Source organism: Brachionichthys hirsutus, chromosome 8, assembly GCF_040956055.1.
Source record: "Brachionichthys hirsutus isolate HB-005 chromosome 8, CSIRO-AGI_Bhir_v1, whole genome shotgun sequence".
Taxonomy (NCBI): Eukaryota; Metazoa; Chordata; class Actinopteri; order Lophiiformes; family Brachionichthyidae; genus Brachionichthys; species Brachionichthys hirsutus.
The window spans coordinates 10,546,653-10,610,501 of NC_090904.1; the positions used below are offsets into that span (position 1 = coordinate 10,546,653).

General features: G+C 45.8%; 4 protein-coding genes across 5 annotated transcripts in view; 2 read left to right on the forward strand and 2 right to left on the reverse strand.

Annotated features, from left to right (window-relative positions):
- Positions 1-4,682, reverse strand: part of sox13 (SRY-box transcription factor 13) — a 12,590-nt gene extending 7,908 nt beyond the window's left edge. Inside the window, exons 1-7 of the mRNA XM_068742556.1 lie at positions 4,467-4,682; positions 4,275-4,377; positions 2,673-2,765; positions 2,193-2,365; positions 2,045-2,113; positions 1,814-1,925; positions 437-513 (exon numbers count right to left, since the gene is read on the reverse strand). Of these exons, the coding sequence (XP_068598657.1) occupies positions 437-513; positions 1,814-1,925; positions 2,045-2,113; positions 2,193-2,365; positions 2,673-2,765; positions 4,275-4,377; positions 4,467-4,682 (843 nt within the window). The remainder of the gene's footprint in view (positions 1-436; positions 514-1,813; positions 1,926-2,044; positions 2,114-2,192; positions 2,366-2,672; positions 2,766-4,274; positions 4,378-4,466) is intronic.
- Positions 4,683-31,054: 26,372 nt separating this feature from the next.
- On the forward strand, positions 31,055-32,665 carry snrpe (small nuclear ribonucleoprotein polypeptide E). The gene is made up of 5 exons (XM_068742639.1): positions 31,055-31,213; positions 31,648-31,674; positions 31,757-31,819; positions 32,114-32,192; positions 32,471-32,665. The coding sequence occupies exons 1-5, from the start codon at positions 31,160-31,162 to the stop codon at positions 32,524-32,526; spliced, it is 279 nt and encodes a 92-aa protein (XP_068598740.1). The 5' UTR covers positions 31,055-31,159; the 3' UTR covers positions 32,527-32,665.
- A 634-nt stretch (positions 32,666-33,299) lies between these two features.
- On the forward strand, positions 33,300-41,138 carry cdc42 (cell division cycle 42). 2 transcript variants are annotated; one of them, XM_068742669.1, is made up of 6 exons: positions 33,300-33,386; positions 36,020-36,160; positions 36,419-36,491; positions 36,716-36,825; positions 37,211-37,408; positions 39,383-41,138. In XM_068742669.1, exons 2-6 carry the CDS (start codon positions 36,056-36,058, stop codon positions 39,470-39,472), a joined length of 576 nt encoding a protein of 191 aa, XP_068598770.1. In that variant the 5' UTR covers positions 33,300-33,386; positions 36,020-36,055; the 3' UTR covers positions 39,473-41,138. The 2 variants fall into 2 exon arrangements, with proteins under 2 accessions (XP_068598770.1, XP_068598769.1); XM_068742668.1 differs by having other exon boundaries at positions 33,303-33,351.
- A 6,412-nt stretch (positions 41,139-47,550) lies between these two features.
- On the reverse strand, positions 47,551-59,396 carry wnt4 (wingless-type MMTV integration site family, member 4). Its single transcript, XM_068742352.1, has 6 exons — positions 59,203-59,396; positions 49,532-49,613; positions 49,239-49,392; positions 48,749-48,880; positions 48,104-48,246; positions 47,551-48,021 (listed from the first exon to the last, which is right to left on the reverse strand). Exons 1-6 carry the CDS (start codon positions 59,394-59,396, stop codon positions 47,551-47,553), a joined length of 1,176 nt encoding a protein of 391 aa, XP_068598453.1.
- Positions 59,397-63,849: the final 4,453 nt, after the last annotated feature.

The window sequence follows — 63,849 nt, forward strand, 5'->3', positions numbered from 1 at the left end:
CAGATGAGCTGGGGTGCGGCCACCTACACGCATTCAGGAGTGACTGAAAGGCAGGGGTGTGCATCCATTCCAGTAATGCAGAGCAGATTTTGCGTGTTCAAGCATATCTGTCACACCTTTGTAGTGTCTCTGGTCCTTTGTCTTCTTAGTCCCTACATTCTCTACGACAAACCTTTAAAGTGTGAGGTGTTCAAAAAGCTTGTTTCCACATTATCTGTTTAATCTGCAGGGAATCACTTTTTAAAAAAAATGTATCTGAAAGAACTTGTATGCACTAAAGTACACACACATAAACACACCACACAGTATATAATGATATTTGAATTATGATATAATATCTCTGATATACAGGCATTGCAATCGTTTGAATTTAAAGGACTTGGGGAAATGAATTTATTACACTGAGATCAATAATTAAAAGGCGGTGGCATCATACCTGTCGGAAGGAACCACCGCTTCTCTTGACGGGGGTGGGGTGAGCGTTCTGTAACAGCTGCATGGGATAGTCCACCGCTGTGGAAGGTGCATGATTCTATATTATGACTTTGTATTCGTACAGCATTTGTGAAGTAAAAACGTGTTGTGCTTCTACTGAAGCAGTGATGTGAAATAACAGAAGCTTCTAGCATGATCCAGGTCTCGACCGTCCGTCTGTCCGTCGGGTTCAGGAATGTTTCTTATTTTTTTATTTAGCTGTAATCTTTCGATAATGCCGAGCTTTTCTTTGGGGTTTTGTCCGTTCTTTCATTGTCTATTATCGATCATTGTCCACTTTTATAACAGCATTAGATGTTAGCCTCAATAGAATTCAGAGCATGACAAAGAATGAGATGCACTTGAAAATGCCCCAAAAAGTCTGAGCAAAGAAGAAAAAAAAGCGACATTACCAAAATGAAATTGAAACAGCGCATGATTGAAGAAGCGGTCGCTGCGTGTGTTCTGGTTATAGCTGATCCCTTCCAACCTCCTCTCATGTATCCTAAAGCACTCGCGCCGATTATCAAATAAAAACCCGAGTGAATGGATATCCTTAAAGTCTGCCTCACACCGGTTTAAAATCCCGCCTTGCGCCGTTTAGGACTGAAAAGAAAAGCAAGGTCGCTGTGAAAGCAAGCTTGAACAGAACATATTTGTGCTTTTCTACGCCGTGCCCTCTGGAGCTTGTTAACTGCACGAACACAAAATGCATGAAAGCCACTATCAACCACGTTCGGTTTGATTTGAAGTGCACAAGACGTTTTGTGAAACTCTGTCGATGCCCCCGAAGCCGTTGAACATCGAAGTTCACGCTATCGGCGTCAGATCATTTGAACGGTCTTTCTTCCTTTGGCATGCACAGACTATGAAAAAAATCAAATAATCCCGAATACAAGCCGTCATCGAAAGATTCAGAATATGAAGTGCTGCTGCTCCTTTGGGATGGACGGATGAGGAGTTTTAAAAATTGCGGTCACAAATGTATAGTCTCAACAATCGGACTTCCTGAATCGAATCCCACTGCAGCGCCACAGTGGGATTCTCAATCTTTTTTTTTTCTTACTGTTCCTTATAGCAAGATCAGGGAACAGCGTTGTCTTAGTTCATGTTTAAAGAGTGTGTTCATCTTATTTTGATAAGGATGTTTCATAGGCGCCCTAACAAGACGTTAATGAATGCTCCCTTCTTGTTTGTTTTGATTTGGTTTTCCATTGTTGGAGTTCCAACTTCAATTACACTTTTCATTTTGCCATTCCAACAGTGGATTTATGGCTTAAAGGCAGCCCCCTGCGCCCTCAGCTGACGCTCCCCAAGGCTTGAAGCGTTGATGACCGACCTGGCTTGCAGGGGATTGGCTGCAGCGGCAAAGCCATCTGGGGTTCGGCGGTCACCGGGATTGTCTGGGTGTTGGGGTGGAATGCCGGGATCATCACGTAGGGCATGTTCACCTGCTGGGACGGCACAGGACAATGCACCTTACAGAACATGTCTCGCCTCGTTTGCTGCAGGCGTTCAACGCCTCCGCTGCCGGGAAGCGAAGACGTGAACGGTCTTGAGAGGAGCTGACCTGGATCTGCTGCTGGAGCACGTTGATCCTGTGCTGCTGCTGTATCAGCTGCTGCTGCTGCTTGGCGATCTGAAACACGAGGCGTGACACCAGCTCAGAAATCCTAAAACGGCGAATCTCCCCGCAACGGTCGTCTCCGAGCGCTTACCTGTTCTTGCTGTTGTCGAGCCAGCTCCATCTGCTGCTGCTGTTTCTCCAGCAGCAGGGCGGCCATGTTTCTCTGCTCGGAGTGGGCTCCCAGCAGCTGATCCCTCAGACCGCTCAGCTGGTTGATCATCATCAGCAACTGGAGCTCCTTCTCCGCAAGGGACTCCGGGGTACCTGGAGCGCGTTGGGCAAACTTTGTCACCATCAGTATCGAATGGCGCAGGGATTGTATGTACAGTAATCCCTCGGGGTACGAGCGCGTGGACATGCGAGCGTTCCGAGATGAAGCATGAAATGATCCCTCAACGTGACCGTTCGCGTGAGGGATCTGGCACGCCAGTACGAGCGATATGTACAATCCTCAAACAGAAGGATGCTATCAAGAACACAAAGCCTTCCAAAGGCAGAACTATTAGGTGTATTCTTTACATTTTGAAAGTATAAAGTGTTCTCCAGGCGCCGCTTGTGTCTGAAAGCTGACCTTTGAGCTGCCCTGCTCCCACTGTGCTTTTATCCAGAAGCTTCTCCTTCCAGCATCCTTCGGCATTCAGCAGCTTCTCAATGGTGGGCATCACTGTTAACAGGACACAACAGGCATTCAGCAGAACGGCACTGGATGGCACGGAGAATATTTTCTCTCAGACAAAATCTATCTGACACCAAACTACTTTTCTCAGCCTCTGCTCTGCCTCCCTAATGGCATTGATTGAAGAAGACATTTGAGGTGCTGCTGAAGGGCAGAGGTGCTTCGTGTGTTTGGGAGAAGTTTTGAGTGGATCAATATTTGGACGGAGAACAATCCAAGGTCGGCTAGTTATGAGAAATTGTAAAAAAGAAAAAAAGGGGAAAAGTGCAGGCTGGTGAAAGACTTGAGGGCAAGGAGAGTCTCGGGAGTGGAGCCTTTTATGCTACATGTGAGGAATTGAATAAAATCAAACAAAAGGCGAACCCCGATGCCCCGAAACCCATTCAGGGACCACAACAGCGCCCTCGCTTCGCAAGACAAAACATACCATCTACACATTGATTTTCAGCAGACGGCCACTGTTTCATGGCAGAATGCGGTGCACTTAAACTCTGAAGAAGTCTGGTCAGTGAGAAAAGGCGTGTGGACGCGTGTTTACGTGTTCATAAGAACGACAGGCTCCCATAATAGGAAGCGAAAAGAGGTGCATAAAAGAGACAGACTCTGGAGGTGAGCTGACATTCAGAGTTGATTAGTTTACTGCCTGTCCTGTGTGACATAGGAAAAAGAAATAAACTGGATTAAAGCGTTAAAAAGTGCATCAACCCAGGATTTGTCCGCGCGGTGTTAAAGAAGCGCAGATCGAGATGAACCGCAACGTCACAGAGGATAATCGATTATTTTGGTTGGCATGTTTTTGCTGTTGTCTGCATAGCTCAAGACAGTATAGGCTAACTGACCAATCAAATGGAGTTCCTTAGCTCCACGCTGCTCAGGGTGGCTAAAACATCATAAAAGTCATAAATTAATAGGCTTTGTAAAAATGGCTTCTCGCTCTTGGGTCAATTCAACGGAGGAAAAAGATAGTAAAGTCTTTGTGTTGGGCTTATTTCTGCCAAACGGTGAACAGGTTATTGGTAGGTTAGGGCTGAATGAAACACAATTAAAGTCATTTCACACCTGGCCAAGCAAATGCCGCTTCGATTGGGGAGCTGAGAGTCGCAACATTGTTGCATTTATCACTTGTTTCGGGTCTGCTTTCACACTCTAATTTCTAAAGCAAATCAGACTTTCTAAGCAGCATCACGTGGTTGAAAGGGCCGCTCGTCTATTGGACAAAGTAGGAGGGAAAATCCCTCCCTCTCCCATGTTTGTTTTGGTCTGGAGTGCTCGCTGTACTTCCGCTACCCGAGATGCACTGCGTATAGCGTTGCAATGCACTGTGTGGTCCTGTGTTTGGTCCGGTGAGCTTACGCACCGCATACGAACCGAACCAGGGTTCACTCGCAAAAGTACAAGTCATGAAATGGTCACAGCGGAACAGTTCCTTTTGTCTGATTACTTTGTAGCTCAATGGACACAACATTTAAAGCAATTCGGAGCCATGTCAAGACACACCTTCCTTGAGGTTGGACGGTCCTTCTGGTCTCTCATGTGTCCTGGTTTCTTTCAGTCCAATAGGACTTTGTCTGTGAGACATCTCCTTTCCTGCATAGGCCTCCTATCGGGACACAGAAATAAAGCGTCAACTGAAAAAACCTGAGCAGAATACGACAACATTTGCCACTATGTTTTGGGTAATATCTTTACCGAAGGGGAGCAGGAGAGCGGTGGGGTCAACTGGCGGGCCTCCATTAGATTATTTCCTGACCAGTCACAAGGGGGTGAAGTCTTGAGGTGTTCAGCATTGGTAATGACCCCGAGTCCTCCTCCGGACTCTCCTTGTTCTACTTTGATGCCAACGCTCACCATGCTGGCATCCCCAGTGGAGAGGTGGTGCAGCGTTGGGGGACTGGGCTCAACCATTCTGTTGGAAGACAAACACAACCAATAAAATTTGGGCTGCGATGGCGGTTGTGGTATCATCAGCCGAAGTCACAGCCGGCGTTAATATCCAAGCGTGTGTTTGTGTGTGACGGTGAATAATAGAGGAAGACGAGGTGAGAAAGGAAGAGCGGACAGGTTGACCGAAGGGTTCTGGACTGCGGTGAACTAGGACATATCCCCTTGAGCTTGTGCCTGCATCTATTTGTGTGTTAGTTCCCAGCTCGGCAGACGGGGAAAAGAAAAACACAGCAGGCAGCAGAACAAAACAAACAGGACTCACAGGGGCAAAAAGTGCACATATATATTAAGAGGCAGAAAAAAGCCATTGTTGGAGCCGGGGAACAAAGGAAGCTGGGACAATGGAGGGGGGGCTGACAAAAGCCGCCGGCCGCAGGAAGCAGGCCGGATAACAATGCCAGCGGAATGTGCCGACCAACTCGGGAACACAGCTAACAAAAAGAGAAAATATTAGAGTGCCACCGTTCTGTGGAAAGCGCAGTGATGATTAGACCCCCACGACCTCCCCCACATCCCCCCCCCCACCCAATATGTTGTAAAGTGCATCTAAATGTAAGGAGTCTAATAAATGTCCACGTGTAATAAATGATCAGCCAGTAGAAAAAGCTCAGGAGCGGCTTTTACTGCCTGCTGCTCACCAATAAGGAAAACCATGCAGTTGTGTTTTGTGATGGGATTTTGCGTGTTTCCAACACAGTGATCATTTATAATCTGAGCTAACAGTTAGAATAATATATCAGTAACTTAAAACCCACAAAGATTCCTCTCGGCTCAAGCCTCTCATTGCTATTTTCAGGTGTGGTGTGCGGTTTGGCTGAGCATGAGAGTGGAATGAGAGTGGAGAGGTGGGAAATGTTTCGCCGACGTTACAGTATCTACAAGTGGCAATGCAAGGTTGGCCTGTGGGAGTGGGGGGCATGTGTGTCCGGGGGGGGGGGGTTGTGTCTCACGCTTTAGGTTATTCCTGGGTGCCCTCTCCTTGGGCCACCGAGGCTGGACTAAGAGCTGCCACAGGTGGCTTTCACACGCCTACAGTAGGCGTGTGAGACACACACACACACACACACACACACACACACAGAAGTATGTGCAGAATCTGTAGATGACAGCAACGAATGCATCAACGTATGTGTGTGGCTTTGTGTGTGTGTTTTACAAGAACATGAGGTATTCTTTTAATACAATGCCTTCAGCATCTTACTGAGAACAATGCAAGCCAGCCGAGGTTATTTCTTCCCTCCCTCGTACTTAAACACACTTCGCCTCTCTGCAGCTGACTGCACCCATGTGGAACCTGACCTTGGGTGCATGTATGTAGCGTGTGCTGCGTGATTTGCATAGCTTCGCCTTCCGACGAGGTTATCTGATTGAGTCTTGTTTTCCGACCTCCTGTTGCTAGGCTTTTATAGGCGCTCGCCACATGCCGTAAGACATCGCAGTAAAGCAGACCTCGGAGCAGCTGTTGAGGTAAACAGAGGAGAACAAAGTGACCAAAATCCACCATCGAGGGACTTCTGTGGCACTTTCCTTTTCATTCAAAGCATTTAAAACCGAGGAAAAGCTGACTGTAGTGGCCAAGTTCAGCCAAGTGAACTTGTTTTTTTGCTTTCGGTGCAAATCGATTATGTGATCAGCATCATTAAGCCGTGAGCGTAGCCGGATTTAAAACGCTTACAAGAACAATGGATTAAACGTATCACTCACAAAACTCAGTGCTGTAATGGAATGTAAACCATTCACACCCGATGACAGGACAAGTCAGGATGTCGCACAACACCCAATGAATTTCTGCAAACAATGGAAGCAATTATGACCTCATAGTCTGCAGCAGTTAAAGATGATGCTTGGAAATATGTCACAAAAGAGTGCAGACAAAAGCATGAACAATATGAACTCAAGAACAAAAGCTGCACCTGCCGACAAAAGAAATGCTGCAATTTGTAAAGAGGAAACTCGTCTGGTTACAGAGAGCATTTGCTCTAAACTTGAGCCTTAGCTGTAACTGCATTTCAAGAGATACCTCAATGTAATTGGTATCAAAATAGATTTGACATGCCTTTAAAGTGCTTCTTTTGGTTTACTCTTACTTTATGACAATTTAATCATGTGCCACAAGAGACTTTCCCTATTTATTTTATTTATTTGTGATTAAAAACCAGACTGACACTTATTAACAATGTTCAACAATTGACCAGTATATTGACTATACGTGTACCAGGTATAACTTGTAGTGATGGATTCATGAAGAACGATTACTCATCTCTCCAATTTCCAAAACACGCTGTAAATCTTTCAGCCTCGTTTAGCTTTATGTTTTTATGGTCTTGCCCAGAACAGATGGGAGAATAAATATCAATCAACAGGCCATCTGAAACAGAGGTCACTTAACAGCGCTGTAACAATGGCCTTTTCTCTGTCACGCCTTTTGTTTGTTCATCTTGAACAATGCAACAGCTGATCAACAGTCTGTCTGTGACGTCTTGCATGTGCGTCAAACTACGCTTTGAAAAGAGTGGATTAAAATGGCAAAAGTGATAATTTGGTTGGAGGGTAAGGAACTCAAAGGGAAGGTTTTTTACCCTTCTTTGAGTTAGCATCTAGCTGCTCTCGGGTCTTTATACAGAGTCCCCCGAATCTTTGTCGTTGACTCGTTGCCAGCTACATTGTCCAAGCTTGGGCATCCTATTGGCCACCTTTGTTTCTTACAATTATGGATGTAGTTTTCTTTTTAAAACCAAATCTTGTTTGTTTATTTATTTTTTACAAGAAGCAAGCTTGCATTTTATTATTTCCAAATATTCAGTTCATATCATATGTATTTTACGCATTTACATTCCCAGAGTTAATTGATAGAATAGCAATACCGCCACAAATGGTCGGGAACAGTGCAGCTACTGTGCAAGCAGGACGCGACAAACGCATACAGATGCAATGAAGATCTGCCTCCACGTCACGATGCACAGGAAGCCACTGAGCACAATGTTGTCTTCGCTTTTTATTTACTGCCTCATCACAAATTCCTACCGTAGAAACTTTGGACTCTTCAATGCCCTCTGGTGAATGTGTAGATTCCATTGTAAAAGATGCACAGAAGTACATGATAATTGACTGACGCGCCGACTGGGACAGACGTATCGGTTTTCGTATGTAAATGGTGTTTGAACGAGCCTTTAGATGGGTTTGTGTCGTTTAGGGTGAGCTGAGTGTTAAAAAGAAACCTATTGTGGTTCGCTGTCAGTCTGACCAGTAATGGCTGCGCTGTGACAGAGCTGCACTTGTCTTGTCCCCTGCCGTGAACTGGACGCTTCTGTTGCCACGGAGAGGAGGAAAGTGGACGGAGGGAAAATCTCTCTCCCCTCAGATAAAAATCAACCCGCTCTCCTTTGAACACTGAAACCGTACAATTCCCATGATACGGAATCACTTTGTACAAAAGCCTTCAGTTACCCAACAAGTTGTAGCACGTCAAACCTAACATCTACCCCCCTGGGGTATTGGCAATTCAAATCCCTTCTGTTGTTCTCCTTTGCTTTGCTTTTCTTCCTTTGTTTCCTTATTCCATCTCTCAGTGTTTTTATTTCTCTGCTGACAGAAGCAGCTTGTTGGGTTTAGTCCCCGTCACTTTCTGGCTGGTGCCTGAGGCAGAAAAGCAGAATGCACAATGGCAAAGAAGAAAGAGAACGAGAGAGCGAGCGAGAGAGAGAGAGAGAGAGAGAGAGAGAGAGGTAAGCCAGTCTCGGCAACAGAGGGCGGCTTTGGACGTCGACAAGGTTTATGTGATGACAAACAGCTAAAGACGTTATTGTCAGCCCTGAGACTGACATCTGTAATGAGGGAGGGGTTTTCGTGGGAACGTCTCAAAGATGGAAAATCACAACAGGCTCGCACCCAACAGTCCAAGTAGAAAAGCCCTCAACAGAAGCGCATACATCTGCCAAGGCCAAGCTATTCTACATCCAGCAGATCTGTAGATCTCCGCAAATGAAATCAGACTCACCTGGATCTATTCCTAAAACTTTAGGAGATGACTTGAAACACTTTTATATAATCTGGTTTTATGACTTTTTTTTATTTATTTATTTTGAGACAGATGCTTAAAAAACAAGTCGTCACCTTCTAAGAAATTATCTGAATGCTTTTACATTTGTGGATTCTCTCCAGAAAAATGTCTAAATGCTACAGAAATCTCTTGAATCTGGCGATTTAAACGGGCTTGTCCCGGTTTCCCAGGCCAATTGGTTTTATATATATATATTTAAATATATATATATAAAACAAACAAATAAACAAACTAATGGATACTGGGGAACGCATAGTCTTCTTGGCAGTAGACGAAACGAGTCATTGTTCGTTCACACGCCAGACCCCTCTACGAAGTTTAGCACAAATCCGGCGCAATAAGCCTTCTGTGCCCGTCAAGAGAAGGGTAAACCGAAGCATAAAGACGTGTTTAACGGTTAACAGTATTTATTTTGAGGCAATAAAACGAGCCAGCATTTTCTGCCAGCCGGTACCCGTCGGCCCTCAGGGCAGATTTAACTGCCGCGATATTGAAGAACCACCTTTTTGGATTTGCACACCAGCCCTTTCATCCCTCCGTTTACTCTACCCTGTGGTGCTACTGACCTGCTCGGGAGGAGTGGATTGAGTCGAACCAACAGCGCTCTCTGTATATCGTTGTTTTAGGAGAGATTTTGGTTTTGGTTTTATGTCCCTATGTGTGCCTTAAGCCGTGGGCCTTCACACGATTTCGTTATGTCAGCATAATGATCATAAAACGCTTGAATCTTGACTGGAACAGAGCTGCTACACAAGTCATACTGACTGCCTAGCCCTCCCTGCAATGTCTGTCTTTTCTGCTCTTCAGTTACCTCTGGCCCCCCCCAAACCAACATCCTGTCTCTCCACTCAAGTAGGGAAGTACAAAGAGCCTCTTCAAATCCCCCCATACAGGGGATGCATTTGCATAATCAACACGCTGCTGCAGGTAGCCGTCGCTGCAAACCTGACGCGCACACAAACCCGCCAACAGGTGTGACACTGTTTGCAACAAATCAGCTTCATTCTCACTAATGATTTCCTGGATATATGCCTGGGTAAAAGTGAGGTCTTCATAATGATAGAGTCTGTAGGGAATTTCCGTATTCGATGGGATTCCACAACGTGATTACACGCCGACATCACAACGTATTGTTATTACTGATTCACTTGAATGCCTCATTTGGTGACGACACATAATAAACATGGGCTTAGATTGGCTGGGGCAAATTCCGGCCTTCAGGGGACGACCTGACTTGGGGACGAAGCAGGAAGCATCTTCATTCCAACGAAGCGTGGGCACGAGAGCTATGTTGGAATCTCAGCGCTGATATCCGAACCAACTTGTACTGATCTGCATATTATATAAATATCTTAATCTTGACCCAAATCCTCCTTATTGACTACGCACCCACACGGGGGAAAACCCTAACAAGTCCATTGTTTTCATTCAACATGTTACCTGGCGAGAGTATTCCGGACAGTAGTACAGCCGTTGCTAACGCGACCGCTTGAAGGTGACGGTGTTGCACCATGGTGGTGAAACATAAGAGGAAAACAAATGAATGGCAACAAAAAAAAAGTTGTAATCTTGCTCTAAATTACAGCGAAACTCCACTTAGTCTTTACGTGTCATCAGCAGCCCACGACCGTGAAGAGATTCAAAGTGAATGCCTGCGTGCACCGATTTCACACGAGTGGACGCACCTGCCTGTGCAGACAGCCGTGACTGTTTAAACAGAACCGCCTCCGCATCCAGAGTTCGTTCCATTTGGTAATAAGTCGGCCCATGGTAAATTACCGTAAGAATACTACGCTGCCTCATGATACGGAGAATATCGGAGTAGAAAGAGACTATTTCCTGTTGGTAGTCGCAGTCACCCGGTCGCCTGCGACTACACTCTCCACCGAAGAACTCTTAACGCTGATTATGATGAATAAGCGTCAAAGAATTGTGTGTTTGTGGTCTTGTTCTCTATGTTGTTGTTGTTATTTCAGAGGTCGGAAACAGGTCCAAACACACTCACACACATGCGTGAGGTTCTTGAACAAATCTGCCTGCTGACTAGGCCTCATTAGAGAATGAGCTCTCAGGACTGGAGACACAAAAGCCTTGCCCTCTTCTCATTTCCTTCCCCTCTCTTCCTCTGTTCTCCGGGTCTTTTGATGTCAAGGGTACTGGACCATATACGCCACAATGCAGAGAATAGGCTCATCAAGAACACACAATAAGTTTCCACATTTGTTTTTTATCTTGCAGGGAGACGTGTGTGTGCTGGGAAGCGAACATCGGGCGCTACAAGCCCTGATAAGATGCTGTTGTTCTGCGTTCGCCGGTCAGTTCGTCATACAAAGAGCAGTGTTAGGCGCTCCAGTGCTAGACCGAGTTATAGAGACGTGACAAAGACTACATTTTACTCCCCCCCCCCCCCCCCCCCGCTCTTTGAGTTCATGGGCTGCCCCACTGAGGCCCACTCGCCCCACAATGACACCCACTCAGATCCAGTTTACCCCCATTCCAAACACACAGTGGAATTTATACGCAGAGATCCCAGTGAAAGGCATGGGAAAAGAGAAGCGTATTCATTGTAGTGTCAATGCAGCCTCATAGGCAAGCATGGGCAGCACGATTAGCAGCAGCTAGCGTAGCACTGCCGGTGTCTCCAGTGTAAAACGTTGCCAGACTTAAACGTCCGAACAACCTTTAATATGGAAGTCGTACCGGATCGGCCGAGGCCCGGGTCAACAACGACCGCCATCTGGTGTTGGGGAGGTTGGTTTGCTGCGACGACCCCAGAAAGTGCAATAGTAGATTCATCATAGTGTCAAGTTCATTAATGCACACAGAAGGATTTCTCCGATTTTTGATCATTTGTGCTTCCAATGAAAAGATCTACTGTGTTGGGAAAAATGAACAATGAAACACACAAACGGAGAAAGATGATTTTTGCGTGAAAGATTAACAAAGGAGAGCATTGTGGGTGAAATCTCGAGTCTCAATAAAATCAAACACCGGTCCGTGAAAATGTCATCTTTCTGCCTCAGATAAAAAAAAAAAGAAATTCTAACATGAAATGAAATGCTTTTATTAATCATCATCTGCTGACACACACAATGAAATCGAATTTTCACCCTAGAACAACGGGCCCCTTGAAACAACCACACACTAATATGTCTATCAAAGGGCCCTAGCACACGGAGAGGGAGTAGGGTGAAGGCGCCGCCGCCGTGGTCGGCGCACCTGGGGGACGGTGCCTTGCTCAAGGGCACCTCGGCAGTGCTCCGGAGGCAGACTGGCCCCTCTCCAGTCAAACACCACACCACACCACTCAAACCGGGGAAGCAGTGGACTTTTCCGCTTCCCAACCCACTGAGCCACTTCCGGCTCGACTACTTCACACTACTTCACACAGAAGTAGAGGAGCGAACATTAACATTACGTTGCCCTGCTGCCTGGCTACGTTCTATACATAGCAACACGCCATGATAATCAGCTAGCGCCTATGCTAATCACAATGAAATCAATCAACACCGACCAAAGACGGTCGGTATTGATCAATAAGGTGTCATAATAAACACGATGGCAACAGATGCTGCCAATTAGCCGTTAAGCTCACCCTGTCAGTAACCGCCTTCTAACTCTTAGCTCATCCTTCCTGCATTAAAGCGATCTACTAACAAAGGCCTGGTGGAGGACAGGTTTAACCCCGAAACACACAGCCGGCCTCCCGAAATAAATCCTCCTGAGAACCAGCCAGAGCTTCCTTTTACAGCTCTCTGACTTAGATGCTTTAATTATTATGAATTATCAATACCCCATATATGTAATTAAAAACAGCTCAATGCATTTGTAATGAATGATTATTATTATTATTAATTTGGCTTTTAATGAGCTGTCAACTTAATACTTTATGGCGCTTGAATGCAAGCCTCAAATTAAAACACAGCATCAAGCTGACTTTGTGTGACGTCACGTCTTTGGCGTGCCGACGGTGGCAGGAGTATCCGCCGTGCTCCAAACCTTTCATTACCTCCCTGCCTCTCCGCCTGTGGTCATCCGCTCTTCCTGAGGCTTTCTAAATAAGTCGTATAAATAGGCCGATGACACAACGGCGTCCTTCACAAAGACACCGAGTGGAGAACGGGCCGTTTTATTCTCCTGCGCAGGTTAAAAGGCAGGCATTTCTCTTCTCCATGCCTTCCTCCCTCTCATCCTTCTTTCCCTCTTCCGCTCTCCCCCTCTCTTGGAAAACAGGTCGTCTATTGTGGCGGCTAGCGAAAGGCTACTGTGGCATTTATCAGCGAGGAGGAGGAGGAGGAGAACGAGGAGGGAGAAGACAAAACACACTCCCAATAAAGAGATAGAACAAGAGAAAGGGAAGAAAGGATGAAGGCCACCCCCCCCCCCCCCTCTTCCTTCACAAAGCACCCCCCCCACCACCCACCCCTTGCTCCTTGAGGCTAGCTCAGACAAAGGAGGCCCGACTCTCACAATGCGCTCCCTCCTTTAAACCGGCACACTTTATATCCTCGCTCCATTCACCACAGCTTCTTGAGAGCACCCGTGTGTGTGTGTGTGTGTGTGTGCGTGTGCGTGTGCGTGTGCGCGCGCACTCGTGCATGGCTGCGTGTGTGTGTGGGTGCTTTATGAAGTTTGTAATGGTGGTAGTGGGGGTCTATGTTTGCTGAGGGTCTTGTAGACCAAGGGGCCAAGGCGCTGAGGCGTTACTATGGAAACGCCTTTGAGCAGTAAGGTGCACAACAGGTAATTATGCCGAGGTTCTGTCCGACTCGACACAGAGTCCGCAGGAGGTCTTCACTGTGTGTGTGTGTGTGCGTGTGTGCCATAGGTCTTAACCAGCTCCAATAAGCCGGCGATCATGTCTGAAGTTGCTGGTTGACTGGCGTGATGACGCGCCACCTGGCTTCACGCTCAGGCCCCGCCCACGGACAGGGCTACACGGCACATGTACGAATCGCTAATGTGTGTGAAAGTAGGAAAACACAAGAGGAACACCGAGGAAAATGTTTCTTAATCCGCTGCTTCTTTTGTTAACGGCAACAAAAGACTCCATGACGAGAGACAGTCTCGAATAGAAATGCAAATTGGAGAGGCCAGATGAAAGATAAAGGAGTAGCAGTAATGGGTAACAATGAACTATTGGGAAATTAGCACAAAGAAACACACATATTTAAGCAGTTATAATGGTTATTTTATAATACCGTACTGGATCAAATGACAAAGTGAGCAGGGTCCCTGCAGGTCAAAAGTCTTCAGAGCGTTGTGAAGACGTTCAGCTCCTTGTTTAGCCGTCCCACAGGAACTTATTGTTTCTGGCCATCGGCGACAGACATCCAGCTCAACAGACAAAAAAAAAAAAAGGTTCCTAAATTCAGAATTCACACTGGAAAACTCCCTCCATGGTGCAGACAACGCCGGCAAAGAGAAGAGGAGTCCATGTGTAAAACTGTCGTCCAAAAAACACTTTAAATGTCAACGACCTGCCATCATAAATACACAAGAGCACCAGAAGTGACTGAAACACACTTTCGCATGGTACAGCAGCAAAGGTGCAAAAGATAAAAAGATAATTTCGCTATCATCAATTGTCAAATGTGATTTGATTGTTAGTCCTCTTTATTTCAATGTGTTAAAGTACATCTGGAGGAAATACCTGTGTTTTATCACATCAGACGTAGAACAACTGGATGTATTTGGCTTATCGATGGCTTCCCCTGAACGTCTCCCATCAGCTCCGCTTCGATCATTCAATTGGTTTAAAGGTTTGATGCCGATCGTTCAAACTTTGGCGCCCAGATAAACAGGCATCAGGATTTTAAGTGGCTGCGTGTCTTCCAACAAGTTTCGCTCCGATGCAGAAAACAGAAACGGTTCTGTTACATCCTTCCATTTCTGTCAGAGGCATGTTGAAATTTATTGAAAAGAAAACTAAACATTTTAAAAGAGTGATAGGTGGGATCCTTGTGTCGCTTTTTAATCGACTTAAAGTTTTGTACAACAGAGCTTTGTTGTAATGTAAATCAACCAGGAATGCCGTATGATGTTATTTGCGCATGTATCAATAGAGCGTTTGTGAAAGTCTCGTGATGAGCACAGAAATAAACAAATGGACTGGAAAAAAGGGGATGGCATCGAGCTGATCGCACCTTTATCTTCGGTCACGGTGCACAAAACATTTGTTTGTGCGCTCGTCTCTGATGACGATGCAAATAGAATAAATGATGCGCAAAACACGAAACATAACCCGGTGTCAAACTACGAGCAATTTCCCTTTGAAAATAAACAAATAAACAAATATATAGAAAATGCATAGAAAATGATCATAACAGCAACAACAACAACAAATATGCTCTCCTTAGACGTTTCTTCTTCTCTCCAAAAGCCCTTAAAACTGAGAGGCATATTTGAAGGTCACATATATAAAGCATATATAGCTGCTGCTTCACGCTTTGGACTCTGAGCAATACAGGGCTGTTATGCGACAAGAATAATAGGAGCATGGAGACAAAAGAATCCTGCAGTTGTGGCTCTTTGACAAACATCAGAACTTTAAAAAAATACCTACTTCCCTCTCGGCTGTGTATTTAGCGGCGGTTGCATTATCCGTGTATTTAACACAGGTGAGCGTGCGCAGAGAAAGTTTCTTTCTGTATCACAAAGTGCTCTGATCTGAATGATGCTTCCCGCTCCATCTGTGAAATCCGATTTGCAGCTGTTAATAAAGAGCAAGGGTTTCACCCCTGCATTGTTAGCATGTCATTATGAGCTTATGACAGCATAAGGGATCAGGCAAAGCACAGCTGGGCAGAACGCACATTCGCTTGCAAAGAAACATTTATAGTTCCTGTTTTGTCATCAGGCTTTAAGGAACGGGAACCTTAACATCCTGGTTTGGCACACAAGACGAGAAAAGCCTACAACATATTTAGCATTGCAGAGACAGCCCTGGTATCGCATTGACCTTTGCTGTATGCACAGAAGAAGCCTTACCTGTCTAGATGCTTGCAGGGTTGCGTGCATGTGTGTGTCTGCTGTTGTCTGTGGGTTTGACATCATATGAGACTCCTGTTCACCGCCCAGTGTCAGCCCCCGTGTGTGTGTGTGTGTGTGTGTGTGTGTGTTTCCTATGAAATTACCATCTTTTTTTTTTCTTCCCCTCCTCGAAGGCAACAGGTGGAAAGAATCTTGAAAGAAGTCCAGTAAAGGAAGATGCGTGGCGGTCTGAAGCTGCGGCAGCAGGACTCAAAAGATCCTGTCCAGCTTTGCGTTTCCTTCACAGAGCGATTAAGTCCTAAAGCTTCGCCTGACACGCTTAACATCGCAGCCTATTACGGCTCCCGAAAGATTAAAGTAAACCAATGGGATGGGGGCATCTCGGCGTTCAAAGCATGGCTAAGATCTCTCGCATCGGGCGGCTCTCCAAAAGGGATCGTTAAGGCGCAGGCATTCAGGGGTCACCGTGGCATGAAATGCAAAAGACACCGTGGGCTGTGGAAACTGAGCGGCCTCCCCTTTCCACTTGGGTCATAGAATAGAACAGATCGATGAAGCATGACTCGAAACGTGACTTTATAGACTCTCAGCTGACACCACATTAAGTTATCTCAAACTGCTGACAACAATCATGAGGGCCATCACGGCTTTTTTTTTTTTTTAAAGCAGCTGCGCTTGCCGGGTCGAAGGATTCCTGAGCGGTTTCGCCTTTGAACATTTACCCTCCAGACGTGACATAGCCTTTCTGTTTGTTGTCGTGTATGATAAAGAAAAGGAGAACATGAACTCATTTGTGAAGCTGGCGCTGGGGAGCATCTGCCATTTCCACTTGACTGTCAGATTAATTGCAAATTCATTGTCTGCTGATTCATTCGTCAATAAATCCAAATGCCTTCCGAGCGGCGATGTTTTAATTCCACTGTCTAATTCCACAAAACCTGAAGGGTGTAAAGAGTTGGAGAAACATGCTGTGCTGCTGCATAACACTCAGATTGACAAATCATCAGACTGGAGGTCGTCTTTTAAAAACATTTTGATTTGCCGTAAAATCAATTTATACTTTTATTTTGGCTTTAAAGCGACACAAATCCCCTTTTTCAGTACTTTGTGAACACACAAAGTGTTATAAGCTACTTTAAAGTTTCAGCACATTCACCGTTTTTATAAACATACATCACCATGGCAATCACAATATTGCAAAAGTACACAAACTAGCAATTATATTTCATGATCGACCAATTTTTCTGTCACATATAGATAAAAACAGGGAACTCTGCTGCCTTCGGTTAGTTGTAGTTTGTCCAAGAACACAACCGGCACTGAATCCGATGAGATGTTTAGGACTTTCCTTTGCGATAAATTGATTGTAAGAATTGTTGATTATTATTATCCGTATTTCAGAAAAAAAGAAATAAAGTAATTAATTTGGACAGCAAATATCAATTTAAAAAGATCTTCCAAATCAAGACACAAGCTTTTGTCTTTTTTATAGATAAGCAGTAGATAGATTAAAATGCACGAGATAATTCCCAAGCTGACATTAAGCAGTCTGAAGTTTCCTCGTGCTGATAAAACCATCGACTGTCAGCCGGCCGAGTGTCTTCACGTTCACTTGTGACTCGTCCTTATGACTCTTCTGAAGGGAGACAATGCAGCCGGAGGGTTTTATTTAAAGAGATCATAAGGCTTCCCAGAACTCAGCATTGTTCTGCGTGATTGGCTTGGCCTCACATGGCGCTGAAGGAGAGGCTGCGGGGTAGACACGCCATTCCTCTCCATTGTGGCCTGTCTCTGTGGACGCCTGGATCAATAGGATTCAGAGAACAATGCCCAGAGGATATGGCAGGTCAGGAGGAGCGAAAGGGAGGGCAGGGGGGAAAAAACGAAAAGAAAAAAAAAAAACCTTTGTCTGCTCTGCTCTCCATTATGGAGACATCCGACGTAAGAGACGGAGCGTGCAAACATTCTCACTTCAAACAGGAACAAACTATTTCTAATGCAAAGCGACACATCTGAATGTCTAAATGCAAGAAGACGAAATGTATTAAAACGTGTGACTGAGTGTGCTGATGACAAGAAATCAGCACCGAACTGGTGCGGAGAGAATTCAAGCTCTTCTAACTTTGCTGCTTCTCAAAGAACTCATCCAATTTTGTTACTGCCTGTCTGGGTTTTTTTGTTTTATTACCACCCAATTTTATATGTCGTGTTTGGGCATTTTAGGCAGGTTTTTAACAAATATCAATATCGTTTGATATTGATACGAATCCCTTAAACCTTTTGGTGACAAGGAACTTGTGGAGCGAGTCGCCTTTTCCTCTGAAAGAACCTGTTCACCTGCAGGTAAGGGGTGAACTGCCAAACCACTCGAGCAGGTGACTGTTTCGCGTGATAGACGTTACACAGCGGCGATGACAGACGGACTCTTTTCACTGCATCTGCACCGCTCCGTCCTGTTCCCTGATGCAGAGATCAAACGGCACGGTGGAAGCATGTACACGCAAGTTGCGGGACGCGGCGTTGCTCCCCTTCTGTGAGAAAACAAGACGACAAGAAAGAAAGGAGTGGCGGCGGCGGCGGCATATGAAGAAAGGAGCAGACGCTGAATGAGTACAGAAAGGTCAGGGGACTCCCTGCTGACAGACGGCTTGGTCCGCGGCCAGCGATCCTTGTTAGGGGATTGCACCAACTCCCAGTCAGAGTGGACAACCTGAACCTCACTTCACACCTTGAGCAGGAACCCAGACATTCAGTTTTGCTTTGTGTGCTTTGGGCCTCACTTGAACTGCAGGTCCTGACAAGACTGGTTTGTCCAAAGAAGTGGTCTCCAATAGGTGTAAAACACACACACACACCTACACACACACACACACACACACACACACACACACACACACCCTGGTTTCGGTGCATGCCTACAAGCTTTCACCAACTTTATTCCCAGCTGCCCCTCCGCCTGCAACCAGAGCCCATGCTGAGGGTCAGAACAGTAATGGTGACCACACACCCTTATTCCACATCCCAGGGACAAACACTTGTGAAAGACCCTCACACCGGACCCCCCCCCCCCCCCCAGACAACGAACAAATATGAACGAAACACTGAATATTCTGAAGCGAAGAAGAAGAAACCGTGGACGGCTGTATCTGCTCTCTCTGAAACCTGTTGATATGGATCCCCCTCATTTGCATCTGCCAGCTGAACAGAGACCATCATCATCATCATCACCCTCATCATCCCCCCCCCCCCCCCCCCCACTATCTGGCACAGAGAAGAAAATAAAGATGTCACCGATAAGAGGGGACGGAGCTACTGCCGGGACGTTGATGCGTCTCTGACGCGCGTAACTTTCGTCCCAGAGATTTGGTTGCGGGACGCAGAGCGCCCCCCCCCCCCCCCCCCCCACCCCATCCCCGCTGCACAGATACCCCGAACATCTCAAGCATTAGTTCACCACAAAGTTTCGTTTTTCAATCCCGCGTATTTCGGTCTCACTCACCAGTCCCGGTACGCGCTGAGCGCTCCGCCAGAGGCACGCCACCCCCGCCCCCCCAAAAAAACTTCCGTCCTCCTCCGCTTCTCTTCCCCCAGCCCCAGAGCGGGCTGCTCCGGTCTTTCCGGGAGGAGACAGCCGGCTGGCGGTGATGGGTGCCGATGGCCGGTAACGTGACGCCTGCAGGGCGCGCAGGCGGAACACGGCGGCGGTGCGTAAAGGCGCAGCACAGCGCAGCTCTCACCCTGTCACCCAGCGGTGACTTTCTGCTCTGGTTTCCAGCACTCCCCGTCCGCGGCGCCCTGCCGCTCGCCTCCCACTTAAAGGGAGAGGGGCTTGGTATCCAGGTGGCGGCGATGAGAGAGCCAAACCGGAACGACCGTCTGTCACCGGCTCCTCGTCAAAGTGACACACACGCGTAACGATGGGCTCGCTCATTGGCAGCGAGCGCCCTCTGGTCCTGATTAGATCCACGTCCAGCGCGGATGGTCTCCAAGTTCCTGCGTGGCCAATAGGGAGCCACAGAATTATTGTTATTTACATTATCCAATCAAATTCGTTTTTTTTTATTTTTTATGAAATATCAGAAAGTATGGAGAAACTCTAGAAAGGAGCATTTCATTTCACCGTAAGGTTTTGGATTCAAACTCTCCTCAAAGTTGGAGGCGAGAAGAAATCATCCAAAGGGAGGCAACGCCTCCTCTTTCTCCTTTAGATGTGAAGAAGAGCGTCTCATGAAGCAGGTCGTCCACTCGTGCTGTCCTTCCTTTAGGCTCTAATGACCTTTGAACTTTGTCTTCTCCATATATTTAATATTTTAGATGATGGTCGAGTCCGTCAGGTGTTTTTGGGATCTCAAATTCAGAATGCATCGATCACTTCTGTGGATCATGCCTTTCATTTTTATCTGTTTTTCTTTAAACCAAGTATACTGGAATTTTGTTCTGCATCATAACGGAAAAATAAAACTGCCGTAGAAGATCAATCGAAAGACAAACAAACAAACAAAAACAGGAAATGCATCCTTGAGTTATGATTAAATATTTACAAGTGTAATGCGACCGTCCCAGCATGTCCACCGTTATAAGATGAGTTCATTCCTGAGGATTCCGGTTTCAGATCGTCGTCCACCTCGACGGCTCCGGCCGGGTTTATGCATTTTGTGTTGCATAAACACAAAGGTTGTCTGTTTCACCAGAGCATGATTACAGAGACCATTTAGGAATAAACAAGCATCGTTTCTAAGAGATCTAGTTGACTGCAAGTCCAATGCAGCAATCCTAGAAGATCAAACGCATGTTTGCAGAAATGTAGTTTTTTGCATAGATTCTTAACTTCACTTTATCCACCATTCTGGAAAGTTGTCAGACAAACATTAACGCTTCCAAAAAAACAAAACACAAAACCTTAGAAATGAAAACCGATGCTGCATTAAATGTTGACTTGGTGCCATGAGTGTTTTTTAAAAGAGCGTTTTTATCCGACTGAATGACATCGGCAGAAAAGAAGAACGGCAAGGTCACGAAATGTCATGAAAGATGTGCCTGAATAACGAAAGAAAGAAAGAAGGAAGGAAGGAAGGAAAGGAAGGAAGGAAGGAAGAAAGAAGGAAAGAAAGAAAGATGGAGAAGCAAGGTCATGGGAGTGCACACATTGAAGGGAAGATAAAAGGAGACGTGGGTCTGTGGGGACAGAGAGGTAGAGAAAGAAAGAGAGGGACAAAGAGCGGAGAGAAAGAAATAACCGGTGAGAATGAGGTAGAGAGAGCCTGTCTGTGCGCTGCGGTAGCTGATCTGCCATTTCTAATCCCTCCTGTTCGTGGCTTTGTGCCGTGGCCCAGCAGGAAGTGGGAGCTGGGCAGAAAACAATTAACAAAAGAGCTGTGAAGAATACAATTAGCCATCAATGGCCAACCACAGGCCTTTGTGCCTGTCGCCATGGAGACGGCACAACACCACGATACCGAGATGACAAAACCCTTTTCTACACTTCTCCTTCCGTCCCTTTTTTTGTGTGTGCTGTTTTCCCCCTTCAATTTTCCCCACCATTTTTTCCCCCTCTTTCACACAAATGTCAGTTTATTCTCTGCCGTTTATCATTTCACGCTTCACACATCAGACACACTTATGTGCGCTGGTTAGATTCCGACTTCCTACTCAGGACTGGACATCCCGGCCTTTCTTTCTTGGTGATTTTGTCCATGCAGCCCTTCACAGTGACGTCTCCTTTAAACTCCATGCGAAAGCCGTAATTCCATCTGACTGCCACCTCGACCTTTAAGCTGCCGTCAGGCCTCAGTAAAAGCCTCAGAGCCACAGAGGTCCATTAAAACAGCTGGATGTCATTTGGATTTCCCTGACTCTTGCAAGCCTGGTCTGTCACGCGGAGCCCCCCCCCCCCCCCCCCGTCCAGCTGGGTTTATTAGGAGCCGTGTCAGCCGACATGATGTCAGCTAGTGGACCGGGGCACAAATGAAACCGCGTCTTCTCACCTACGACGACCAGCGTCTCGCTTTAGGGTCAGCCTTAGTTCATGCAGATTAAAGGGTGGCTTCTACTGAGTGACTTTCTTGGGCGTCGACAGGATTACGCATAAAAAAATACTTGAGGGGCATTCTTGAAATTTGGTTGGAGGATGGGAGATGTGGCAGGGAGGTCCTCACTGAAGGTTAAAGTAAAAACAGCAGCTAGAAGAGCACCCAGAGAGCACAGACCTCCTCCAAGCAGCTCATTCCCTCACCTACGTATGATTTCTGAGACTCACAATTATTTTCTTAATTTCAATGTCGCTTTTATTTTTCACTGATTCGCCGCAGGAGTAAAATTAACTGCATGAGTTTTGAAATAGCAGCAGAATCTCGCTGACGAATCGGTTCTGATGCTGTTCTGTTCTTTAGTTGTGCTCCTTACGATCAGGTTCCATAACGAGCCGGTTGGAGGTTTCCTCCCGGCTGCGATCCATCCAGGTGCCGCCACAAACGCCCCGAAAAACAATTCTAATATGGCATTCAATTCTTTCTGCTTTATTTTATTTTTTGAAAGAGGTTTGTTTTTTCCTTTTCTTTAAGACTCTCAGCACACAATAGGCATTTTGCTGTTCAACAATTTGAAACGGAGCCGTGCGTTCGCCGACTCTGCAGTATTGTTTCCTGACAAAGCGTCAGGAAGCAGAGTCTGTGTTTGCTGAAGGTTTGATGACTGCCTTTAGTTTGCCAGTGGAAACACAACGTCTTGATTAGTCGCTCTCATTATGCCGGTGGCTCGATGAATCGCTGCAAGAAGGTCCTGGGTTCAAATCCACCTGAGGGACCTGGGGGTTTAATTATAGAGGCGTTGGGGTAAGAAATTTCAAAATAAAACTCTGTCCTCGATCTTTACTGCAGAAGTTCTGCTTTAAAGCAATGACCCTGAAGCTCTTTAGAAATTAGACTCAGAAGCAAAAATTATTTAGTGACTCCTGTCGGGAGATTGTAGCTCATTAGCATATTGACATGCTGCATATTAGCTTTAGCTAATATCATTCATTCATTCATCTTTCCAACCGCTGTATCGGTAACCAGGTTGCGGGATCTACTGGAGCCTATCCCGGCAGCCTGCAGGCAAGAGGCGGGGCACACCCTGGACAAGCCGCCAGTTCGTTGCAGGGCCACACATAGACAGACACACTCACACCTATATGGACAATGTAGCATAACCAACTCACCTATATGTTGCAGGTTTTTAGTGGTGGGAGGAACCCGGAGAACCCGGAGAGAACCCACACAGACATAGGGAGAACATGTAAAGTCCCAAGTTGGATTTGAACCCGCAACCTTCTTGCTGTAAGTATAAGGCAACAGCCTTATAAGGCAGCAACCATTAATTTACATGAGAATTGTGGATTTTATTCTCATCTTTTGGATCTTCTTCAAAAGAAAGGTAAGGATTTGTAAAAAAATATATTTTTTGTTATAGTGATGTGGAAGAATAAGTCTTATTTAGTAAATTGCATTAACTTTTATAAATATATATATATATATTATTTGCACACCAAAACAAGCTGCTGTGGCCACAGTGGCAGTTGCTGGAGGCTTGTTGTGGAGTCGCAGGCGATCATAATCTGCATCCATCGTGTCATAAGAACCCCGACCTCAACTGAAATCAATTGCCCACAGTGTCTTCCTGTGTCTTCCTGTGTCCCACTTTGCCTCGGCTTTTCTCGGGTCGCCAGATCCTGATGCCGGCGATTGGAATCAGGCCACTGATCTATACTGCTCTATCTCTGAGCTGCTGACTTCACAGCCTTCCTGCCCTTCACGTACGCACACAAACCCATGCTGGACAGATCAAAACAGAGATGTCCATCAGACCCTTGTTCATTTTAATGTGCTATAATATTTCAATAATACAGTCAAAGTGTTCACACAGAGTGGCGTCTTCTCTCCATCCAGACGCTGCTGGTTTTACTGATTAGGACGGATACCAGTGGCGTATTATGGAGTTTATGTCTATGGAGCTTGTTGTGTTTCAGGACACAGAAACAGAGAGGGTAAGGCCTCCAGCCTCTACTATGGGGAGGGTTGTGGGTCGGTGTCTCAGATGATGCACTGAACACGACTTACTTTATAATACAATTGTAATTATGTTGACTTTGTTCTGTTAGAATTAGGGTTCTACTATATTTAATTATTATCCTTTTATTGTTTTGTCTTTAGTGAGAACGCTAGTTGTTGTTTTTTTATATATATATATCTTTTGTAGTTTTATGAGTGAACTGTGTGAGTCAACTTTTTCTTTTTTTGCACAAATATAACCAGACTTTCTTTATCAATTTCTATTGAGATTAAGTTCTAAATTAACCTAAAAAGATCAAATTGATTAAAATTATTTATGCATATGAAACAAACAAAAAAGATTTATGTCTCATTTTAATATATCATATAATATAAACGTGTTTTAGGACTTCACAGGCTTGCTGTATTTCATATTTATCTGTTTATTTGTCATTTGTTTATTTTGTGGCTTTCAATGAAAATAAAATGAAGACAGAATGTAAATGATAGCGTCGATGATGAGATGTGGCGGTGCTTGGTCATCGGTGGCTTTGTAAAGGTTCAGCAAATAGGAAACATTAAAGTTGCACAAGTTTGTTGAGTGAAATTAATTTCTAATCAGGTTTTATTGCTGCCATCTTCACCTACAACAGTCGGACCCATGACATTCAGCCTGATATGGAATGTACCATCCACATCAGATGGGAGGAAGGGGGGGGGGGGCACTGAGAGGTGGCCGACCCTCTTAGATAAACACCAACGGTGGAAAAACCTCAAGCGATTATTGTGCTTAGCTCACACAATATTACCCCTCCAGCCCAGATCTGCCTGCGTGGGCATTTAGCTAGAATTAGCGATCTTCACCAACATGCAAAAAAGCCAACGTGACAAACAGGACACACGCAACATTTGGCGAACCACGCAGGCCGGGCTGAAAAAAAGGTTTTTGGAACAAACGTTTTTGTGAACGTGACAAAATGTTTGCAGATGCTCCCATCCGATAAGCGAAGGTCGCATCATTTCTAAGAAGCAAGCGCACCGCAACTCGCTCTTTTCCGACACGTCATCCGGCAAATGCAGCAAAACAAGATGGCGGAAGGATGTCGGGTGCCGAATGCAAAAGGTTCTGCTGTTCAGCAAATATGGCCCGATTGAGCCGATAGCGACGTGCGCAGCGTTCTGCAGAGAGCCTGCAAAACGGGACTCGGCCGTGAGTCTGACCATCAAGGTGTCGGCTCGGCGAGGTCGGATGCTCGTGCCAACCGACGCCCATCACTTTCCGTGTTTCCTGTGTCGCTCCATCTTGCTGCCGCTCCGGCCTTACTCTTTGCCCTCTTCTGATGAAAATCGAATAACAGGCCACATAAAAGGCCCCGCTCTGTCCTCGGCCTCACATACATGAAAAAATGGACACAGCTACACGCCAGATAGCAGGACCTCCGCGGGGGGCGAGGGTTCGGTTAGTGGAGGGTCGAGGACGGGTGGGGGAGTGTGGCACTGCCCCACACAAAGGCAGCCCTGAAATAGCCCCCTCGCACAATGAGACCTGCCACTCTGTCTATGAGATAATGTCTAATTGAAAACACTGCAGCCATTGTGCTCCTGTCACCGGCTCCATTGTCCAGATAGCCCCCCCCCCCTCCCTTTTTCCATTGATGCGGCGCGATTGTTCCTCGCCATTGTGGCAACCCAACTCTCTCCCTTTCTTTCTCCCTCTCTCTCTCTCTATCCCCCCTTCTCTCCGTATTGTTATAATTTCATTACTTATTTGTTTTTTTGTTCCACGTCTCCTTTCAGGCCTTTTGTTCACCACATTTAGCCACTTCATCGAGATCTGCTGTCAGTGTGTGTGTGTGTGTGTGTGTGTGTGTGTGAGAGAGAGAGCAGGTGTCAGTTTCATTAGGAGATAAAAACCAGAAGCCAGATAAAATAGTTTTTTGAGATGAAATAAAGCCCTTGCAGCCATCACAGATGGGGAGATTGGTTTTATCCATTTGCAGCACTTGATTCTCTAAACATGAAACGCGGCCCTCGTGTTTCGTTGTCCTCCGAGACAAGTGGCGGCGTGGAAGACAGACATTGTGCCGAGTGAATTACAGAGTGCACAAGCAGCCTTTTGTTGATGTCCCTGCAGCCTTGCCCATGTCCAGAAGCTATGGACAACCTGCCACCAAACGACGTTGATAAATGTGTTGCATGAATCACAGAACAGAGGGGGGGGGGGTTGTAATGCATGAAAGGCCTGCAGAACCTTTGCTCAACTACACAAATGCTATCTTCTTTCTTTTTATTTATTTATTTGTAAAAGGAACATGTACAATAACAAATATATATATAAATGGCTCCATTTGATGCATTGTAGAAAAAGAAGAAGATATTCATGATGACTTTTTACTATCATGTACGTCTCATGTTTAGAGTAAACTTTAGGTGCTGCTTATGATGACCTCCTTTAGGTTAGTTTATGATTTACATTCAAACGTAAGAACAGTGATTGCATTAATTCATGCTCCCCTGGGGAGCTCCTGTGGTAAATTTCCTCCCCGGAGTGCGCGGTGTGATGTTTCGAAAGACAGACGTATCTCTCGCAACAACTTATCTACTCGGGGTTGCGCACTGACAGACCGCAAATGTCAGAATGGCTGAAAGAACTGCTTGGAACTATGATAATTATCTGCTCTGTTCTCCAAGGGCACTTCAGATGAAGCCGATATGTTGACTCTGAAAGAAACTGGATTCCATCGGACCTGCAGCCGTAAAATAAAGATCCACCGTAGATGTGGCAGGACTTGACGTAAGGCCTGGAGCTCTCAACATGTTTTTGAATGACACAGTAAAGTAAAAAAAACACAACAATATTTATTATTTATATTGGCATGCTCACTTGTACCTTTAAAAAAAATCTGTTTATAATTTAATAATAGGCTAAAACATATTATTATTATTATTATTATTATTATTAGTAGTAGTAGTATATACATTAACCTATGCATTAACATTGTTTGAGTTAATGGGTAAATAAAGGGTTAAACTGACAATATGAGTTTAATGAAGATGTTTGTGGTTCGGGTTAACACAGTTAACAGGTCTGAGGGCTGTATTTACTGTTTTATTACTGATTAAAATTACCAGGACCAGAATTATTGTGCATCACACAGCCACACAAAGGCACGAGTGTTTTTTCAGAAAGGACCGTCTGCTGGTTTCATGTTGGTAATTATTCAGCGTGTTTGTGGAATTAGCTCTGATTTCATTCCAGGTTCCCTCTAAATGCAAACCCCACCTTTACTCGCAGGTAGCCTGTAAGTATTTCCTCGTTGCCTCTTATTCAGCATCACTCATTACTTCAGCAGAAGTTGTTCGCAACCCCCCCTGACGGTAGCGCTGCTCGTTGACCCCTGCCACCTCCGGAGCAGCTTTGGCTCACATGTTCATCCGATCCCTGCAGAGTTGCAGCCAAACACCTCACAATGAAAAATGCCTCCACATTTCCTTGGTTTCACAAACACTGTTTGAAACAAAAAGCCCTTATCAGACCTGCGTATTATTCATCGCGTTAATTGGAAAATAGCTGCATCTGGACAGTGCTGTTAAAACAAGATAAGGGCCGCACGAACAGGTCCGAGGCAGCGGCTATGGAATGATTTGTTTAATAGAGAAAGTGTGAACAAGTTGGAAGCTGTTTTTTTTTTCCTCTTTCTGCTGCGCTGAAGGCTTTGCATCGCTTGTGTGACCAATTTGGTAATCCCCTAGTAGATGTCATTTACGTGCATGAATGGTGAAACTATAAATGTGCACAATCACACCACCCAAAGAAAACAGGTTAGATAATCCAACCGCAAGACGCGAACGGAATGTTCGCATGAATGTGTCAACGCTACTTTGAACATTTCGCTCGACCACTGCCGATAGAGAATTTGATTTTGTTCCATTGTCTGCAGCCGTTGAGCTTCAGGCCCCCAAAGAAAACATCGACAACTCGTATAAAGCGATAGCTTTGCATTAATTAAAAAAATAAAAAGCATTTCTGCTCGTTGGCTGTGAATTTAAATGTCTTATATCCTCGAGGATTATTTTTCATTAATGGCACTAAAATAAACCAGGAAAATCCACAATATTTGGATTTGAAAAATTCATCGGATAATAATAAATGTGTTTGTTTTGAGTGCAAAAAGAAGAAATACAGTGTGAGTTGAGATGCAACAAACCATGTCCTGGTTTTTACGCTGTGCATTGATAAAACGTCCATAAAGAGAAGTACATTTAAAAAAAATTATTATGACTCGCTGCAATAAACTCATATTTCATGAAGTCAGGGCAAAGGTGATAAAAATGTGCTTCTACGTGCTTTTAGCCGACAATCCTGGTGATTGTCTGCTTTGGATAAAGGGAATAAACATGTCAGTAACCGCGCTTGTTTGGTAAAGGCGATGGCGTCCGCCGTCGCCTCCCTGAATGATATCATTGAATGGAGAGAGCTGCACAAACACTGACCCATGTGTCACGCTGAGCATGAATAGGTGCCTGAGTAGGTAGTAGGTTGGACCAACACAAAGACGCATTTTTTTTTTAAATACACAGTAATACTTTAACATACGAGTGTAATTTGTTCCTGGACCAAACTCGTAACTCGAATCTCTCGTATGTCAAATCAATTTTTCCCCTTAGAAAATAACTAAAAACACTCCAATCAACACTTAGAACAATGGAAAGAGCGGTTTGCAACGCTATATAGATACACGCGCACACACAGAGTGATAAAATAAATGATATGTTACTGTAATATAAAATCAAATGTGGCTTTATGATGAGTTTTACCTTCGAGACAGACGATAGCGCTAACGGTGGCGTGAAGTGCAGAGGAGGAGGGAGGGAGAGTTGAAAACGTAAACGTAGACGTAACAGTTCTGCCTTTGGAAGGCTTTGTGTTGTCGATAGCATCTATCACTAAAATCACTAACGCGGACACCACGGTCACGTTGAGCGATCATTTCATGCTTCATCTCCATCGTCATCGAGCGTCTTTTCTTCTCACTGCCATCCTTAGCGCTTGCTTTCTTTGGACGCATCACTTATTATAAAGAATATTCACAAATAGCGGGTTGAACAGAAGTTTTTGACGCACTGGTTGCATTGCATGGTGTTGGTTACCTGTGTGCTACGGGCATCAGCTGGCAGTGGCAGTCATAAAAAGATTCAAACACATTCGTGCCACCTTAAGGCAAAAAGGTAGTAACTCCTATTTGCAGTAAGTATAATTATTTTGTCAGTATATTTTATACATATGAAGAGCGTTTAATTTTAGTGTGCGTAATGCATTCGACTGTGACAGGTACCGTTTTAGAAAGAAACCCTCAAATTAGCAGTCGAACTCAAACTGTGTTTCCTCCAGGCCACGTATATCCTGTCAGTCAGCAAGGCAGGAAACCGACACGTCATCTGGCTGGCTGGACCAGGTCTGCAGGGGTCAGGCCTGTCAGGTGGGGGGGGGGGGGGGGGGGTAGGCAGGTAAAGCTGATTCTGGAACAAAGAGCCAACACCACCAGCCCCGTCTCCTGTTTCCCCCCCACACCATCAGCCTTCCCTTCCCCTCAGAACAATCGCCACCAACAGGAAGAGGAAGGTTGATCTAACCAGGGCAATTCCTTTGGTCGGGTCAGATGAGGAAAGAGAGGGTCGGAACGACGGGCATGGAAACGGGAAAAGATAGAAAACACGCACAACAAGTGGTGGCAGGGTATCCTGTTTGGGTGTGTATAACCTTCCTATATATAGAATAGTCCGGTTAGGTCTTACATTGTTGTCTGTGGCGTTCAGTAGTATCATATATTCGGGGAAAGAGTGTATTTTTAGTCAAGGAATATAACTCTTCTATACATATATACGCAAAAATCTTCATTCACATTTTGCCCAATTACTCGACTTTGCCGTGACGGACCATTTGATTTTCTTTGCCTTCGTGATCACAGCGATGCATGAAGTCACAGTCTGGGGCACCTCATTGCTAGCCCGAGTCTCCTTATTGCTAGTTTGACCCCAGGCTTCTTTAAGCATGCTTGTGGCATTGAGAGTCAGAACCCCTCTCTGCTATCGGAGCACAAAGACAAGCATGAGGCACTTGACACCGATGAGCGATGCATGCCACCACAAGCTGAAGCAGCCCTGCCTTTTAAGATGCAGCCGAGGGGTCCCTAGCCCTGAAAAGTGACACCTAGGCCTGTGCCAATAAGGATCCTTGCGTTTTTTATTCCTCCCACTTGAGGACTGTTGTCTGTCCTCAACTGCTAATATACGTCACGCTCTCGCTCCTGAACTGGGGGGGGGGGGGGGGGGGGCAGCTCGTGTTGTGTGTTATTAATACAATTGTTAAGTGCAACCTCAAGGCTGCCCTCTCGGACTCAACTCATCATGTTACAGGTATATTGTGCACAACAGGGAATTTCGTGCTTTATATAATGCTATCTATAAATATCAGAGGGAATACCTTATCCAGTTATGGTTAGATGCAGACTGCCATACGATGACAAGAGACTTAAAGGCTTTCTTCTTGGCCTAAAAGCAGGAGCTGTGTTTTCACAGCGGTGTTGATCTAAGTTTAAAGTAGAGATCCGTTTTCTAGAAGCTTCATTTAAAGATTTGCAGCCAAATTGTCAGAAACAAATGCCAGGGGGGGAATGCTGATTTCCATCTATCTTCCCATTGTCCAGGGAACCAGTTTACCAAAGAGTTCTTAAAATGTGTTTGTTGGCTGTTGCAGGATTTGATTAATTACAGCACACTCTAGAGGTCAATGTTTGTTTAATTTCCTTTTAATATCTACTGACAGTGACATTTAATGCTCCAGGAAAAAGCTAAAAATCATTTAACTATCTCTCATTTGCATTATTGGACAAATTACAACAGCTCTGTGTTTCAGCAGTGTTTCAACAGTGATGGAGAGGCTGGTTGAAACTTTAACATGAATATTTTAACTCGATCTGTGAAGAGTGTTCTGAAGGAGCATCCCTACAGAGTGAGGTTGACTTCAGTGATCAAATTAATTCTAGATATTTTTAATGAATTTTAAACATTAAGCCTAACCAGTTGACTTGATTCACAGAGATTTATAAGATTCTGTCATTTATATTTCACAAATTCTGCACCTTATGTCCTTGTTGAAATAAAGAGACAGTGCAGTAACGACCTCCTGCCTTCAGGGGGCGCTGTTCCGTATTCTGTCACATTATATGACGACTAGCATCACAGCCGGAAGGGAGCGCGCCATTGAAGCGAATTCACAACGTGAACGTTTCGTTGAACAGCGCTCTGAAAAAGGTGCGATTCTTTTCATCTTGTCCCTCCCGTTGGTATCATTTTGGATTATGGCGTACAGAGGACAAGGACAGAAGATCCAGAAGGTTATGGTGCAGCCTATTGTATCCTTTTTTATTATCGCGTGAGCTAAAACGCGCGTTATGTGCGCGCTGCGACTTAGCTGCTGCTAGGCCACCCATTTTTCGTTAGCTTGCTAGTCATTCATTTCACAACAAGGTTTTGATCCAGTAGTGGGTCTTATGTTGAGTAATTGACAACAGTGCGTTATATTTCATTTAAAATAGATTTGCTACAACGCATTACCCATTGAATATATTAAAAGGGCCTGTCCGTGGCGTTAGCCGCTAACCTACCCGGAGCCTGCGGCGCCACTTGGTACTACGGGCGAAGACGCAGCTGCTGCTTGGATGACTATTAAAAGTCGTGTTAGTTACATTTATAGTTTATATCATAATTAAGTATTTACTGCTCCCCGTTTCCAGATACTGTTAGTCGCAAAAAAATGGCATCGATTTTCCTTTACCACATGTATCAGAATCTTATCTTCAGGTACCTACAAAATGTAAGTATAGAATTAAGTTGTTTTTCATGGTTTTTTTTTTTTTTTTAATTAAGGAGATTAAATCATATTTTGTCCCTCCCAGCGCTCGCGGATCCAAGTCTGGTTGTATGAGCAGGTGAACATGCGGATAGAGGGCTGCATCATTGTAAGTTGTGTGTTGCTGTTTCTCTGTTGAGCTGAAATAAAATGTTAATGACTTTTTTACAGTGATTAAATTAAACCATGCCTGATAGTGGAAGTGCCTTGAATTATGTGAATTTTCTGGAGGATGGTCACACTTGCATACAAGTGGAATTCTGCGTGTGAATATAAAACACTTGAGAGGAAAACTGGGATCATGTGCAGTTATATTTATGTATTTGTTTTAATTTCCCATAAGCTATTTATGTATACTGGAGACTGATGAAATGATTGGCTTCCTCTTCTGTCCCTGTCTTAGGGTTTTGATGAGTACATGAACCTGGTTCTAGATGACTCTGAGGAAGTCCACATGAAGACTAAGAACAGAAAGCCTCTGGGTAAGAACATGCTCCAGATTGACCTCATGAACCCATGTCTCTGCACTGCGGTGATTTTAATAGCAAAAACGATGCATTTGCATTGTTTATGTCATTGTTACGATGCTGTGCGGATGGACTTCTCACAAAACCTACTCACTCACTTGATATTGTTCGTTTCTAGCAGATCGGTACTTAATAGTTGGTCCAATGTGAGCTGCCATGATTCTGTCTACATCTCATATTGTTCTGATCCACCCCCGCTTGGGTTTCTACCCCCTTTCTCCTCTATCCCTCAGGGAGAATCATGTTGAAAGGAGACAACATTACCTTGCTGCAGAGCGTGTCCACCTAGGAACATGGGGATACCCTGAAAGAAAATGTTTTCCTTGTTTGTTTTTTTTTATGTTTGTGTTAATATAACATGAATATTGTAACTTTTCTTTTTTTTTTGACACTTATTTCCAGTTTGAGAATAAATCCTTTTTCCTACAGCTGTTGTCTGTCCTGCATCTAACTTGAGTAAAAGTTTGTAACCACAAATCATTGACTAAGGAGAGTTGAACAATTGGCGCATTGGGTTATTGCGCCACCTAGCGACAGACTTTGTTTTAAGGTACAGGTACTGTATTATTAAACTCTTGCCGCATACAACTTTTAAAGTTTAAACAAAGCAGGTTGGTGTGAAGGGTAATTAAATGTAGAGTGCCTATTTGTATTTTTCAGTGGGGTTGTCGCCTATTACTGTATAAAGTTCAGTAATATGGAGAATACAGTCTGTATTGTGTTTTTAATGTGAATCTTCAAAGTAAATTCAGTCCAATTAAAGGTGAGTGCATATGCAGACTTTTTATTCTTAATTTTTCAAGCTTGATAAAGCAAGTTTTTATTGGAGATGAAAGAGACGGATAATAACAGTAATTTCTTATCTGCAGCTAAAACCAGCATTGCGTTGGATTTACGCCACATTTTTCAGATGCTGCGGTTACAGACATAAATAAACAACTGTCTTGTAGTTCTTATTTATTTACGGCCAGTTTGAGAGCTGTGGTCTGGATAGAGTTAAAATCGATGAAGGCAATTACGTAATGGCTCCCGACGCCCGCTACGTGTCCCTGATCTGTTGACTGGGAAGCCCCGAGCACGAAGCTGACTACGCCCGGCGGAGACAGAGGACACGGTACGGGAAAATATACCTTTATATGTAAAATCCAGGTATATATGTTGATTTTGTTCTGTTATTTAAGTGCCAGAGGGTTATTTGACACTAGTTTGGACTGTTAAATACAATATTCTGCTGTAGAATCCGCTAACTTTAGCTCAAGTGGGCTAGTAATGCTAGCTAGCAAAGGGGAGGATGCTAACAGCAGGAGTACAGTCTAGTAGTAGCAGGCCGGCTGGTTATAAACCTCTTGTAGCATCCATTTTTACATCGGCAGTGTTGATTGTCTCAACATTTATTTCGAGTGTGTTTATATATAAAGCAAATATAAAATATGTGCAACAAGGTAAGAATTGGTGGTTTGCTCGCTTGACTGAATTAGAAGAAGGCGTAGCGTTAGCAGACGCCAGATTTGTTAATAATGGATACTGGGTATTTACTGTATTTGTAAAAAAGCGGTTTATGTTGCCTTAGAGTAGGCAAAGCTTCATTTTGTCATGTTGGGTCGAAAAAGCCACGTTTTTGTTGGTTAAATTACCGTCAGTCCAAAGAACCGGCAGGAAATTGGGCCAGAATGAGGCCGTGGATGTGGCCCGAAAGACGCTAGCCGAGGCTAGAGCACCCAGGCTAACCGTTTTAGATGGTAATGTCCGGTGTAACGTTTGGATGCTTTCCGTCGTGGTGCTTATTTTACGCTCACGGTCGGATTGCAACAACTCCATGCGCTTCTCGTGGTCCCAAATGTAAAAAGAAAGAAGAAAGAAAATTGTGATTACGTGTACTGGACAGCTATGGAGACATTGTGATTGTGTCGCGGTCAAAAGGGAATGTGACTGATCTGAGAATATGTTCCTGGATCCCATCTCGCATGGCGTGACGCCGTGTGGATGCAGCAACGGTTCATTCCGGTATTAGTACTCGATAGAAATATGTGATGAGCAACACATATTTCTGTGAGTAACAAGCAATTCATTTCCGCTCGGGCGTTTCTGTGCGATGGGAAGCCGCTCTTCAGACTGGCCTCCCCTCTGAAAGGTTTCTGGCCTATAAACACAAACACACGGATTAAGTCTGGCAGTATTATTACTGCTGCAGCCACCTTCTGCTGCGCTCTGCATCTTAGTGGGCTTGGATAGTTCAAAATTCTTCCCAGTAAATAAAAAAAAAACAAGATTTTCTTCAGTCATGTTTCATTAAATGAAATAAAAAACCAATGTCCCCTGTGTTGTGGTATACCAGAGTTCACGCACCAGAGTGCTAAGATTTCTTCCAAATGATAGCACTGGTTTTCCTTCCCCGAGGCACAACCAGGAATACGTGATGTGTGTGTGTGTGTGTGTGTGTGTGCACTCATTTTGGGAACCTCATTGTTAAACAGAATATATAACATTTTAGATGACACATACTCTTGTGTGTGCTCACCACGAAACTTCCTTTATAATGTAGTTGCTTCAAACTTGGAGGATGAGGTGGAAATGGGGCATTCTGAGGCTACATGGCTGGGGTGGGGTCGGGTGGGGGGATTATTGTCTCATCTGGTGTATCAGTTAGTCCTTTGTTGGTCCCGATTTTTCTTCCGGCATTGTGGAAGCAGAGCATCTATTCTTCTCTTTTCCTGGACAGTCTCCGTCTTTCTGTTGCTTTCTGTCACAGGCGAGGGTCACAGGAATGACATAATCTCATCCTGAGTCAGCTGATCGAGTTTAGAAGCTTCATGAAATCTCACCAAGATGTGGCACTAAATTGGACGGCGTAGTGGTTTGATGAACTCGGGACGTTGGAGCTTTATGAATTCAATTTCCGTACGTTGGTTATATTCCAATAAAACCACTCCTCAAAGTGATGTGGATTAGAGAGCGAGAAATTCCGCACTCAAATCCGTGCTGGAAGATATTTGGACAAATCAGATTAGTGCGTAACAGGATTAACAAGATCTAAATCAAAGTTTTGTTCGGTGACTGTTACCGATTCAGGCTAAAATTTCAAATATGTCCTTTTTTTTTTTTTCATGCATGAAATTAAATTGCCTTTAATGGCTTGGATGAGACCAAACTATTTAGCGAACAGGCAGGGGTGCCAGTCCAGTCTACTCCGTGTATACCTCCAGGGCATCCACCTGGGTTCTGTTCCTTGGTTTCACCATACTGACTGTCTCCAGTTCTATCCCTCCTGCTACCCCCCCACCCCCCTTAAATGTTCTCAGTATAGTAGAATAATTATTTCAGAGCTTGTCCCCGGCCTTCTCTTAATGGACAGTGTGTGAGGTGGTAATATATATCACTGCAGCTCAGTCTTGGAGCTAGCCGTACCCCCTGTAGCGCACTAGCTGTGATGTCATTACTGAGAGAGGGTCACACAGGGAGCGACGACAACCGGCCAATAAATGTGACTTCCTATGAATAATTTTAATTTATTGTTATTCTGCATCTGTGGAGTAATTTATTTGTATTTTATTGGTATTGTTAAATGTCGATGATTTATGTACTAAGGACTGTCAACGGAAACAAGACCGCAAGGGCTTCTTTGAAATGCTCCTCCGAGACAGGATGTTTGACTGTACTTGTACTGTAATACATACTACTGTTAGAATGTTAGAGTACGAGTACAGTCAATCTAATAAATATATTCATCATCATCAACTCAAGCTTGAATGGCACCACCAATAACGTCTGTTTTTCTGTTCCAGATCTTGAATGAGTAGGAAAGACTGTAACTCACAGCCATGCAGACCATCAAGTGCGTTGTCGTTGGCGACGGTGCCGTGGGTAAAACCTGCCTGCTCATCTCCTACACCACCAACAAGTTTCCCTCTGAATACGTCCCGACGGTACGTGTGTGGAAGCCTCCGCAGCAGACTGGACCTCCGGTTCTGACCGTTGGCTCTAGCTTCTGTTTGATAGTAATGACGTTGTTTGCCCTAAACTAATATCTCACACCTCTATAGGAGTTTGCATAGTCCTCCATCGTCATTTGGTTTCAGTCGGAGCACTTTTGCCATGCGAACCAAATAATCGGCTCCGCGTTGGATGATGCGATTGTGGAGTGAACGAGCGGCTAACCCCCCGTTCGGTCTGTGTGTTTTTAGGTTTTTGATAACTATGCTGTGACGGTGATGATCGGCGGCGAGCCCTACACTCTGGGCTTGTTTGATACAGCAGGTACGTCTTTGTCAGTCCGGCCTGCACTCGTTTGCTGCCGTTACTCCCGGGTGTCCAGCTTGTGTAGTTCACACATCCATAATCCAGGCGTCATCACTGCTTGCATTTAGTTTCTACGGCGTCAACTGGAAAGTGCGGAAAACACACCGCCTTGCTTTACATCTGGTCCACAAGCCAACGTGCGTGAATGAATTGATTGTAATGTTTTTGCGTGGCTCGTCCAGGTCAGGAAGACTACGACAGGTTACGACCTCTGAGTTACCCCCAGACAGACGTCTTCCTCGTCTGTTTCTCTGTCGTGTCCCCCTCCTCCTTCGAAAATGTCAAAGAAAAGGCAAGTCTGACCCTTCTTCTTCTTATTATTATTATTATTTTCCTTTCCTGTCCAAAAGCCTTTTGTAATATCTCTAAATACTCAGAATGATTAAATCTGCCCTGGTAAAAAAAAACAAAAAAACACACACACAATTTAAAGTAATCTCAGTTTGACGTTGGGAAAGTGCATTTGATTCATCATAAAATGCTTTTATGAGAAACGCAGTCTTAGCTTCTTGTTATTAGATCGGTGGCCGTGGGAGTGCTTTGTCGGAGCCGGTCTGTGGCCAATCGGTGCCTCGTCTCCAAATGAAATGTAACCTTGCAGGTCTTGTCCTCAGGCTTCGGTAGGTGTTCTGGTGACGCTGTGTCTTGACTGCATTGGCCTTTGTTTATTGCTCTAGTGGGTTCCAGAGATCACCCACCACTGTCCAAAGACCCCCTTCCTGCTCGTCGGGACTCAGATTGACTTGCGGGACGACCCGTCTACCATCGAGAAGCTGGCTAAGAACAAGCAAAAGCCCATCAGCCCGGAGACGGCTGAGAAGCTGGCGAGAGACCTGAAAGCCGTGAAATACGTCGAGTGCTCAGCCCTGACGCAGGTAAATGCGGAATCCAAACACGCACAAAGCACGCACGATTCACATCTCTTAATTTGAAATGTGGAAATAATATAATTCTTTAAATATTAATGGCATTCTACTTTTTGAAGTGTTTAGAGCTGAAAGTAGGCGTATCCTTTCTTTATTTCTTTTGTGTTGTATGTTTTTACTATTGGGTCTAGAGGCTGTAATAAAGTTTATATTTATTCAACGTTAGAGCTGGTATTGAACGGCTCGCTACGCGTCTTCATAAAGCCTTTGAAGTCTTTTGATGTATGAAGGCCTGAGAACCGGTGACGATGACTTCGGCACATCGCTGTTGAGGAGCTTGAGAGGAAGCGTGACAGATGGAGCTTTGTCTCGGGCAGAGAACAATAGTGTTGATGACGCTGAGGTGTAGCCCCCCCCCCCCTTCTGCTTCTTCCTTCCTCCCCCCACTTCCCTTGCGCAACGTTTTGCACCGCTACTGATGTCATTTCCTCTTTCCTGTCGGATCTCAGCATGCCGTTCCGTGTCGTACCCGTCACACTCCACTGATGCTTTCTTCCCTTCCTCCTCCTCTTCCTCTTCCTCTTCCTCTTCCGTCCATCGCTGGCTGTGCCGGTTGTGCTAATCGTGTTGTTGTCCTCTTCCTCCTTGTCGTTGTAGCGAGGGCTGAAGAATGTGTTTGATGACGCTATCCTAGCGGCCCTTGAGCCCCCCGAGACACAGAGAAAGAGAAAATGCTGCGTCTTTTAATCCGCTGCTCCCGTCTCCTCCTCCACCTGGTGCCGTTGTTCCCTGTACTTCTCATCGCTGCTCTTGGACTGATCCCTCCTTCAGTGTGTTGTTTCACTCACTGCTAACCTGAACCCTGACCCAGTCGACTCCTATGCAGCTTTTTTTTTTTTTTTTTTTAGCTCCATTACAACCAACATTTTAACAGCTTTCTGCTTTTCACTGACACTTTTCTGATCTGCGCAGACATTTGCACCGTAAATCTTGCACTGGCGTGATGGGGGTGCCCGATTTACGATGAACGTCATAAATCTGTTGCTAGACGACCGAAACGTTCCCGGTCGGGCTCGGTGCTCACTAGCGTGGCCTCTGGCCAGCAGAGCGCCGTCTCTCGGAGGATGCAGGCATCGTTTCAGCCTTTCCTCTGAGTCGATGTGGGCAGGCTTAAGGACGAACGGCAGGGCGGTCGGCTCCACATTGTTCCACAGCCAGGTGGGATTAACGCAGCAGATTAGGGGTGTGACGGTACGCTCAAATGTCATTTCGGTTCGGTTTATTTTCGGCAGAAAAAAAGGACTTAAAATGCAAACGATAAATAAATATAAGCGACCCATTCGGGTGACATTTCAAATAAATTGGACTGAAGTTTTTAAAACTATTGTAACAATTAAAACATAAAATTATTAATATTTGGCCAGTTTGAGAGGAGAACCTCCAGCTAAAGCCTTTTCTGACATTTTATAGTCTGAAGCTTTATTTGGCCCAATTTTCCCAATGAATAAAATGTTTTTAAAAAGGTTCTGTGTGAAATATCTCATGAAGCCTATCAATAAAGGACGAGTGAGAACGCTCCTCTCTGGTTTCCTTCTTTTTAGCGGTGCTTTGCCAGGAAAGACTTCCGTAGGGTTTGGACAACTAGCGTCGAACGATCCCGAGTATCTCGCTGGTTTGCCGTCGAGTCCGGCGCCGGGCCAGAGCAGCTTCACGCAGGGGGGCTGTTTGAAGCATCCTGTCCGTGTTGAAGGGCAGTTGGTGTGAAAATGCTCACATTCCACGTTTGTCAGGGGTTGTGCTCTCGCTTTGCCCCGCCTCCTGTTTTTTATTTCAGATACGCATCCAACACAAACCTGCCATTTGTGTTTTTGACATTCGATCCCCGGTGCCTAACAGCCGTGGATTTGATCTTATTTGACCTTTCTCATTTCCCCCCCCCCCCCCCGCCTCATTGAGCCTGTATGTTTGTGTTTGTGTCCACAGAAAGGCCTAAAGAATGTGTTTGATGAGGCGATATTGGCCGCATTGGAGCCCCCAGAGCCCAAGAAGAAACGCAAATGTGTGCTGCTATGAGAGGCTGCCATTGTCAGAGCACACATACATAACACATACATAAGCCACGAGCACACACGTGCAGACACGCACTCACACACTCCTCCACCCACTTTCCCTTGCTCTGCTAAAGCTGGTTGACGCCATTGTTCTCCACAAGGAGCACTACGAAGAAAACGGCCGAACAAGTCTCAGATAATTGTTTGCAATAATACAGTATGAAGATTCCCCCCCCCCCCAAAATCTGAGCGTGGGACGGAAGATCAACCTGACCCGGCCGACAAGCCGCCGTGGGCCCCCGGCGGGACGGCGCGGCCTCGCACGGAGCCCCGGATAACAGACTCGCATCCAAGTAGAATTCCTCTGGAGCTTCTGATTGACTTTCATCACTCAGTGCTTAGATCTCAACAACTTTGAGATGCCCAGCCATTTAGCTGGGACATGAGCCCCCCCCCCCGGCCCCTCTGTCGGCGAGCACGCTCACTTCCAGTCCCTTCGTTCTTTCACAGCACTACCAGAAGATCTTTAAAGTAGTGCTTTTTTTTTTTTGTTGTTTTTTGCCATCACCCCATTTTGTTTCTCTGCAAACATGTGACGAGTCTGAGATATTTATCCCCTGTTCCAACTAGACGCGCTCTTAACCACTAAGGAAGCTGTAAGTCTGACAGCACAGGGCAGGTTGGCTAAAACGTCCATGCGGCTGTCTCTCCGTTTCTCTCTCTCTCGCCGACGGGACTGAGTAAATATCTCCATCTGATATCGAGCCTTCAGAGAGGACTGTCCATTTGGAGCGTGGTAATCGCTTGAAGAGCTAAAGGCATCCAGTAAGCAATGGGTCCGCTAGTCGCCGGCAGGAAATGGCCTTTTTTAGATGCAGGGAACTTTTAAACAGTGTTACTGGAACCCGTTTCAATGTCATTACCGTGCTCTCAGTGGGCGCAGCAGAGGCATCCATGTCAGAAGGCGTTCATCGGCTTTGATTTTTAGGAATCATTCAATATGAGTTTCCACCAGAAGTCTGTGGCAGGTCAGAATTTGGTGCCTTTTCTGCGATGTGCGTTACCCGGGCGATACGTCTGGTGCAGCAGGTAGCTGAGCCTCGGTCTCTGTTCTAAAAGGTTTGTCACGTAGTCGTGACACAATGCGGCGCTCAATGTTGACGTAGGCTCCAGGTGTTCTTACCAAGCTTTCTTTCTTCATTATTTCTGTATGGGTTTTTATAATGATATATAAATATATATATATATATAAAAAAAGGTTACTTTCACTCCTTTGACCTTTAGGGGTCGGACTTCATCTGAACTCCCACCTTCCAGTTTAATGAAAGAAAACCTTACAGTTGGTTTAGTTGAATTAGAAACATCCAATGGCAGAGAGACTGTTTGATAAAGATTATCGTTTGGGATTGGTTGGTTCTCATTTTCCTTAACTGGTGGCTTCGAGTTGGGTTGATATCCAGTCCAAGTCAGTATAATTATTATAACCTGTTGTTGTTTTTGGTGCAGAACCAAATGCTTTGTCTCAAGTCTGTGTTTTGTTCTTTGTATATGCATTCTTTAAAAAAAAAAAAAGAAAAGAGAAAAACATTTGTACTTATACCTTAATTGCCTTTAACACTGTTACCTTGCAGTTTGTAATATTTGTCTGGCAGGAATAGAAAGTAAAACATACCTGTTTTTGAACAAAATGTGTGATTCATTCATGTGGAAAATATTTGGACAGCAGCCTCAAAAGCTTCAACCCAGTCACTGAGGCAGAGCGCGTTGTCGTGTGCGGCCAGCAGGGGGCGCTGGCCACCCGAACATCCACCCCTAGAGTCTTTACACATCTATTCAAAAAGTAAAAGAAGCCCTGATTTTACTCAGATCTTCATCCTGTCCTGGATATTGCTGGCGTGTCACGAGTCATCGTTGTGTGGGTTGTTAACATTTTTAATATATAAATTATTTTCTTGTTAATCTTTGCAATTCCACATGTAATAATGAAAGTCCAAAAGTGACCCGAAGGTCTGCTGCTAAACCTCCTCGTCTCCCGGCCCAAGATCCACCCTTTCGAGTTATGTGGAAGACAAAAAAAAACTTTTTCCAGCGGAGGTAAAAACATATGTTCAAAATCTGTTCAATCTGTTTTGAGTCCCGCAGATTTATCGGCCGGTGCGATCAAAACAGGTTCTGCCCCGAAGAGCTTTAATCAAATGTCTGAACTCAACGCGTGAGTTGTGTAGCTGCAAACAAAACGATCCGAGTCTGAACGTGTATCGAAAGTATTAACAATACTGTATACGTAAAATCCTACTTGATGTGCTTCTGACCAAACGGATAAGTTTTAACAAGCTTTATCTCCCTCATCCCATCTTTGTCTGTCTCTCTCTCGCACACACACGCACGCACACACACACACACACACACGTGTGTAACGTTGACGTTGAAAGCTCAGTTATCACTTTCACGCAGTTTACACAGATGTCCAGGAATTCCTATAATGGCAGCAAATGAGGGTGATATAGTTTGGTGACGTGGATCATCTCCCCTCCGCGGTTGGGAGGGTTATTGCACTGTATGCCCCCCCGCCCCCCCACCCGCAGCTCCCTCATCCACTCCGCTGAGGCGTTCACACATTCTCTGCGTTTCTGAAGTGCTGTCTGTCATCGCCTTCTTCCACTAAAGAGACGCTGACAACCATTAATTATCACGCAGGCTGAACGAAGGGCATTCCTCTCTGCTCAAATATGGCTGCACACACACACACACACTAGCTCCTCAGCTCGCTATGTCCACACTGAAAGGCAGAGATGCACCACCTGGCCTCCATTGGTCTTCATCATGTTTGACAAATGAGTCTAAATGTTTTGTCCTCTGGGCTCGTCCAATCACCGTCCAGCCCGGCTGAGCGTCTCCTCTGGAAGGGATGAGCAGGCAGAGGCCGGACAACCCGACTCGATGACACAAACGCCTACGATGCTGGTGGAGCACCACCTGTGTACGTACTGTACCCACTGTTATTTGGACCCGTGCAGATACTGTCCTTATTTTTGAACTCTGATTTGCTCACTTGCTTTCCGGTTTGTCGTAAACAGCACAATCGTTCCAGGTATGCGAATGTGCCATACTTGTGTTTTTAATGTGTTGCTCCTGATATAGAGATACAGCATGTCATTTTCTAACACAGACTCGCGTGTGTGTGTGTGTGTGTGTGTGTGTGTGTGTGTGTGTGTGAGTGAGAGTTTTGTGTCGAGTGCATGTCTGACAACCAGACGACCGCCGCGTGACGCCGCCTCTGGTCACCGAGAGGATTATTTTGACACAGCAGGTTGCTTTTGGTTCATAGACACATTTAACACACACACACACACACACACACTCCGACCCCTTTCACCCGCATACACACACAGGTGTTAAAGGAAAGCTCCTCGCAGTTCAGCTGAAATCTCCCTGATGACAGACGTACGGTTAGAACCGCAGGATGGAGTGAAATCCGAAGGCCTCGCTGTCACGCCGCAGAACTCGGAGCTGCTTTTGGTTTGTTGCCGTAGGCGTAGCGGGCCGAAGTCCAAAGCGCTCTGCCCCTTGATGTTTAAGATTAGCCCAACACCAGCTTGGTCTCTGTCTTCGACCCACAGTAATCCAGTTTCCAGCAGCATCCTGTGGGTTAACGCCGCTGATGGCGGTCGTTGATAACCCGGGTCTCGACCGAGCTGATCCGAAGTTTTACCCTGGAACCCATTCCTGCCGCAACTCTCTGCATTTTTCAGGGCTTGGGACCGGCTCAAGGGAGACACTGGCTGTGCTACGCTAGCTCCTGCTACCCATGCTACCAATCAGACTGGAATTGTAATAACCATTAATTACTAAGTACTAAGTAGTTAATGGCTAATAAACATATTTTTACTCATTGTATTACTATTAAGGAGTAATAACACATTTATTAGCTGTTAACTACAGACCACTCATCTGTGTGCTGATGCTTCACAAGAAGGTGATTCTGGGTTGAAGTCTCGACCCTGTTGTGTTCTGTATCTTATTATAGATCTATTTTTAAGTCTGTGGATGATTAAGGTCGTTGATCGATAGATTGCAGTCAGAAGGTGTTTAGTTTCGTGTTAGCATTTTTATTCCAAAGGCTACTCAAATATGATCTTCCGTTAAATGACCGGCTTCATTTGTGTGAAAGTCCACACGGACTGCCCTTAAAGCGGCGTGCTTTTTTATACGCCATCACATGAGCTCGCTCAACGTGTCTGCGCCTGTTCTGTTTCACAATGAGGATGTTTCAAGGCAAAACGGCGTGGACGCCGAAGGAAAGCCGAGGAGAAGGAATTGCAACTGTCATCACAAACAAGAACCATCTGTCTCATTTGTGTAACTTGTTTTCTTTTAATATGAGAAGTATGCTGAAGAGATCCGGGAGGCTGCGAGAGGCCTGGGAGGCATGAATACCCAGCCGACCTGCTCTGTTAACCCTCCACACGTCCACAGCGAAGCAGAAGGTATCCCAGGTGTTACTTTATTATATATATATATTTTAACCATTAACTGCTTGTCTGGAGATAAATTGGCTGGAAGATTGATGAGACGTATTGATATATCATCACCTTCAGGGTTAGATAAGCAGCGGCGCTTCTGTTGGCTATGAATGACGCATAATGAGACAACACATCAGTCAAGGTGTTGTCATCACCTTTTTCATTCTTGTGTGCTTTACGTTAAGTGTCGGGGATCCGTGTTTGGACCGCCGCTGTTATCACATGCCGTATTTAGATTGACGTAAGGCGTGTGTGCTCCAGCAGAATGCTTTGGTGGGATCTAAACTGTGTGTCTGTTCTTGTATTGGTTCCTCATCTGGGTCTCTTTTTATTGCATAAAAAAAAATAATGCTAATTAATTACCTCCACCAATGAGGTTCTGTTTGTTAGCAGGATTAAGGACAAACTGCTGGATGGATTTTGATGAAAATAATCTCGTCTTGGTCTAATTTAGCTCCAATTACATTTTGAGAACGATCCAGATACCTGTCTGGATACAAAATCTGGATTTTCCCATTTATAAAAAGTCATGTAAAGTATGCATTCGATTCACTCACCAACAATCCCAGTCATAAAGGGGTCCGATTTGAACTGTCATGAAAAATGTCTTCTGGATCTGATCCAGAATGAGGTCAGGAAAAAATATGAAATGTAAACATTAACACCCATTTATGGATTCACACAAATACGCATCGACTGACTCATAAACACACAATGCTTGATAAAAGCTGTGAACCAATCATTTAATTGCATAAAGTTTGCCACTGACCACCTCAACCGACGGGCGTGGCAACAAGGGGTGCGTTTGATTTCATCAACCACCTCGCAGGAGCCATTTATGCATTTAAATACTGTGCCAATGTTAACTGCAGCTATGGCAACTTTAATTTCTTAATATTCCTACCGGCGTCCATAGACACGTATTTGTTGCATCACGAATTCAACACCCCCCCCCCCCCCCCCACACACACACACACACACACACACACAAATACACTAAGTGGTAAAACCCTACTGTCAGCCTCTCGTCTCGCCGCAACTGCAGCAAACCACAAGAGGCATTACAGCCCTGTGACTGACTGGCGGAGCGGCTTACTGCACATCTGGCTGTCTGACAGGCTCAACATGCGAACGCACATCTGAGCCAACAGACATTCCCAATCAGTGCAGCTCCCACCACCCACCTCATCCAGGCCATCATGGTGGACAGATCCCCGCCGTCACAGACCCGGAGGGGTTAGGGTTACACTTTCCGCGGAGAAAGAGCGGACTGGAACCAGAGTAATGCAAACACATTGCAGGGCAAGGCTGGGGGGGGGGGGGGGGTATGATATTAATAGAGACAGAAAGAGGGAAAAAATCCTGTGCCATGTGGTCTGCATTTGACTGTAATCCCTGTTCTAGCCCGGTGTTCCTGCCTCTCTTCCCTCCTCAGCCCAAACCCAGTCAGGCGGTCGCCCCGGGTTCTTCCCAACACGACCAGGCTTTGAGCGCCGCGGGAAACGTCCATCCGTCTCTGGTTGATGCAGCGATGAACGGTGCATAAATGATGTTTACGGGCTTCAGGGGTGCAGAGAAGAACCTCAGGGTGTAACGAACCTCACACAGAGAGACACACACTCAGGCCACACGCTAACGCAGCTGAAAGACACGGGACATGGACATAGAAATGTGTGTGTGTGTGAGTGTGTGTGTGTGTGTGTGTGTGTGTGTGTCAGAACTATGTGGTGGAATGGGATCTGCTTCTTTTCACTTTCCATCTTTCTATCCTCTCATGTTCTTTTCCTTCTGGGCAACATTGTTTATGGCATTCTCTCTCTCTCTCTCTCTCTCTCTCTCACACACACACACACACACAAGTTACCTTTACCAAAAGACAGTGTGTGTGTGTGTGATGGTGGATTCTAGTTATGTTATACTTATAATTCAATTTTAGATCGTGTTTATCTGGGTGGTGTAGTGGTTAGTGCTGTCACCTCACAGCAAGAAGGTTCCAGGTTGGAATCTGGGTGGAGTTTGTGTCTTCTCCTCGTTCTCCGGTTTCCTCCATAAACATGCAGCTTAGGTGAATTAATTATTTCAAATTGTCCGTAGTGCATGAGCGTGTGCGTGAGCGTGTGCGTGAGCGATTATTCGTCTCTGTGTGGTCCCGCGATGCGCTGGCGACGTGTCTGGGGTGTAGCCCGCCTCTCGCCCATAGCAAGCTGGGATAGGCTCCAGCAACTCCCATGACCCACAGAGTGGAAGAAAATGGTTTGTTGGAATAATGTTTAACTGTACGCATGCCCTGGGAAGAACAGCTGTTGCCACGGTGACGTCTAAAGAAGTTTCACACACAGAAGATGCCGTTCCTTGTGAAAGAAGTGACAACAGTCCATTGAGACACAGCATATATTCTGTATTAACATACATTCATAGGCAGTATAGTCTTCTTCAGTGTATAAGTCTTTACAGATCTACAGTATGTCTTTATAATGACAGCTCATTACTACGGGAAGCTTGGCTTTATGGGGGTGGAGACAATAGCGTCCTCACAGTGGCATGGAATCCTGTGTGTGATTGTGAGAGAGAGAGAGAGAGAGAGAGAGAGAGAGAGGTAAAAGGAAAGCTGAATGTGACGCCAGATGTTAGTTGTTGTGGGGTCAGGGCTCTATGTGCGCTTGGAGAGAAAGTGCTTCAATCATCATGCATGGTGAACATGCTCGGAAGCCCCCCTGCGGACCCCCTTATGGACAGTCTGTGTGTGTGTGTGTGTGTGTGTGTGTGTGTGTTTGCAGGAGAATCTGTGACCGTCTGGTTTCAGGTAGCAGCTGTGGATATGCAGATGTTTTCTGGAGTGCGTGTTTGTTTTATGCATCTGATGCCCAACTCCTGTCTACAAAAAAAAAACAGTGACAGTGGCTTTCACCTGTCCATCATCATCATCATCATCATCATCATCATCATCATCCTCCCTCCGACAGGAAGAGAGAGAGAGAGTGTGTAGCAGTGGAGCAGAATCAGGGCGTCACAGGGGCCCGTATGAACGAATCCACGGCGACCGTATCTCAGCGCGGCGCAGCCGTGTTCGCTCAGGACGGCGAATCACAGGAAGTCCGTCTGTGATGCGTTCCTCTTTGTTGTTCAAGTCCACCGGACTCGCCGTCTCCTTTTTGAGTCCGGGAGGAAGCAGCAGCAGCAGCAGCAGCAAGGACAGAAGACAAACGGCCCTCTTCTTTACCCCGCGTAACCGCTTATAAACCCCAACCGCCCGGGTTCAGTTTTGTCTCGCTCCCGTATTTGCCCCACTCATCTGTCTCCTCCTTCCGGGCCCATCCCTGCCCCAACAAATAAGTTAAACCTTACAAAAATAAGAAGCATCAGTACAAAGCAAATGTGTGGGTGTTGGAGGGAGACAGGAAACAGAAACCACCTCTTTCGCTGCTCTTCTTCATCCCGTGATGATTGTGATGCATTAAAATGAAAATGATGACGTTGGACCGCTCAGCCACTAGCGCGGGAATATGGAGCATCGCAAGTCCTCCTCGCTCCCTCGGAGTAGAAGTGTGGGCCGTTTGTTTTGTTCATCAGCAGCCCATCACCGGCAGGTGTTTATCTCTACCAATTTACGGCACTGTTTGCATTTCACATAGCAGCACCAGTGGAACTTACAGCTGCACCTGTCCACCACCTCCACCTCCTGTGTCTGGAAGCCACGCCCACAGCACATCAGCTCGCAGCCGTCAATGGCCTTTGAGGTTCTGTTGCACTGGCGGCCCACTGTGCCCAGCATGCCCGGCGTGCGAGGGTCGTAGTCGCAGAAATCCGGACTGGGGTCCAGGTAGACCAGATCTTCGTCCGTGTGCGGTTTGAACTGGGAGTTTCGAGGCATCAACACTTTGGTGGTGCCCACCTTGCGCTGCTCCACCTCGGTGGCGCCGTCAAACTTCTCCTTGATGACGTTGCCCACCTTGCGGAAGGGCGGCATGGCTCTCCAACACGTCTTCACCTCGCAGGAGCCGGAAACGCCGTGACATTTGCACTCCACGCGCATGTGGGACAGGATGGCCTGCAGAGACGCAAATGGGGCGGATGGTTAACGGACAGAACTTCATGCCAGCAGGGTGACGGTTAGTGGGGGGCGGAGTTACCTTCCTGCCAGCCTCGTTGTTGTGCAGGTTCATGAGAGCCCGGCTGGAGGACTGGCCTTTACTTCTTTCCCTCACATCCACAAAGGATTGAGAAAAGGCCACTCCGTAGGCGATGTTATCGCTGCAGCCCGACCACTGGAAGCCTACGTGATGAGAAATGCATCATCTGAACCGACGCTAGCCACAAAATTCATCTCAACATCAAGGATTAGGAACTTGACTTGGACGAAGGATGTCTCGGGTGTGAACGGTCGTTACGTAAGAGGAAAACCGCCGGCATCAATCTTTTCTTCACGGCCAAACGTCCTTGTCTGTTTCGTCTCGATGCGTTTCTTATGTCTGTCGTCTTGTTTCGTCTGTCGTCTGAGCCAACGTCACACCGAGAGATGTTTTGTCCTTTTTTCCCGTGTGTTATCCATAATCCACTCCACTAATGAGTCAGGTATTAAATGTGCGATATTTGAGGTAAAACACAGATACCTGAAAACTATTTGTACTTAGTTACTTCCTACCGCCGTAGGCCCGGTCACTTCAAAATAAAATACATTTAAAAGCTCACACTCTTTCTTCGCTGTGCTGGATCAGTTGGTCCTTCTGTTTTCGTTATGTGTGTGTGTGTGTGTGTGTGTGTGTGTGCGCGTGTACCCTCTGGGCTGACTCCATGCACATTGTGGTCGCAGCCACATTTTTCCAGCTCTCCGCTGCTGCAGGCCCTCGTTACCGCAAACGCCACACTGGCTGCTGAGATGGCGTACACGAAGGCGGCCTCACGGGTGCCTACACAAGCACAAACACAGACACACACACATGCACAGACATATTGATTCATTATATAATGAAAAAGAAAGCTCATTGTATAAAGATAACGAGAGTTTTAAAACCCAAGGGAGGGAGGCCAGGGCTTCACGTCCAGCCAAAACAAATGGAAACAACTAAAATTAAAAATCGTTATGTTTTTGAAATAGCATGAAATAATCCAAAGCACATCTGCTTTGGAAAAATGTTTGAGGCGATATCAAATATATTTAGGTCCCAGGTTTTGTAAATCCATGCAGGTAGGAACGCAGACTCAGCTTCTTGTCTGCTGTGTCCAGACGTTCGCAGGGAGTTGTTGACAGAGGCTGGATTATTTTACCTTGGGTTACGACTTTGCCAAACACTGGCATGCTCTCCAGAGTGGAGCAGTTCCATCGACGGTTGCGAAACTGGAACTGACACTCATCTATTGCTAGCTGGGCTCCACGGCGCACCGCATCCATCACCTCCACACTGCGTTTACAGATCTGAACCTGGAGAGGAAAATTCGATGGATCACAAAAGTCATTAGCATGAGCTAACACACTGGCATTTTATTTCCTCTATGGTGAAACACTGGAGCCTCTGCCGTGCAGATAGACTCATTATTACCAGTAGGTCATAGGTTCGTACCTGTCTCTGGATGAGGCCTCGTAGTCTTTCACACGTCTCCTCATCTCTGATGCTTCCCACCGACGACAGCTTGGCCAGGTACCTGAAACACACAAAAAAAAACACACAACCAGTAAGTACTCTGGAAGGCTCCCGGGACTGGGACACGGTGCTTTCTAATTGGCAGTTCATGGATGCACGCTTTGGGGAAAGTGAACAGTTGTCCACATGTCTCAATCAAGCCTCGATGGTCCACCAGGTCAAAATAGCTGCCTTCAATTTCCTAAGTAAGTTAAGAACTGCCCCTGTTCTGACTCTGGATTGGATGTGTAGGGCCACATAGAAAGACAAATAAACACTTGATGATCCATTAGTGTCACCAATTCCACTATACCTCTGGTAAGAAGCCAGAGAACCCCGAGGGAACCCACCCAGAGAACATTTAAACTCTGCAAAGAAAAGTCTCAAGTGGATTTGAGCTGTCAGCGCTACTTTTGCACCATAATTCTGCCCCTCATTAAAAAACATTAAAATGCTAGCTAACAACGGCAACGGTATGGTGAAAGGCGCGAACAAAATACCCATCATGAAATATTCAAAAAAGTATAAAAGTATTTTCCTCCAGTATTTAACGGATTCTTCCCTGCCTCATACCCAACACCGCCTTAAGTTTTACACAAAATCCATTTGAGCTTTTTTTCGTGTAATCCCTGCAAACAGGATCCGACGACATCCTTCAGACGAGGCAGAGTTCGGATGGTGGTTTGTTTCCATGACATTGTGGGAATGTTTGGGATAAATGTCTGGTTGTGAGGACATCGAGAGGAGGAAAAGTGCCTTATCGCACACAGCACCTCCAGGCCAGACAGGTCATGGAGATATAGCGCACACACACACACACACACACACACACAGTCTTAGATGTGTGAGAAAATGGCATCCGTCTGGATGCCCTGACCCTCACACATCCACCTCCTGCCACTCCAGGCTCGTATCTCCAGTTCCAGCCGCACCTGACAGAAATAGGATTCCCACAGGGAGGGCGGTCCTGTACCGTCTCCACCGCTAAAGAGCGTGTTCATTTAAACGCATGTTGAGTCTGAAAGTCCTGCTTTTATCAAACTGTGGAAGGTTTTGCAGATAAATCGATTGCAGTGAGAAGGTGTTTCGTTCTGTGCATCTTAAATACCGGAATCTGTCATCATGGCCTTTGGCAACACTAAAACTCGCCAATTAACACGATGCATCATGTTTGTTTGAGTCGCACAACACAGAAGAACAAAGTGGAGTTAAATACCAAACGTATTCAGGAACCCTGGCCAGATGGCTAAAATATTGCAGCTGTCTTTAAATGCTTCCAACGTGTGACTCACCGTAAAAAGCACAAACTGTCCTTTTTAAACTTCCGTGATTCAGCCAAACTTTAGTCACTGTTTTCATTTGTGAGATTTAGAAGTGTTCAAAAACTTTGGATGGAGCCTGGCTAGTTATTTCCTCCCACTTCCAGTCTTTGTGCTTGCTAAGCTAGGCTAATGCAAAGCCGCAATGTGTGACCTCAACTTGACTCACCTGGAATGCTTGTTTTTTTCCTCCCCCCGAGAGAAAAGCATCCGATGTGAAATGTGGCATCACTATTGAGCGAAAAGAAAAGTATAAAAAAGGCAAATAATAAGATGACCCTTAATAATAAAAGACAAATTCCAACAGAATTAGCTCCTAGGCTACCATTTGGGACAAGTGGGCATGTTTTTCCTTAAGGTTTCTTAAGGTTTTATTTTATGAGTCTTGGGTTATGAGTTCCCAAGACCACACATACCTCTGCAAAGCCCTGCTAACCCGTCTGAAACGAGCTGTGGCACCGGCCCAGGGCGGAGAGAGCTCTGCTGTCGGATCACCCACAGAACCGTCACACACGGCCGAACCCCTTCTGAGCGGTTGACAAAACGAACGCGATTATCGTCTTGATTATTCGATTAAGATGCTGACCGCTCCGGAGTTCAGAACCATTTGCGCGTGTTGATATAATTAGTCGCTCATGATTCCAGAGGTCAGACAGCTCCTCCTCTCCTGTCCTCCTCTCAACAGATCAGATAATCTCTCGCTCCTTCTCTCCCCGTCTCTTTGATGCTCTTCTTCTTCTCTTCCCCTCGAGACAGTGCCAGTATTCAGCACTCATCGCCGCGATAACCCGGCTCTCCGCCACTCCACCACATCTCAGCCACATCCGTCCTCTGCGGTGATGTCACTCTCGTGTTAGGGCGACTCCTCAGATCCACGATTGTCGTTCCTGAGGACCTGGTGCTGAACCGACAAGATTGGTTTTGCTCTCTTAGTGAGTTTTCCGGCTCAGAAAATGCTCCAACGACTCAACGGATGCCGGCTGCTCAGCACCAATCAGAAGGCAGACACGGTGACAGGCTAGCTGGGGAAGTCACTTACATAAAGTTGAGGTTGTTTCTCCTCTCAGATCTACTCCTGATCCCCTTCCCATCGTGGAACGAGTTCAGCTCCCGACTCTGATTTGCTCCACTGGACTCGTGAGGCTTTCATCAAAGCCATGTGCAGCGTTTGATCCCTCGTTGTTCTGTAGCGTAGCCTTGGGCAGGGCGCTACGTTTGGGCCGAGGCCTCCGGCCTCCCAGCCGGAATAAGAACCATCGGAGAAAGCCACAAGGTGACGGAGGCCTTCCCGTCGCTGGCCTGACATTCACCCTGGAGACGGCGGATAAACATCGGATAAGCTGTCACACAGGTGACTTTATGCGGTTGTGTGTTTTTGATTGTGAGCGCGTTCACACGTGGGAAAAGATGGTCTCGTTTTATCTCTTCCTTCTGTTGTGTGTTCCCTTCGCTTCCCAGAGACGAGGTTAACAAAACACCTCCACGAGGAGAAAGAGGAGTAGAACCCTCGAAGGACAGCAACACACACACACACCGTCCCACATCTCATCCTCATTCCTCTTTGCTCTCCGTCTCCCTGCCTCTGGCGGTTGCCTGGTTAAATCCCAGCGGCCTAAGCCCGGTGGAGCCGGTGGTGTTGTGAAGGCTGTGATGTGTAATGCAACACAAACACACGGCGGCCTGCGAACGCACCACAGTCCAGGTGGAATGCCCCGTACCTCCCACCCAGAACCCACCCACCCCACCCACACATGGGAGGCTGCATGGAACCAAAAATAAGAGATAATTCTAAACATATTCCTTCAATATCTATCAAAGTAATAAAGATATCGGCGGGATTTTCAAGGCCATGAGCTCCGCTCCTGCATCCTCTTTGATGTGTATTCATATGAGAATGTAAGGAGCACGGCTGCAAGACAGTCAAAGAAAGTGCGTTTTTCTACGGAGGCATCGTGAACATGTCCTAAAAGAAGAGACAGAGTTACAATCAAAGCTGCAACATGTTAAGATGAGGTTTTGTGTGGTATCCTGACCTAACCCCCCCACCCACTGTCCTCACACAGTGAGTGTGTGCAGGACATAGACTGGCCTATAGAGGGCACTGCTCTTTCAGTTTACAGCACTGCACTAACTCCTCCTCTGAACCTCCTTGTGGCTCCTCTGGTGTCTTCAGATGACAACTAGTGTTGAACCACACGTCTGTTCAAATAGCTGAACATATGATGCGCCGGGTTAGTGCCCAAAATACAGACTTTAAAACCGTTCATATAAGTTAAAGTTTCCCAAAAGTCATCTTCACAGAGCCAGAGAATTCCTGGGGATCAAATCAGCTTCTGGTGGATTATTCCGAGGTTTTAAATTACACGTATTAAGTTTGAATTTGGAATATGGATCCGAACACGACAAATGTCCGAGCAAATGCCAGCAGCTCCACAAGATGGCTCCAAGAAAACCTAATCATCGCCTCAGTTCTGAAAGAAAAAAATTAAATAGCTCAGCAAGAGTTTGACACAAAATCAATTCCCTAACCTCACGTCGACCTCCACACGAGAACGAAAGATTTCACACCAGAAATATTCATCTAACTTGGATGATGGATTTATGCTCTCAAACAGCAAAAATATCGTGATTGATACAAAGGAGTGGATATTTCAGTATCGCCATGAAAATAAAATGTTAAAATATTAAAAGTCAAGCTCACAGATAGGATAGCCTGCTGAAAAAAAATGGAGAGCACCTAAATGAAACGAGCTGCGGCGCTCGATGCTAATACGTAGATATTTGAGTTATTGTGTGGGTGGATTTTCTGCTGAGTCATGGCGCCAATCCACCAATCTGGTTAGTTCAATTAACACAGCTGAGCAGCGAGAGGCTTGTGTGTGTGTTTGTAGAGCCCACACGTGCGTCTGGGTGTATTTATATGCTGCTGGCTCCACTAGAGCTCATTTCCCCCTAAAAATAACACGCTCTGCCAATACCACAACCCTCACACACACACACACACATACACGCACACACACACCCACACCCACACGCACGCTCTTTTCGCAGAGTGAAAAGTGGCAATAAAGGTCGTGAAATTAACCTCCAGCCTGGTGTTAGCACTGCAGGGCGAAATCAATCAGAGAATACTGTATGGGCATGTGTGTCATCATAACAGCAGTCGGTGTCTTTGTGTGTCGTCATAACAACAGTCGGTGTCTTTGTGTCATCATTACGACAGTCGGTGTCTTTGTGTGTCGTCATAACAACAGTCGGTGTCTTTGTGTGTCGTCATAACAACAGTCGGTGTCTGTGTGTGTCATCATAACAACAGTCATTGACTTTGTGTGTCGTCATAACAACAGTCGGTGTCTTTGTGTCATCATTACGACAGTCGGTGTCTTTGTGTGTCGTCATAACAACAGTCGGTGTCTTTGTGTGTCGTCATAACAACAGTCGGTGTCTGTGTGTGTCATCATAACAACAGTCATTGACTTTGTGTGTCGTCATAACAACAGTCGGTGTCTGTGTCATCATTACGACAGTCGGTGTCTTTGTGTGTCGTCATAACAACAGTTGGTGACTTTGTGTGTCGTCATAACGACAGTCAGTGAATTTGTGTCGTCATAAAGACAATCGGTGTCTGTGTGTCGTCATAACAACGGTTGGTGACTTTGTGTGTCGTTATAACAACAGTCGGTGTCTGTGTGTGTCATCATAACAACAGTCATTGACTTTGTGTGTCGTCGTAACAACAGTCGGTGTCTTTGTGTCATCATTACGACAGGCGGTGTCTTTCTGTGTCGTCATAACGACAGTTGGTGACTTTGTGTGTCGTCATAACGACAGTCATTGACTTTGTGTGTCGTCATAACAACAGTCGGTGTCTTTGTGTCATCATTACGACAGGCGGTGTCTTTCTGTGTCGTCATAACGACAGTCAGTGACTTTGTGTGTCGTCATAACGACAGTCAGTGACTTTGTGTGTCGTCATAACGACAGTCAGTGACTTTGTGTGTCGTCATAACGACAGTCAGTGTCTGTGTACGGCGTTGCTTTGTAAACACCTTGTATGTGTCTATAAAGGTGTTTCAGGCGACGTCACAAACAAACTCTCTTCCATATCAGACCTCTGAATCTCTTGGGAGGAAATAGTGAGCGACTATGATTCCTGCTCTGGGAACCACAAATGTCTCGGCAGGACGGGAATCGATGCAGAAGCTGCTTGTTGAGTCGGGGCTAGCGGTGGATGGAGCAGCAGATGAACGCTAAAAGGACAGACAGGCTGTTTTCGACTTGCTCGTCATGTAATTTGAAACCCGTTCAGGAGCTCTGCGCTGGCTAGACAATAAGATATGCATTCTTGTAAAGTGTAACTCATTCATGTACAACAAGCAGGTTTAGACATGCACCGATTACCCTGCTGCTTACAGCACTATTTACCTGTAAACACAGGTATATCAACAAGTCTTGAGTTGATTTAAAGAGAGCTCTCTGGCTAGACTGAGTCACACATTCCGGAATAGCTCTTAGTATCTGGTAGCTTGTCATCGCTATACTGATCAGAGACCCTAAATGTTCTGCTCCTAAAGCTTTTCCTTTTAAAATAAGGATGAAATATGTAGACATTTCTCTACAAACCAATTATTCAGGCACAAATTTGAGGTGACAATAAGACGTTTTGAGGCTACACCAGAAAGGGGAATTATTGTTTCTTCTTGCAGTCTTGCTCAATCGATCCTTCGATGGTCCTGATCTCACTTTCAGAACCGTATTTACCAGCTTGAACAGCAGAAAAGTGTCATCTTTTTTGGGCTTCTTGAGGTTTTGCGACGAGGGTTAAAGGTCATGTCAACCTCCACCTAAATCAGCAGGTCGTCAAATGATCCCTTCTGTCATGTTATAGGGAATATACAGGCTCATGATGCAACTCTTCCAGGACAACCATCTCAGTTCTTAGGGAAAATAATGGCACCCTCATTGTTAATATACTCACTATTCAATGCATCAAACAGAAGCTGCATACGCATTTAGAACTGCCATCAGCTGTTCACAGCCATTGTTGCCCGGGAGCACGAGCCGACCGATGTGGTCACCATGGAGCGGTGTTATGTCTCCCGAAAGCCTCCGAACACCTCTTTGAGGAGCTGCCAGGTCCGTCTCCCGTCTCTCAACGACCCAGGTGCTTCCGAGTCGGCCCGAGTGTCCCGGCGATAATCTGGTCATCCAGAGCGATTCCCCCCGAGGCTCCGAGTGTGTCACGATAATTGTACACACCATGCTGACAAAAGGGATCGAAATAACATGCCACAGCGTCACCACATTCAGTGTGTGTGTGTGTGTGTGTGTGTGCACGTCTGCGTGCGTGTGTGAAAGACGTGAGGCGCCAGCGTGTACTGCAATGCCAAGGTCTCTGCATTCTCTGGTTACCCGTCAGCTGCCCTCTCTGAAGAACCTCACCAGGACACACACACACACACACACAAAAGACAACGACGACAGCTCAGTCTTAAGTTGTACAATTAATGATTAGAGTCTTTTTCTGGCAGTAGTCACAGTATTTATTCACAAACATTTAATTAATTTGAACTCTGCGAAACGGTTGGCGTGCCGAAACTCAACTGTGTTACGTGTTTCACGATAATCGACAAATATTAGCATGTTCACAAAACATGCTAAAGTAAGATGGTGATAATGATAAACATTACACTATATCTTCTCAGCATGTTAGCATGTCAGCGCTCTGGCGCTGGTAGCCCTGATATACCTCAGCACAGCCTCACAAAGCTGCATGCATTTGTGTGCTATTGATTATATAATGTATTAATAATTACCATCCAGTAATGTTGACTTACAGCTCTGTTAGTTTTTGGACTATTTCTCCCTGGTTGTTATTTTTCCATATTCTCTGATTTTGAGCCACATTAAATATCCCGCTTTCCTTCTTCCTGTTTCACACTGAGTTCAAACATCTGTCTGTCTCAACACAAGATGCCGGCCTTCCTGTGGTAACTCCGGAACGCCAATCCAAACCGAATAAAACACAAACACACACACACACACACACACACAAATGTGTGCAGGTGCAACCGGACCAGTCAGAGCAAAGCAAGAGGAAGAAGAAGAGGAGGAAGAGGAGGAGGACTCTCGTGACGTGCAAACTAATGAACAGTAGCGACCATTCAAATACTAAACATGACTCAGCAACCGCAGAGATTTGGTAAAGTGATCACATCCTGGCTCGCAGGCTAAAGGTAACAGGCCAAGGCTGAGCTGCAGGTGCGCTGGAAAAACAGTTCCCTTCAAGATGTGGTTTCATTTGACGTAACAACAGCCGAGAGCATTTTAAAGAACAATAATCAGTCAGAATATACTTCCAAACCCAGTTTGACAGGGAACACGTTTGGCATCCAGGTATTCAGACCACCACAGGAGAAAAAGAAGACATGGATCATCTCCGCTGGTGGTGAAACAATGCTGTAAGAAAACAGCCTGAAGATGTTTCACTGTTTTCCACAACACAAGAGGTGCTTCTTCAGTTCAGACGACAACGATTTGACTGAAAATCACATTTCTTTGCCACTGTTTTTTTTAAAAGATGAAAATATTGGATAGGATTTACCAAACTGTGACACCGCACACGTGTGACATTTGGTAATGAGCCTACATCACAGGCGGCCAGTCTGGGGGTGCATTCCATTTTGTATCACGATGACATCATCAGTTGTTGTGTCACAGCACCTCAGGTCTGTCCACGGTGATGTCATCGTAATGTCACCGCGCTCTAATCCGCCACATTCCGAATGACGTGAATCCCACGTAAATTCCTCGTTAATGGACACCCACTCCAAGTATTTGGTGTCGTTTGTTTATGATCATTATAAGTTATTAAACCAGCCTGGCTTGGACATGCTTGGACCGATCAATCAAGACGCTTTATGAAAAGCTCAAATTTTTAAAAGGACCTCTGTCTCACAATGTTGGAGCGGAAGTGATCCGGAATCAGCATCTTCTCTTCTTCTCACAAAGAAACACGCTGTATCTGAACAGTCGGACCTGGTTCCCATCCTCTTAGCCTGAGAGTCCCTGTGAAACTGACACGCAGCCCAGCACTGACTTTAATCCTGCGCAGTGTAATCCCGTGGAGCAGGCTGCCTGCCTGTACATGCCCATGGTTCTGCGCTGCTGTCACCACACCTTCAGCCCCAAACCGCACGATTACGAAGCTGCGGCGACAGAGTTCAAGGCGAAGACCCCCCGTCAGAGCGCACAGGCATCACGATCCCCGCGCGTAAAGACGCAAAGACGTACACGCGAAACGCACGAGTTCATTTGCACAGGAGATTAAAGGTCCGCCGACTGGATCCGGAGCCTCCAGAAAAAGGTCTTCCTTCATGTCATTGTCAAGCTTGTAAATTTGCTAAAGTGGAGCGGGGATGAATGGCAGCAGAAAATGGAGCGGAGCCTGCGTAGGAATGTAGAAAAGCCACATAACCGCCTCCCACGGGCTGCCGGGGGAGCAGGCACGCACACGCGCCGCGGGGAGAGATGACACCGCGTGGGAGCCTCGGCGGGACTCACCGCGACACCGACACAATTTAATGTCATGTGTTGGAAAGATATTCAGGTGCATGCGGGTCAAACATTCCACTGCGGGTGTCCAAATTGCTCAGTTTTACATTCGTTTTCTTGCCTTTTATAAGAACATGCGCACCTTAAGTAAAAAATAAATTAAATAAATAAATAAATAAAAAAGTTTGCGAGATCATTTTCAAACACGAATCACTTGTTATTTAGAGGAACTGGTTAAAAACAAAACTAAAACTTTCACATCAGACACAAACTAAACTTCATTCCTTCATGCCCGGCATATTTTATTGTCGCTTTTCCATCCTGCTCTTATATATATATAATAATAATAATAATAATAATAATGATTAATAATAATAATAATAATTAATAATAATAATAATAATAGTAATAATTTATCTAAAATTTAGGGGTCACTTTAGAGGCAATGAAATTTCGCCTGCATCTTGCTATAAAGAACACGCGCTATTCACATGCAGGTAACATTTTGGTGAGGATCTTGGGGGGGGGGGGGAGTAAGTTATTAAGTCCGCATGCATGTGTGTGTGGGAGAGAGAGTGATGGTTAACAATTAACGACCACAGAGCTGATGATGGGAAACGCGACAGGAGGAAGAGTAGACTCCAGGATGTGGAGGAAGAGGAGGAGGTCAGGTGGAAATCAGGGAAAGTGTGACAAAGTGATGGGATCCACTGTGGAACATCAGGACGAACAACTTACAGCCAGTTACTGGCGTTGGCCGAGAGGAGCGCGCAGCAGAGCATCAGGACGCACCGCAAAACATAATCCTCCGTCATCTCGAGGGAAAGATGGAGGCAAGGGAGGCAAGGTTGGAGAGAGATGGAAATAATCCCGAAGTGGACAAGCAACGTCCGGTCGGGTCCGGAGAAGGCTTTTAATCCATCGTCCGGCATCCAGTGGATCAACCACCGGGGAGGCGCGCAGCTTCACAGTCCGTCGCGCCGGTTCTCCCGTCCTTCCCTTTGCTACTCCGCACTGTGAAGGGATGAGGAGGAGGAAGAGGAAGAGGAGGAGGAGGAGGAGGAGTTGGGGAGGAACGGGAATTCTAATACGAGCCACTCCGGCTCAATCGGACCCCTCTTATTCAACTTGTTTGCTTTCCTTCTCAGCTGTGCGTTGGCACAAAGCCAGCCGGGAGAGTGCGCAAGGAGAATGAGGGGGGGGGGGCGCTGTTCCTCCTCCTCTCTGGAGGCTTATCAAGCGCTGCGTCAGGTCCCCACAAGCGCGGGGCTCTCCTCTCGGCGCGCCACAGGCTCTCCAGCTCCACCCGACACATGCGCGCACTCTGAGCGTAAATACGCACGGGCCCTCCGCACACACCGCCGTCTCTCGGTGAGTCTGGCAGAGAAGAGACTGTGTGCACACTTTAGTGGAGGGGCGGTGCGAGGACATGGAGGTATGTCAGAGAAATGGGGGGGGGGGGGGGGGGCGGGTTCAGTGCGCTGCTAAGGTAATACGTGCGTGTGTGTGTGAGCGAGAGAGAGAGACAGAGAGAGTACACGGGACAATGTGTGTGTTTTAGAGGTCTCCAGGGAGGATGCAATAGCGCAGCCATTCACCAGCGGCCTCCCTCCCCACTCCTCTCCAACACACACATAAACACGCTCGCTTTCACTCACGCGCGCACACGCGCACACGCTGCCCCAAACCGCACACACACTTCTTGGCAGCGCCTCACTCTCCCTGTCACACACTCCACCAAATATTCTGCGGTCAACAGGCTATTTAAAGCTTGGCTGCAAAATGTCTGTGTTCGAAACCAGCAAATCCCAATAATGTGACTGATTGATGAAAAGGTTGTCGGAGGATAATAAGCCGCGCGCGCGCGCGCTCCGGATGACTCATCCGATCCTGGCGAGGAAGAAGAGTCTGAAACGTAATATTTTATTTACATGAAAAAAAAAAACATTACCTGAGAAAAATGCACGGACTTTATTTTTTCTTTTTCTGCCGCAGCTTCCATCTGTACAAACGAGCCGTTCAAATCCGCAGGACTTTAAATTTAACTCCAGTGAGAATCCCAGAGTTTCCAAATGTCAGTCTGAATTATAGAAGGGAGGAAAGGTGTATTAAAAGATGCACAAACGTGCAGTGTGTTTCTAATAAACATGCTGTTTCCGTGAGGAATTCCGTCGGATTCATTCTGACAGTTTGATTAAATAAATAAGAAAAAAATATATACAAGATATTTTTGACACATCAGCGTCGCGTGGAGGGAAAAACAAAGATCTGATCGCTGCGTTTCCCATCATGGGAAATAAAAGTCAATCATGAGTCCAAAAACAAGAGGATTAACTGACAAAGGACGCTGAAGCTTCTCTTCATCTGGATGGAAACTGCAGTTTCCTCCGAGATGCCGCGGAGTCGAAGCTTCCAGACCACAGAGCGGCGCTGCTGTGGGAACCCACTGACCTTCCACAAAACTCACTTCTGGTCCAGAAAGAGACGGACGGAACCGGCACCAGGCTCAGCATCATTTTTCCGGGAGTCACAGGTGAACAGGTGAAGGGCAGGTGAAGGTCAACCACCAGGAAGCATGGATCTGACATGCATTAGAACATGATGCTCAGAGACGCTCGTTGTCGTGTCGGGATGTGTTTTAAGTCAGTAGCTGGATGATAATTAAATGTTTCCTGAAAATGCAGGGAAGCGTGGGACTTTTTTTTTTTTTTTTTATCGGACAGAAGAAGCTTTAATCGAGCGCTGGAGGTCCATCGGTCAAGCTGACGAGAATAAATAGAAAATGGTCTGTAACCGACGGCTCAGAGAAATGTTTACCATCAAGCAAAAGGAAGTTCATGAGCCGATTCGCATCAGAGACGCACATGAAAGCTGCCAGGCCAGAACCAAATGAAACGAATATCATAAAGAAGAATCCTGTAGAAACTAGAAACTAGAAATGATTTATTTTGCGTTTGCATTGCACTTTTGTATTTTTCTATCCTTTGTGAGCAAACATTGAGTCACACTTCTGGATCTTTTGCATCCTGAAGCATCCTCTGCTGCTCACAAACATGGAAGCACGCACACACACACATGCACACACACACACACACACACTGTGCATGTGTGCGAAAAGGTATGGACGGTGTGTTTTCTCACCGGACCGAAACACACTCAAAAGGGGTCATGAGAGAAAAGGTCTTAGTCAGGACGTGTTACCCCCAACGACCCCCCGATCCCCATGGCAACGGGAGCTGGCACACACGCACAAAGGCATTCGGGAGAGCACAGGTTTTATATTGCTCCTGTGCCATCACCCCGGTAACACTAATGCTGCTCAGCCATCTAACATTTACTTACCGGCGACACACACAGTCGTGCACAAATAACACACACATTTGCACACACACACGAACAGACAGTGTGTGTGTGTGACACCTGGAAGAGATACGATGTTTCAGGAATTGTCTCTTCCTCTGGAGATGCAGCTCATATTTCATGCCGTCTGAGACACGAAGGGATGGAAGATGTTTGAAGAAGAGGATGAGGAGGATGAAGGTTCATTCTGAGGCTTCCTGAAGTTTCCCTCGTCTCTCCATCGGGACCATTGACAGATCTTCCTTTCTGCAGCATCTTCATCAGCTTTAAGGCACAGAAAAAACAACTTTTGTTCTCCTTCCTGCAGCTAAGTCAGGCGATGCTGTGCATAAACGTCTGTAATGTGTGTCGCCTGAACACGATGGCGCCGATGAAGAGGAGGACAAAATGTTTCACAATGTTGGTGAAGGTTTTCAGAGGTTTTCTGTGTAAAGCACAAGATTCAAGATTTAACAACGTAAAACTTCCTCTTTTCTGTTTTCTCTCCTCCGTTTGTCCCCCCGCGAGTCCCGATTACATTTTGGTGTGAATTCCAATAAATTGTTATTTTTTTTTATTCAATTGTGAGATTCTAAAACATAAACATGATAAAAAAAAAAAAATTATCTACTTTATTTTGACGCAAAAAAACAAACCTTTCTGTATGTGCAAACTGTTCTACAGACAGACAGATGTTTGCTTGTCTGTCTGGGTTCTATGAAGGTTCCTCCAGAAAATGATTAGAAAGTAGAAAAGGTTAACCCCCCCCCCCCCACACACACACACACACACACACACACTCTTCCAGTCCTTTGTCTTTGAATTGGATCAATACTGTTCAATATTGACTGTAGATATGGTCGGTGACATCATGCGCCCTTTCACCACAAGAGAAGTCATTTCTTACAATGAATAATCCTAAAGTCTCATTTTCTTCCAATTAAGTGAAAGTGATTGACCAGTAGGATCATTTGGTGCAACAACAGCATCACAATCAGAATAAAGTGCCGCTTTCAAGTCACACATTATTTTCTTCCTTATAGAAGAGGAAAGGACAAGGTGACGTCTGATTTGTCGATTCTGCTTCCTGATTTTTATTTATTGCTTTATTGATTTTTCATTGTAGTTTCACATCATTCCTTTGCTTCAGTTTTATTTTTCTTCCTGATCGGCCCACATGGTTGCTGCTCCTAAACTACTGCATTTACTAAATGATTTGTAATTTACTCTCATTTATTGCTCTGCAGGACGGGATCGTTTCCTGTCGGATAAATCCAATTTCAATCGGACTGAACTTTGTTGTGCTTCTCTTCTTTCCATTTGTGCATCATATCTAGCCAATAGTTACTGATTAGCCTCGGTTGTTGCATCCCTTGACCCCTCCAGCGCCCCAGTCATTACACAAAGTTCAGAGGTCAAATGCCCCTTGCCCCCCCCCCAATGCACTCTTACCCTTCCTCCTCATCCTCCTTTTCATTTGATCCTCTTTTCTCTTTTAGAGTTTTTCACACGTTGAGTTTGAACATGTTTTCCGGTGAAAGAGAGCGATGCAGTGAAGTAAAAGAGGTGTGTGTGTGTGCGTGTGTAGGTGTGTGTGTGTGTGTGTAGGGTGTGTGTGTGTGTGTGTTAGGTGTCACAAGGACTGTCTGGGGTTAGTCCAGTAAATGAACAGCTGAGTGGTGATTTAGTCTGTATAAAAGCAGTCCAACTGTCATAACAAAGACAGCAGGCCAACCGGAGACAAAGAGGAGTCACCGGCCCCCAGGAGGCCTCCATGACCCCCCCCCCCCCCCACACACACAGCCCACACACACACACCTATACGGACAATGGGGAGTCAATGGCGGGCTCCCAGAGGCCTTTGCTAAGGGCCAGACTGAGCTTGGTTGAGAGGGCCCGAAAGGCGTCCATTACAAAGCCTGGCAGGCGTTCCAGGAACTGCAGCAATCAACGGGTCGCCCTCGGGCTCCCGCTGCCACCTTCAGCCAGCGACGCTGCCTCAGCAAATAGTTGATCAACTAAAATGTTGCTCAGCAATCTTTCCAT

What these genes read in the sequence shown, in the direction of transcription:
- snrpe (XM_068742639.1), top strand. Translation starts at nt 31,160, where the DNA reads ATGGCGTACAGAGGACAAGGACAGAAGATCCAGAAGGTTATGGTGCAG. An exon ending in GGATAGAGGGCTGCATCATT is followed by an intron (nt 31,820 to 32,113) that starts GTAAGTTGTGTG and finishes TCCCTGTCTTAG; the next exon opens with GGTTTTGATGAGTACATGAA. An exon ending in TAAGAACAGAAAGCCTCTGG is followed by an intron (nt 32,193 to 32,470) that starts GTAAGAACATGC and finishes TCTATCCCTCAG; the next exon opens with GGAGAATCATGTTGAAAGGA.
- cdc42 (XM_068742669.1), top strand. Translation starts at nt 36,056, where the DNA reads ATGCAGACCATCAAGTGCGTTGTCGTTGGCGACGGTGCCGTGGGTAAA. An exon ending in CCTCTGAATACGTCCCGACG is followed by an intron (nt 36,161 to 36,418) that starts GTACGTGTGTGG and finishes GTGTGTTTTTAG; the next exon opens with GTTTTTGATAACTATGCTGT. An exon ending in TCGAAAATGTCAAAGAAAAG is followed by an intron (nt 36,826 to 37,210) that starts GCAAGTCTGACC and finishes TTATTGCTCTAG; the next exon opens with TGGGTTCCAGAGATCACCCA.
- wnt4 (XM_068742352.1), bottom strand. Translation starts at nt 59,396, where the DNA reads ATGCCGGACGATGGATTAAAAGCCTTCTCCGGACCCGACCGGACGTTG. An exon ending in GCATGGAGTCAGCCCAGAGG is followed by an intron (nt 48,247 to 48,748) that starts GTACACGCGCAC and finishes CTCATCACGTAG; the next exon opens with GCTTCCAGTGGTCGGGCTGC. An exon ending in ACAACGAGGCTGGCAGGAAG is followed by an intron (nt 48,022 to 48,103) that starts GTAACTCCGCCC and finishes GCGTCTCTGCAG; the next exon opens with GCCATCCTGTCCCACATGCG.